Source organism: Diabrotica virgifera, chromosome 8 (assembly GCF_917563875.1).
Source record: "Diabrotica virgifera virgifera chromosome 8, PGI_DIABVI_V3a".
In the NCBI taxonomy this organism is placed as follows: Eukaryota; Metazoa; Arthropoda; class Insecta; order Coleoptera; family Chrysomelidae; genus Diabrotica; species Diabrotica virgifera.
Genome location: NC_065450.1, coordinates 61,222,282 through 61,294,370, shown reverse-complemented (window position 1 = coordinate 61,294,370; position 72,089 = coordinate 61,222,282). Strand labels below are relative to the sequence as shown.

Sequence of the window (72,089 nt, the reverse complement as noted above, 5' to 3'; positions counted from 1 at the left end):
AAATTAGAAAAATTTAGAATTAGGTTTAATCAGGTTATATTTTAGTCATTTTAAAGCATATTTTAAAGGTAATAATCATCATCATTTTCTTTGTCTTATCCCTATGCGGGGTCGGCTTCCCCAATTGCATTTCTCCACACAATTCTATCCTGGGTCATATCAATATTAATCCCCTTTACCAACATATCCTGCATGATCGTCTCCCCCCACGTCTTCTTTGGTCTTCCTCTCCTACTCCCTCCAGGAATCTGCATTTCAGCTGCTCTTTCTTATTGGATGATTAACGTCTGGACGTTGAACATGACCAAACCATCTCAACCTATGCTCTCTCATTTTGGCATCAATTGGTGCCACACCTAGACTTCCCCTAATATACTAATTTTTAATTTTATCCTTTCTTGTGACTCCACTCATCCATCTAAGCATTCTCATCTCCGCCACATGCATTCGTTGTTCCTCTTTCTTTTTCACCGCCTAACATTCAGTTCCGTACATCATAGCCGGTCTTATGGCTGTTTTATAGAATTTTCCTTTCAGCTTCATTGGAACTTTTCTGTCAGACAACACACCACTCGCTTCCTTCCACTTCATCCATCCAGCCCTAATTCTACTGCATGTATCTCCATCTATTTCTCCATTACTCTGTAATACCGATCCCAGGTACCTACTTAAAACTATTGCTTTTTACAATCAGTTCACCATCCAAAGGTACCATTTTATTTGTAGTAACTCCATCTTTAAATGAACATTCCAAATACTCTGTCTTTGTCCTACTAAGTTTTAAACCTTTTTCCTCCAGTCCTCGTGTCCACTGTTGCAGGTTTTGTTCTAAGTCTCTTTCACTATTTCCTACTAACACGAAATCATCAGCATACATTAAGCACCATGGAATGTTACCCTGTAGTTTCGCAGTGATCTGGTCCAAAATTAATAAGAATAAATACGGACTAAGCACCGAGCCTTGGTGCAATCCTACTTTCACATGAAATTTATCAGTCTCTTACACACCTGTCCTAACACTAGTCGTTACTCCCTCATACATATCCCTCACAATATTTACATATGCACCAGGGACTCCTTTCTTATTGAGTGCCCTCCACAGAATCTCTCGAGGAATTCTATCATATGCTTTCTCAAGATCAATGAATACCATATGAGCGTTTGTTTCTTTACTCCTATATTTTTCCATCAACTGCCTTATAATGAAAATTGCGTCTGTTGTTGATCTGTCCTGCATAAAGCCAAATTGATTCTTGGATATGTCGGTCTCTTCACGTATCCGTCTATTAATTACTCTCTCCCATATTTTCAAGGTGTGGCTAAGCAGTTTTATAGCCCTGTAGTTTGTACACTGCTGTATATCTCCCTTGTTTTTATAGACAGGTACAAGTATACTGCTTCTCCATTCGTCTGGCATTTGTCCAACTTCCATAATTCTATTAAATATACCTGCTAGCCACCTTGTTCCTGTCTCTCCCAATGCTTTCCATTCTTCCCCAGGAATGTCATCTGGTCCTACCGCTTTTTCTTTCTTTATTTTTTGAAGCGCTTGAGCCACTTCCTCGTTTGTTATTTTGGTGACCATTGCTGCTACTGTCTCCGTTGACTCCACAGGCTGTCTGTCAAATTCTTCATTTAATAAGCTGTCAAAGTACTTTCTCCATCTCTTTTTGACATCCTTTTCGTGAACTAGTATTTTATTATTTTCATCTCGGATACATTTAATCTGATTAAAATCTTTTGCTTTCTTTGCTCTCTGTTTGGCTATTTTATATATCTTCGTTTCGCCTTCCCTGGTATCAAGTTGATCGTATAAGTTTGAATACGCTTCTGCTTTAGCTTTTGCTACTACTACTTTCGCTTCTTTTTTTCGCGGCCATATAGTTTTGAAGATCTATGTTGGATCTGGTTTCTTGCCACTTTTTATATAATTTTCACTTCTCTTTTATTTTTCCTTGAACTTCGTTTGACCACCACCAAGTCTCTTTATCCTCAAACTTTTTCCTGACGTTCTCCCCAGTATTTCAATAACAGTCTCTCTAATACTACTGGCCATTCTTCTCCAAATTGTAGTAGGGCTTCCTTTTATATTCCAACATGTTTTCTCTACTATTCTTTCCCTGAATAGACCTTCTTTCGCATCTTTTAACATTCACCACTTGATATTTTGTGGTCCTCTCCGATATTTTGGTTTAGTTTCACTTTTTACTACGATGTCCAGAACAAGCAGCTTATGTTGTTGGCTTACTTTCTCACTAACTATTACCTTGCAGTCCTTGTATTGACGTATGTCTTCTTTCCTTATCATGAAATAGTCTATTTGAGATTGATGTTTTCCCCTTTTGTACGTAATAAGTTGTGTTTCTCTCTTTTTAAAGAATGTGTTAACAATCGCCATATCTAGTGCTGTTGCTAATTCAAGCATATCATCTCCAGCTTCATTTGTAATTCCAAAGCCTAATCCCCCATGTATTGCTTCGTATCCTGCCTTGGCTTGGCCCAAATGTGCATTGAAATCGCCTCCTATTATAACTTTGCCCTCTGACGGAATATCACTCAGGACGTCTCATAATTGGTCATGCTGTTCTTTCATTCTCACCCAGACCTGTTTGAGGAGCATACACAAACAACATTTAATACCTATTTATCAATTACAAATTTCACTGACATCATTCTATCACTCGTTCTTACAACTTCCACTACATTATCTTTCATTTCACTATCAGCAATTATACCAACTCCATTTCTAGTGTTAAGACTCCCTGCATACCAAAATTTGTATCCTTCACCTAGTTCTTTTGCCCTTTGTCCTTTCCACCTAGTTTCTTGAATGCAAGCAATTTGAACTCTCCTCCGTTTGAGCGCATCCACTAACTCCAGACTCTTACCTGTAAGACTACCAAGATTCCACGACCATATCCTGATTTTTCTAACCTGCAATGGTGTTCCCCTGAGATAGTCCTCACCCGGAAATCCGAACGGAGGCTCATTTTACTTCCGGCACATTTTACCTCAGGAGATGTCATCATTTCAGTATAAGTTTTTTTTATATCATTGGAGAATAATATGTAGCTTAAATTTTCAGTTATTAACTTATTTATATTGGACTGGACCTGGAAAAACTGAAGATACAGGAATGTAAAGAGAAATTCGAACAAGAAGTCATAAATGAGTTAAGGACGCTAGAACTGCACTCCATAGAGGGCAAATGGAGTAATATCAAAACAGCAGTACTGACAGCAGCAGCGTCCACCCTGGGAAACAAGAAAAATGAGAAAAGAGGAGCATGGTTTGATGACGATTCCAGAAAAGTAATAGGGGAAAGAAATGAAGCACACAAAATGTACATAACATAAAGAACACGGGAAAGACGAACATTATTTGAAGTCGCAAGACGGAAAGCAGACAAGGTATGTAGAAAGAAAAAGAGAGCTCATGAAAATAGACAAATAGAAAAAATGGAAGAAAATTTCAAAAACAACGAAATTAGAGGGGCATACGAATATCCAAAAAAAGATTAGAAGTGGGTATAAACTTCAAACAAGTCTATGTAAAGATGAAAGTGGGCAAATAATCAGTGACCAACAGAAAGTCAGAGAAACCTGAAAGCAATATTTTCAGACCCTACTTGGAACACAAGTAGACATGAAAGATGAAATGGGTATGAACTACGTAGAAGAGAATGAAGTAGATAATGGAGTAGAAGCTCCAACTATAGAGGAAGTTCTTGAAGCTATTAAGGCCCAGAAAAACAATAAAGCTCCGGGAGTTGACGAAATACTAGCAGAACTGTATAAGGTAGGTGGCAACCACCTAGCAAGTCACAACCACCGGCTAATCAAAGACATATGGCAAGAAGAAAAAATACCCGACGACTAGAAGAAAAGTATATTATGCCCGATCTATCAAAAATGAGACAAACTCCAGTGCAAAAACTACCGTGGAATCTCTCTACTATGTACAATTACACCATGTAAAGTCCTCACGTATATTATAAACCAGCGGCTCCAACTACTAGCAGAAAATATTGGAGAGTATCAGACGGACATCCGACGGGGAAGATCGACACTGGATCAAATATTTGCCGTCAAACAGATCTTGAGCAAATCATGGGAACACGATATTGATGTTCACAACGTGTTTGTAGACTTCTACCAGGCATACGACTCTTTGTGGCCTTCACATACTTAGTTCTATTAGTATTAACGTGTAGGTAGCCCCATTTTTTTGCTGCTGCTTCGAATGTTGTGAACAATTGGACCAGGTCCTCCTTTCTTCTTGCTATGATATCAGTGTCGCCTGCATAAGCTAGTATTTATACATGCCTATTAGTGATGGTTCCTCTTATTGTTATTTCAGATTCCCTGATAGCTTTCTCTAGGCCAAGGTTGAACAGAAGGCGCGATAGACTATCTTCCTGCCTGTTTGTGTCTGTAAAATTCTTGATATTCCATTCTGCACTCTAACCTCACACTCGACTGTTAGGTTTGATTTCACTAATTTCACTAAGTGTATTAGTGCAGCTGCTGAAGGTGGATATGAGCTATTACCTCCGATTTCGTTCAAACTTCATCGATTTGTACGAAAATTGGTGAGTGGTTAGAGGATATCTCAAGGAATAAAGGTGACATGGTTCCAACTTACGCTTTTACCCTGGGGGTGGATGCCACCCCTTCTAGGGGTGAAAATAATTTCTTTTATAATAACCCCATAATTCAATAGAAGGACGAATTCTAAGCAAAATTAGTTTTATAAAGTTATTAAAATAAATAAAAATTTTTTGAGTTACTAAAGATCAAAGATTTTAATTTTTCTTGAGAAAAATGCATGTTTTTAACCGATTTCTCATAAATAACTCAAAAACTATAAGTTTTTGCAAAAAAGTTATTATTACCAAAATTGAAGCTAATAAAAAACAAAATAATCTCGTTACTATAAAAATCTTTTAGTGCTAAGTAGAAGTAAGTTATAGGTAATTGAATGTACATTTTTTTCGGGTAGTACCCAAATCTAAATATTCAAGCGGTTTAAATAATGGGAAAATGATGCAATTTATAACATAAACTTATCTAACATTTGTCAAAGTATTAAGATATATCTATCAAACGAGTCTCCGAACAAGTTGATAGCATTAAAATTTATACTCCAAAAATTTTTCAAAATTAATTTTTTAAAAATTTTTCCAAAAAATATTATTGTTTTTTTTAATAACTCTGTTAATTTTTACAATATCAGGTTCTGTTAAAAACTATTTGAAAGATAATTCCAAGTGCTATTAAATCACGTTCAATTTAGTCTTTTAGACCCCTTACTTTTAAAAAAAATAAAAGTTAAATGGCTCCGGTTACATGGTTCCCGCAGCAAAATTTAAGCTTTAAACGTTTCTATCTCGGTTATTTTTTACCCCACAGAAATAATAAAACAGGTGAAATATTTGACACAGAAAAACCTAAAATTTGTTTATGTATCAGTTTTTACGTATATTGAGTATTTTTGAAGTTATTATCAAAAGACAATGAAAATTAGGATAATATTAAAAATTCTGATTTTTTTAAATAATAGCTTTTTTTCAAAAATATGCGTTTTAAACCGATCAAAATTGTTAAAATCATTAATTATGCTCATATAAAGAAATTATTTTAAAGCATTACTATAAATTTTAATTTTTGTAGAAATGGCGTGTGTTTAATTCTTCACTTTTTACTAAAAAATTTGAGAGGGTTCTCTTATTTTCATCATAACTTGCTTAATGTTGACGCTATTAAATTTTCCTTGAGCTTTTGGATAGGTATTTGCACATATCAAATTAAAAAACAAATGGCGCATATCAATTCCATACTCATATGTTTTTGTCTAAGGCTTATCTTTGGACAGAAAGGAAAGTTTTATGAATAGTTGACTGCTCTTTGCCAAGCCAAACCCATGAAGGTATGCTATCTGATCCAGGAGCTTTGTTTTCTTTCAATTTTTGTATTGCTTTGATGACGTCTTCCTCTCTTGGGATGTTATCTGTCTCTATTTCGTCGTCCATGCTCTAGAGCTGAATTTCTGCTTGTCAACCTCATCTCACTTCTTACATTTTTTAGTCTACCCTCAAAATGTTCTGTCCACTTTTCTGGTATCTAGTCCTGATCACCTAATATTTCTCCTGTTTTGGTTCTAACTATTGATAGTCTAAGTTTGAATTCCTTTCTGGTCTGATTAATCTCCTTGTACAATCTTCTTGTCGTCTTATAAATCCATTATGAAGCCTCTTCGAAAACTTTGTACTTAGCGTGGTATAATAGCAACATCCGCTGCATTCGCACCCTCGGTGATATAGAGGCACAATTCAAAAAAGTAGATTTTTGGGAAATCGCGTCTAAAGATTCTGGTTTTCAAAATTAGTTATTTTTTCAAATAATATGCTTGTTATTTGAGTTAAAGATGTGAACTTTGGCAGATTTGTTATTTGATAATTGCACTATAAATAGCAATGAAATAAAAAAATAATATAAATAAATTCCATTAATTACATGTAATTGAAAAAAATACGTTCAAGTTAGTCCCATATAGTACAAAAAAACATAACAGAAATAAGGAACTGTTTAAGTTTGATCCCTTATATTATTAATGCGCTGTCACTGTTTATGCAAAATAGCGATCTATTATGAATTAGACCCATTTATTTATTATATTTTGCATAATATAACGGCTCAATTAAAAACTATTCTATATAATACTAAATGATAAAACACAAACTAACCAGGATTTTCGTCATAGAAAGACATGTTACTGATTGCTCCGTTGTAGCAGTAAAAACCAGAGGTGGCCGGTGAGAGTGAGAGAGAGGCACAAATATATTTACCGAACCATTTATGTTCTTTTTCTCCCTCTGTCAACGCTAACCGGTAGAGAATTTTATTTTGTGCCCTTATCATTTAAAATCGCAGTTAACAAAAATTTTGAGTTAAGCCCTTATATTACTGAGGGGTGCGAATATTATGTAATGTTAATAGTGCATATTATTATTTGCATTAAAAAATCTAGCTCCGGACAGAATCTCTCCAAAAAACAGGAGATAAAGTCTCTAAGAGAGTCAAAGTGATAATATTCAAATTATATAGTAGTATAGTTTTGAGCAGTAATTTCGATTACTTATATTCTTTTTTCAATCTACAAATGATTGGAAACGTTCCAATAATCTAAAACAGAGATTGGCCTCCCCACTAACAAAAGTAAATTTAAGTGCAAACTTTTGGATGCGGACCAAAACCACCTATTCGCAAAGACAGGAAATATTCTGCATTCTTCTGTATCTAAAACTAGACGTAAAGTGCTCGAATGTAATTCAGAGTCCTATGAGAGTTCCTGTTTCAAACTTGTGCATATTAGCGCAACGTTAACGATCTAAGTTCTCTTTCATCCCCTTTAGAAGTAACCATACTTGCCTTCGTATATTTAAAGTTTGGTTCTAAGATACTTGTTAGCATGTATACTATTATCATTGTTAAATGTGGCAATTTAAATTTAAAAATAGTTGTTTGTGTTGGCTATTCCACAAAAACTTCACATCTGATTAGTGCAGCCAATGAGGGTATTTGGCACCGAATTCCGTCCTGAGGTCATTCAATTAAAAGGCTTCAATTTCATAGGAGATTTTTGGTTTTTGTTTCTTTTTATTTTTTTTATTTTTTTTTGTTTTTTTCTATAAATTTAGAACCTAAAACTGTTTATAAATTAACACTAGACTCTAGTCTATGTTGCTTCGAAGTAGCGCAATGGGTTATAACGTCATTGTAAAATTTTAGTATTGTTTTGGAGAGATTTTAAAAGTTTTTTCTATTGACATTTGAGACAAGCCTGACATTCTCTCTTGTTTGATGGTATTTCGACAATACATTTTGACTCTTTTGAGACAAGAGTAATCCCGTTCATTTGAGGCAGAATTTGCCAGATTTGAGAACAATAATTTATTAATTTCGGGAACAGTTTGTTGTACCTAGTGAATTGCAGTATATAAAATTATACATATTTTGTAACTCCACCACCTTCCGAATATATTTGAATCAGCATATAAAATTTCATTTTCTTATTTTAGTGGAGTCACTGAAGGTGGATATGAGCTATTACCTCCGATTTCGTTTAACTTCCATCGATTTGCATAAAAATTGGTGAGTGGTTAGAGGATATCTCAATAAAATTTATCTTTTAAAAATTTTTCCAAAAAATGCTATTGTTTTTTTTTAATAACTCCGTTCCTGTTTACGATAAGGGGTTCATCTAAAAACTGTTTGAAAGTTAATTCTAAGTGCTATTTAAGCACGTTGAACCTAATCTTTTAAACCCCTTACTTTTTTAAAAATAAAAGGTTAAATGACCCCGGTTGCATGGTTCCCACAGCAAAATTTTAGATTTAAACGTTTCTATCTCGGTTATTTTTTACCTTATAGAAATATTAAAACATGTAAAATATTTGGCACAGAAAAAACCAAAATTTGGTTTTACAATTTTTGACGTACATTGAGTATTTTTGGAGTTATTATCAAAAAAATATGAGAATTACATTTAAAAATTATGATTTTTTTAAATTATACCTTTTTTTCAAAAACATGCATTCTAAACCGGTCAAAATTTTCTGAAACATTACTTATGCTAATATAAAGAAGTTCTTGTAATTACTATAAACTTTAATTTTTGTGGAAATGGCGTATGTTTTAACTTGCTTAATTTTGACGCTATTACCTTGTTCTGAAACTCATTTGATAGAAATTCCGAAGTACTTTGGCAAATGTTTAGCAGTAATATTTTATACATTGCATCGTGTTCCCGTTATTTAAGCTTGCATACTTAGATTTGAGTACTCGTCGAAACAATTACACATTCAATTGCCAATAACTCAGTTTGAACTAACATTAGTTTAGTTCTTTATATGAGGAATGTATTCAAATTGTTATTATCTTCAATTTCAGTAATAATAACTTTTTTGTAAAAGCTTATAGTTTTTGATTTATACGTGAAAAACTGATTTGAAACATGTATTTTTCTACGAGAAAATAAAATCTTTGGTCTTTAATAAGTCAAAAAGTGTTGATTTATTTTAATAACTTTATATAACAAATTTTGCTTATAATTTGTCCCTCTATAGACTTATGGTATTATTTTTAATAAAATAATTTTCACCCCTGAGAAGGGGTGACATCAACCCCAGGGTAAAAGCGCAAGTTGGCATCATGTCACCTTTGTTCCTTGAGGTATCCTCTAATTACTCACCAATTTTCATGAAAATCGATGGAGGTTCAACGAAATCGGAGGTGAAAACCTTCAGTGACTGCACTATTTTATTTGATTAAAGAATGATGGATAATGAACTAGTCTAATAGATATTTTGAAAATTGAAGTAAAGAAAGACAGACGTACTCACAATCATTAAATGACACTTAAATGATTGTAAGTACGTCTTTTACTGTTACTTCATTTCAAACGAATTCACATATGCAACCCATTCAACATTTTGAAAATTCTTTGGCGTAAATTTTGAATCGTCAAAGAGGTAAATGACTTATGAAAGTAAGTAAATAAAGCGGGGGTGTAATGGTTTTAACTTTTGCCTGGAGACCATACAATTCACCGGACATCAAGGCAGCGCCGTCATAAGTTTGCCTTACCAATTTATTTTTGATATCAAAAAATTTTAATCTGTCCTTTAAAACACCAAAAATATATTCTATCTTATGGCTTCTACTCACGCCTGAAAACTTAAAAACCTCTCATAAATATTATACGTAACGCGTATCGAAGAACAATTAATAATTGTGAATGACATATTACCTCTATCAGTAGTTTCGTCTACTTTACCAAAAAGGATAAAAATGTAACTACTAATTGATTCTTTCATCCTGTGCTGTTTTAGGTACGCCGCTAAATCTCTTCGAGACAGAAAGTAAATTAGAAAATTCTAGATCCTATTTGTTAAACAATTTTATTTGTTCTCTATAATTAACTTGATTTAACGAATGCTCCGATTCATCCTGTCCCCTAAATGGTAATTCCTGCCAGCAAACTTAAAAAAAAAACTACAATATCAATAACTAAACGACGTAAAACTACTTATTTCATAGTTTCATCCCGGTCGCTCTAGCAATACGTGCTAGGTACGTGCCTTGCTGCCGTTTGCAGATCACCGATCGGCAGATTGGTATCTGCCGGACTTGCCATTCAAATGAATACGGGGAATGTATAATTGGTTGCCTATCGGCTAATATTCGATAGCTTCTTATTACATACAAATCGTCAATCCGGGGACGGCTTGCCGAAGCGGGCCTATCGCAATCTGGTGCATGGCTATAGGATCATTAATTGGAAAAGTCTCTTACGCACAGCGCGCAGGGATCACTTAACGTATCGGATCGATCGGATTCTTTTAAAAACAATAAACAAAATTTAGTATAATATTTTTTTATTTCACAGAAATTAATATCATCAACTCTGATTAAATTAAATATTTAAAAAAATCTATAATGTGTTCATAAATGTGTGTGTCGACACTGCCGACCCTGCCGACGCTGACCAGCCGCCACTGCCGCACACATCGCCCAAATTGCATACTCACCATGGTAGAACATAATAATATGTTCTATTACAGAGTAGATGGCGAGTATGCAATTTGTGGCGACGTGCGTGGCCAGGTGGCTGGGAAGGTACGTGGCGAGGTGCATGACGATGTGCCTGGGAGGTGCGATGATTCACTATATTTTCTACACCAGTGCATAATTTTTTTTGATATTTTCACAGTAAGTAGGAAATATCTCAATAAAGAAATACTACACTATGCCAAAATACACTGTTTTCTTGGGTGAGTAGAGGTGGTTCCCACCCGTTCTCGAGGGTAGAAAAATGTTTTGTCAATTTTTAATTTTCTTAGAGATCTGATTTTTTCTCAATGTAATTTTAAAATGATACGAGATACGAAAAAAATAATTCAATACAAAAATGTACGGTTTTTTCTAACATTTTTTATTAATTTTTAGAAGCCATGGAGGTGTTACCAGGAAAATAGTCCAATAAGTTTTCAACTAATACCTTTTAGAAGTATTTTGGACATATTTAAATATTTTGAATATTTTTATTAGGTTGAAAACTTTGACTGTCATTTAGCAGATGTCGCTAGGCACCTACTCCATAACGTCAGTTGCAATGCGGGGATAAACTCTCGGAGTTTCGTCACTTAAGACAGAGAGCAGCAATCCTACGCCTGTCTGATGATGACTATTATAGTCGAAAATCGTTGATTTAGAGTGCTGGTTTGCGCTCTCTGTATTAAGTGAAAAATAAGACAGTTTTGCCTTCGCATTGCAACTGAATAAAAATGATACACATTTTTATTTTAATTTTTTTTTGTTTTTTCATTACTGTAGTATACAAACTGTCAGATATATCACAACTTTAAGTTAGGTTGATAGAGCGACAATCACTTACTTGGCACCCTTGAACCCTTTACTGTTTAAAAACGGATGATTTTGAATATATATGATTAATGATGTTTTATAGTCCTTGAAATTTTCTTGCAAATTTTTTTTTAATAGAAACGATTCTTTACAATGAATAAAGTTATTGTAAACAATTAAACAACTTTACAACAGAGAAGATAAAAAGTTCAAAAAAAATAAAAAAAAAACAGGACAAAAATTATATCAACGTTCTTGTTAACAGTATTAAAAGCGAAATCTCATAATACGGAATGATATGGAAAAATGATTATGTTAATATTATTTAAAATGAACTGTTGATAACCTGAATACATTTTGGGAAAATATTGTGTTATAACTTATTGATTATTTTATTAATGGTGTTAATATTTAAAAATTTGGATCCAAAAATCCTGACCTTTATATTTATTACGATATTTATATATCTCATTTTAGTCCAGTAAATTAAATGATATACTACATTCGCTCTCGCGAGATTTTTTTTGAGACATTCAGAATAGGAAACGTACAACACAAAAATTCCTACCTCACACTATTAACTGCTAAAATCAACTCAAATCAACTTAATCTTTCATTTAAAAAAGAAGAATAATTAGAAATAGTGGGAGTGTCTACTAATCTCATAAAATTTTGTGAAGTTTATTTCTACAAAATATTTTTATTTTGTACAATAAATAATTTTCTCATTTGCTATCAATACATTATAATGGTTTAAATAAATAAATATTGATTGGCTTAAGGTTTATGTTATTTTTATGTCTGTTTACTATTAATAATATTGGATATGAGCAGGTGCGTTGGTTTTGTAGTAATTTCCAGTCACTTCTGACAACTGAATTTTTCAAAAAAAATTACTAACGTCAGTGTCAAAAAAAATCTCGCGAGAGCGAATGTAGTATACATTACATATTATACAGCACTTTCTTTCAATAGTAAATATAAGAAGAAATTAGTAAAACGGTCTGATTTGAAGTTTTTGGTATTTCGTCTTTTAGATATATTCCGGTAGCTGAATTTTTCTGGTAATTAAATTAATATGTAATTAAAAATATTAATTTTTGACCTAGGTACGCACAGTAGGAAAAATGAAAGAATACCCATGAACGAACATATAAAACACGCTTTATTTTCCTGTCACCGTGTCACAAAGAAAATTGCCCAGCGCAAGTACATGTAATAATAATTATTACATGTACTTGCGCTGGCCAATTTTTTGTATGACACGGTGACAGGAAAATACGGCGTGCTTTATATGTTCGTTCATGGGTATTCTTTCATTTTTCCTACTGTATATACTGTTAAATCAGGAAATATCGTAAGTGCAAAAATTAATTTTGAACATTTACTTTCCCTCACCACATGCTTACATTGATAACTGATATAGAATGTCGTTTGTAATTAGGTACTCTTGTTATTGTCAGAATTATTGATACTAAAAGAACTTAAAACCATACCTACTTAAATCTGAACTTACCGAAAATTCAGCAAAAAATGCAAGCATATCCCCACCCTTTTTTATTTAATTTGAGAATACAAAACCTTAAAATACTTTTAAACCGAGAGCCTTTTCATTCGGCGGTCGAAAGCGGCTGTCTAGGTAAATCCCAAATATTTGGGGAACTTTTATTGGCAGTGGAGTATTGTTAAAGGTTACAGCTGGATTGATCGCCTTCTTTAGCGTAAACGTAATGTATCTGACTTAAACCTGTTAACTTACTCTCCACAATGCCAAGTATACCTTGGTGACTTTATAGTATCTGAGAGGCTTCTTCTTCTTCTTAGCCTTCTATTGTCCACGTTTGGGCATAGGCCTCTCATAACTCCTTCCATCGGTCTCTATTCTGAGCAACATATTTCTAATTGGTTTCGGCTACTCTTTTAATATCATCAGCCCACCTTATCTGTGGTCTTCCTCTCGATCGTTTACTTTCGTAAGGTCTCCAGTGTTATATTGTTGTATTCCAACGTTGGTCTTTTTGTCTAGCAGTGTGGCCTGCAAAAGTCAATTTAAGTTTGGCAACTTTTGTTGTTATGTCCTCGACTTTTGTTTTTGATCTTACCCAGTCGGTCCTCTTTTTATCTGACAGTCGTATACCTAATATTCTTCTTTCCATTTCTCTCTCTGTTGTGGCTACTTTATTCATATTCGCCCTGGTTAGGGTCCAGGTTTGACATCTATATATCATGATAGGAAGGATAGGCTGGTTGAACATTTTGCTCCTCAGGTATTGGAGTATTTTGCGGTTCTTAAGTAACCAACTTCTTCTTTTTCAAGTGCCGTCTCCTAATCGGAGGTTGGATATCATCATCACTATCTTTACTCTATTCACCGCTGCTCTAAATAGATATATAGAACTGCATCTAAACCAGTCCCTTAAGTTCTTTAACCATGACATTCTCCTTCCTATACTCCTTCCGCCTCTTATCTTTCCCTGTATTATCAGTTTTAGCATTTCATATCGCGGTCCCCTCATTACGTGTCCCAGGTATTGTAACTTTCTTATTTTATTTTGTTTATTATCTCGCATTATTTACCCATTTCTCGCAATACTTCCGTGGTCGTTTTCCTCTGTGTCCATGCTATTCTAAGCATCCTTCAGTAACACCACATTTCAAATAACTGTAGCTTATTTATGCGTTCTTGCTTTAATATCCAGCTTTCAACTCCATATTGTAGTATCGAGAACATGTAGCATCTCAAAGCTCCCACTCTCAGTTCTAAGCTAAGGTCTTTGTTGCAGAGAACTGTTTTCATTTTTACAAACGCATTTCTTGCTATTTCTATCCTGGTCCTTATTTCTGTTGTTTGATCATTTTCTCTGAAATCCAGGTTCCTAGGTATTTATATTTATCAACCCTTTCTATCGGTACATTTCCCAAATGTATGCTTGTTTGTTTTCTTAGTTATTATCACGTATTTGGTCTCTTTAATATTCATTTTTAGTCCATATTCTTCACAGAAATTGTTTGTTTTGTTTAGTAGTAGTTGGAGTTGTTCAGCAGGGCTTGCCATAATTACGGTGTCATCTGCATATCTTATGTTGTTAATAGATCTTCCGTTAATTATTATTCCTTCACTTTGAGATAGCAATGCTTCTTCAAAAATGGCTTCACTATATGCATTAAAGAGTAATGGAGACATAATACATCCCTGCCGAACTCCTCTCATGATTTCAATTTCTGGACTGGGTTCGTTATCTATTACAATGTGTGCTCTTTGATTCCAGTAAAGGTTTGTTATTATTCGTAAGTCCCTTTGGTCTATGTTTTTTGTCTTAAGAATTTGGACTAATTTGTCATGTCTTACTTTGTCAAAAGCTTTCTCAAAATCAACGTAACAAACATGCACATCCACATTCATGTCCATGCATCTTTGAGCTAACACATTAAAAGCGAATAACGCCTCTCTGGTTCCTAGTCCGTTTCTGAACCCAAACTGACTATCATCTATTCCTTCTTCTAGTTTTTTATTTATACGACCATGTATTATTTTCAAGAATAATTTGAGAATGTGACTTATTAATAATATTGTTCTGTATATTCACTTCAATCTTTAGCGTTTGTATTTTTAGGGATAGCACAAAATGTTGAGAGTAACCATTGTTTTGGTATGTTTCCTGTTTTGTACACTGTGTTATACAAGTCTACGATAATGTCTAAAGTTTCATCATTTATGCATTTTAAGCTTTCTACTGGGGTTTGGTCTGGACCTACTGCTTTACCATTTTTGCTGTTTTTAATGCCGATTTAATTTCTTATTTTAATATCTTCAAAACCGTATCATCTTCTACTTCGACTTCGATCTGCTCTGTTCTATTGTCTTTGAACAATTCATTTATGTATTCTGTCCACCTCTTTAATTTTTCGTTGGTACTCAACAGAAGTTTCCATCTGTATCTTTTAGTATTCCCGGTTTTCTTTTTCTGTTGTTCTGAGTTAATTCCTTATTTTTTTTATGTGTGTTAAAATTATCATGTCTTTTCTGGTGTTCTTCTATTTCTGCGCATTGTTTTTTTAACCACTGTTCTTTAGCCTGCTTAATTTTGGATTTTATTTGTTTATCCACATTTTTGTACATCTGATTATCTTTGTTTTTATGCTGACGTCTTTCTTCCATTAAATCTAAGATTTCCTCCATCATCCATTGTTTCTTTTTGTAGGTATCTGGTTGGTGAAAGAATTTCTTTTTGACATTAATTTATCTATTTCTGTCTTTATTAATAACCATTTTGTCTCTGTTTCAGTATTTTGCTGGATTTGTTCTTTAACATTCATTACACGGTTATTAATTTCATCTGTCAGGCGTTGTTTTATGAGTGGGTTTCTTAGTTTACTTGTATCGATTTTTACATCTGTTGTTCTGCGTTTTATTATTTTCATCTTGAGCCTAATTTTGGTCACTACTGGGCTGTGATCTGATCCTATGTCGGCACCTGGATAGGTTTTTGAAGATATAATTGCGTTCTTGTATCTTTGTATAATCAATACATAATCTATTTTGTTTCTTACAATTCTGCCTTCTTGATCTGCTGGTGACTTCCAGGTATATAGTCTTCTTTTTGGCATTTTAAACAATGTATTAGTTATGACAAAATTATTATTTGGCAAAATTCGATAAGTCTGTCACCTCTTTCGTTTCTGTTGCCCAGACCATATCGTCCTGTACATTCTTCTACTGTTTGGTCTCCAACCTTTGCGTTAAAATCTCCCATTATAATTGTAACATCCTGCGTTTTAATGGATTCTAAAATATTGTCTAGGTCTTCGTAAAAAGTTTCAATATCGCTCTCTGGTTTGTCCGCAGTCGGAGCATAAACTTGTATTATGTTTAATTTGGTTTTATTCTGATTTAATTGTAAGAGGATAACTCTGTTGGAGTATGGAATGAAATTTACTACAGCTTTATCAATGTGTTTGTTTAGTATTATCCCGACACCATATATGTGTGAACCGTCTTGACTTCCTGGATAGTATATTGTTTTATTGTTGGTTTTCATATTTCCTGAGTCGGGCCATTGGACATCGCTGATTCCTAAAATGTTTATATTAAGCCTTTTCATTTCTTTAACAGCATTATGTGCTTTTCCAGCTTGATGTAGACTTCTAACATTCCAAGTCGCTACTTTACAAGGTTTTCGCATGTTGACGACCGGGGAGGCCTTGCAGTCTTGTGAGTTTCCTCCTCTGCCGGATCTTGTCTTCCGAGTTTCATGATCAGTGGAGTGTTTGGTTATGTTGTTAGTCATGATGATTAACTAGCGATGCTCTATGAGCCTTTAATGCATTGGTTTCCCGTTGCCTTATGCATAATCACTCACCGACTCTTCCACCCGAAGCTATTGATCAGTAAGTGGGGAATTGCTTATACCGGTAATCACTCGGACGTCAGCGCCTCGTTTGTTATCTAGCAGGATATACCGGATGATCATGATCGAGATCATCTCACGGGCAGGTGAGGTTGACATTTGAATAGGAGAGGCTATGTATTGCGCATCACTATCCCTTACATCCTAAGTAACCAACTAAGTTTTCCAAATTCTGCCCATGCTAGTCTTACTCTCATAGTAATTTCCGCACTTTGGTTCTCTTTGTCAAGTTTCACGATTTAGCCTAGGTATATATGTTCCTGGATTTTTCTATCTCACTCACATTTATAGTTATACGTCTGGGGTCATCTGTGTTTGTCATTATTTTTGTTTTTCTCATATTCATTTTTAGACCAAAGTATTGGGAGGTGCCTGCGAGTTCCTCCATCATAATATGCAGTTCCTCGAATGAGCTCGCTATAATCACAATGTGATTATAGCGAGTGCGTAATCAGCAGCGAATCTGAGGTAGTTTAGCTTCTTGCCATTAACGTTAAAGCCATAGCTCGACCAATTTTTTAGTTTTGAATACGTCTTCTCGGGATAGGTGGAAAAGCTTTGGCGATATTACGTCTCCTTGTCTCACTTCTCTCTTAATGGGGCTGAGATTTGTATTTTCGTCTAGTTGTACTATCGTAGTTGCATTTTCATATATATTAAGTATTTGGTGTCTATATCTCGAATCTATTCTACAATTATTAATAGCTTGTTGCAGAGAGAGGCTAGGATCGGATTTTCTTACCCAAGCCATTAGGGGAGTGTCATCAGCATTTTGTTGCATTTGTTGTGTGGTATAAAGTTGGTATGTCTACTGTAAATATGATGTACAGTGTGGGTTCAATGAGATTTCCAATGAGTAAGGGGAAATGTTAACGCGGCCAAGATTCTACCGTTTTAGGACCAAGAATGAATAAAAAAAGTTACAAAAAAAATATAAAAAGTATTTTATATGTTGGTAACAATTATGCTGGCCTAAAAAATATTTAATACTATGGTTCATGACAAAAATTATTTCTAATGTGTTATCATATCAATTATTTACTAATTTTAATGTTGTGAATTAATTATCATTATATTGACAATTTTTGTAATTTTTTGGAAATACATATATCTGAAGAGTATTTAAAGAAACATGTTCCGATACATTTGTTTTGTTTTTGTTGCGGGTTTGGCATGTAAGAATTTTTTGATATATTATTTATTCCTTTTTAATTAATGGTCCAAAATTTTTCGGTTTTTGAATTTGAAAAAAAAAACAAAGGACGAAAAATTTTCAAATCGATTTTCCTATTAAACGGTGTAGGTACCCTATTGGCCCAAAGCAAGAGTACCTTTTAGGACTAGAATACCTTACAATTTAATAATCCAGGGTCCAGAGTCAAAAATGCTTAAAAGTTAAAAACTATAATCCTATCCAAAACGGACGCCTAAAACCGGTTCTAGAAATTCGCAATTGATGAAATCGATTTATTTCTGGAAATTAACTAAGCGTACCATTTTTAGTTTTTCTAAATGGAAGCGATCTGGGGATATTAAAGACAAGGCGCCATATTCAAAGATTTCTAGCTTCCCTAGAAAGTATTTTCTGACTAGGTGAATTTGGGGTTAAATTGTCTTAAAATTATCCGAGGAATCTCCGGTCTTCGTTTGTTAGGAGAGTTTCTGGAGACCCTATATAATATATTTTTTAGGATTTATTTAGCACTCTAAATTTTAGGTATTCAGTGTACGATATGTCCAGAACGTAGTGTGGAAGTCAAAATACCAAATTATGTCAAAGCTGGGGATAGTGCAACCCTCGTCTGCAATTTTAGAGCAAGAAACGAAGAAGACCATCTTATTAATGTACGTTGGTATAAAGAAAATGAAGAATTCTACCGATTTACACCAGTGGACCATCCTCCAATAAAAGTATTTGGTCTGCCCGGAATAACTGTTGATGTATGTATAATTAGCTATGCATAGTGTATGAAAATTAATTATTTATCTAGTAAGAAATAACGGGCATGGATTTAGAAATATTTCCGTCACGATTGATGATTATTTTTCTTCAGTATTCGCTTTTGGCGGCTAATGCAGTGTTCCAAAGTTTTACCCATTCTATGAATTGATATCCATTTTCTTGAAAGTTATTAGGAAATATGACATATCTTATAAAGCAAACCCCCCGCTTATTGACCGACACCTTCCAGTGAAAGAGTCGACAAGTGGGAAGGCGCCTTCTGGTCCTAGACATGCAAAATCAGAGCCAAGTGGAACAAATGCATAAAGGGCCCAAAGGGTCAAACACTCTACTGATGACTCGGATCACTCTACTGAACTCAGAAAACAAGATCCGACAGAGGAGTAAAATCACAAGACACAAGGCTTCCCAGGTAGTCAGCATGCGAAAACCTTTCAAAGTAGCGACTTGGAATTATAGAAGTTGATGTACATCCAGCTGAAAAAGTACATAATACAGTTAGAGAAATATAAAGAATGAATATAGATATTGTAACAATTAGCGATATCCAATGGGATTTTCAGGAAAGATGCAAATTAACAATAAAACAATATAAAGGAACTAGTTGAATGCAGTTCAACAAAACTATTCAGAGCAGCGGTAGAGTATAGATAGTGATGATGATATCCAGTCTCCGATTAGGAAACAGCACTTAAAGAAGAAGAAAATATAGGGTTTTGAAACTAAACTTACGTGCATAGAAATCGACCCACTTAAAAATTTGGTCATTTTTGATGTCTCATATTTCCTAAACCTGTTAGCCGATTTAAGTGATTTTTCAAACATGTTGTAGCCTGATTATTTAAAAATACCACTGTAATAATACTGCTGCTAAACAGGTAAATTTTCATTGTATATTGGGCAGGGTGTACCAATCAAACTGTGTTTTTTTCTCAAAGTTCGCATCACTCTGTGGAATATTCTAGAATTTATAAAATACTAAAATCAATACCCAACTATAGCCTTATATTTTCTTAACATTCTGTTTTTTGATTCATTCGGTTAAGTTGGACAATAAAAAAGTTAAATACTTTAACAACTACACATGTTCTTTATCAATACACGGTGTTTCTAGATAAGTGCGACAAACTTTAAGGGATAATTGTGCATGAAAAAATAATGACAGCTGGTTTTATAAACGTATGTCCGCAAATGTTTCGTTCCCGATATACGGGATGTTAAATTTTTTCTTACAAACTGACGATTTATTTTATTGCTTTAAAACTGGTTGAGATATGCCAATTAACTTTGGTGGGTTTTAGGAAGTAGTTATTGCACATTTTTTGACATACAGTTAAGAACTTAATATTCACCATAACATACGTGTAATATGACCGATCACATTACCCGTATGCACGCTAATGACGAATATAAAATTCTTAATTTTTTATCAAAAAATCCGCAATAACTATCTCTTATAACCTACCAAATTTCATTTGAATACCTCAGCTGGTTTTAAAGCAATAACTAAATCGTCAGTTTCTAAGAAAAAATTCAACATCCCATATCTCGGAAACGAAACATTTGCGGACATACGTTTATAAAACCAGCTGTCATTATTTTTTCATGCAGAATTACCCCTTAAAGTTTGTCGTACTTATTTAAAAACACCGTGTATTGATGAAGAACATGTTTAGTTGTTAAAGTAGCTAACTTTTTTATTACCCAACATAAACGAATGAATAAAAAAACATAATACACTCTGGGCCAAAATTAACGGGCCACCTTAAAAATAGGTCATTTTTTATGTCTTATTTCTCCTAAACCTGTTGTCTGATTTAAGTGATTTTTTTAATATGTTATAGCCTTATTCCTTGACAATATCATTATAATAATATTGTTGCTAAACAGGTAAATTTTCATTGTATACCGGGTGTACGAATCAAACTGTGTTTTTTTCTTAAAGTTTGCATCACCCTGTGGAATATTCTAGCATTTGTAGAATACTGAAATTAAAACCTAACTATAGCCTCAGGCTTTCCCAACATTTTGTTTTTTGATTGATTCGCTTATGTTGGATAATAAAAAAGTTAGGTGCTTTAACAACTAGACATGTTTTTATCAATACAGGGTGTTTTTAAAAAATTTTGGAAAATTTTAAGGGGTAATTCTGCATGAAAAATTAATGACAGTTTGCTTTATAAACTTATGTCCGTAAATGATTCGTTTCCGAGATAGGGGGTGTTGAAATTTTTTTGACAAACTGACGATTTATTTATTACTTTAAAACCGGTCGAGGTATGCAAATGCAATTTAGTGGGTTTTATGACGTAGTTATTGCATATTTTTTGACATACAATTAAGAATTTAATTTTCACCATTGGCGCCCATACGGGTAATATGATGGCTCATATTACCCGTATGGGCGCCAATGGTGAATATTAAATGCTTAATTGTATGCCAAAAAATGTTCAATAACTACATCTTAAAACCCACCAAATTTCATGTGCGTGTCTCAACCGGTTTTAAAGTAATATATAAACTCACCTACAAAATTAACCGCCCACCTTGTATTTCTTTCAATTTGCAGAAATTTGAAAATAACCTTGGACCACATTTTATGAAGGATACGGTGAAAATTACCTCCGCGGAAGAGAAATAATAATTTTTTTGAAAAAAGTCGTTTGTTACAGCAAAAATCCAATGAAAAAATCTTCGAAGAAAATTCAAATTAACAATATTTTGGAAATAAAAGTCTAATTGAAAAAAATTGGGTATCAATAATGAGTGTTGCCGCCTCTAGCCCTTAGAACTTCTTGGAGCCGATTTGGCAATCCATTCATGATATTCTGGATATCAGATTGGGGGATATTTTGCTTCTCCTCTACCGCAGCTGTCTTCAGCTCTTCAAGGGATGCAGGGGCTGGTACTCTCGCTCTTACCCATCTTTTGAGGTTGTCCCCGATATACTCAATTGGGTTAAGATCGGGACTGTGTGCTGGCCATGGTAGAACTTGAATCCCGACTTCATTAAGGTACTCACGGGTAGATCTTGCTGTATGGCAACGTGCATTGTCATGCATTAGTCTGAAGTTATCACCAATGAATGGTGCAAAAGGCATGACATGGTGTTGGAGAACTTCTTGCACGTATACTTGGGCATTCACACTGCTTCTACCGAACACAACAAGATCAGTACGCGCTTCGTAAGAAATACCTCCACAAATCATTATTGATCCTCCTCGGTAAGCCACTGTTTCGGTTATAGCGCATGGAGCAAACCTTTCATTTTGATGCCTATAGCCACGTTGGCGTCCACCTGGACCTTTTAGGGCTATTCTGCTCTCATCTGAGAACAATATATTCTTCCATTCCGCCATAGTCCAGTCAGCATATTCTCGCGCAAAATGAAGTCTAGTCCTACGGTGTTGTGGGAGCAGTTGTGGTGCGCGAGCTGGACGGAAAGCCCTCAAGTTTATTTCTGACAGTCTTCTTCTAATCGTTTGTCTACTCACACTAACGTTTCTCACCTCAAGAAGAGACCTACGAGCTTCAGAAGCGGTGCAAAAGCGATTTCTCAATACTATGGTGGCAATGAAGCGGTCATCTTGAACTGAAGTGCATCGTTGTCGGCCTTGACCTGGCCTGCGGTTGTACGATCCTGTCTCCCGAAATCGTCTGATGGTATTTTGTACCGTAGTTCTGGATAAATCGAGCGTACGGGCGATATGACGTTGACTGTAATTAACCAGCATCAACTAAAGCCACTGCCCTAGCAGCATCTGTTGGAGCGAGTGGCATTTTTAAAATCACAAACAATAAATTTTAATAAGCACTAAAATTCTAACTTAAACAATATTCGCTCACAATGATATGAAATTACAGGGATTGTTCAAGAATTGTTGTTAACACGGAAACAGATTTGCAACAATGTCGTACAACGACTATATGTCAAAAATCTTTCAATGACACAAATTTAGGAAACAAACTGTCACAGACAATGTAAACAAAACAATAATAAAGGTGGCGGGGTTAATTTTGCTGGTGAGTTAAATCGTCTGTATTAATGAAAAACATGGCTAGTTGTTAAACTACCTAACTTTTTTATTATCCAACATAAGCGAATGAATCAAAAAACAGAATGCTGAGAAAACATGAAGCTACAGTTAGGTTTTAATTTCAATATTTTATAAATGCTAGAATATTCCACAGGGTGATGCAAACTTTAAGAAAAAAACACTGTTTGATTGGTACACCCGGTATACAATGAAAATTTACCTGTTTAGCAACAATATTATTATAAAGATGTTGTCAAGGAATTAGGCTATAACATATTAAAAAAATCACTTAAATCGGATAACGGGTTTAAGAGATATAAGACATCAAAAATGACCCATTTTTAAGGTGGCCCGTTAATTTTGGCCCAGAGTGTATTAAGAAAACCTGAGACTATAGTTGGGTTTTAAGTTCAGTATTTTATAAATGCTAGAATATTCCACAGAGTGATGCGATCTTTGAGAAAAAAACACAGTTTGATTGATACACCCGGAATACGATGAAAATTTACCTGTTTGGCAACGATATTATTCCAGTGGATTTTTAAAGAATCAGGCTATGACATTTTCAAAAAATCACTTAAATCGGCCAAGAGTTTTAGGAAATATGAGACATCAAAAATGACCAAATTTTTAAGTGGGCGGATTTCTATGCACGTAAGTTTATTTCTAAACTGTAATCTACTTGTAATTGTAAAACTTGAAAATATAAAATTTTAGCTAAAATGATTGTGGTTTATTTATTAAAAAAAAACGTAAAATATTTTAGTAAAAAATTTTCCAAAAGAAAATAATTTTAGAACCCTCCTGAAGAACTGAATAAAAATTTTACAATACTATTTAAATTTATCAACTTAAGTCTTACTTTCTTATATTTAGGAACAAAAAAGTACAGCTAAAACAGTAGTATTGAAAAATGTGCAAGACCAGCTTACAGCTAATTATACATGTGAAGTCAGTTGGACTGTACCAAACACCGCAATTGTTAGAGGTTCGAAACGGATGTTTGTAGTTGGTAAGTTTACAGATTTTTAAATTTCTTCTACTTTAAGTGCCATCTCCTTGAAGAAGGTTGGCAATTATCATGGCTATTCTGACCTTTGGGGCAGCTGCTCTGAACAATTACCTTGAGGTGCAACCAAACCATTCTCTCAGGTTGCAGTTTCTTTCTTCTTTTTCTACTTCTGTTGGAGTTTATGATTTTTTTTACTTTCACTCCAACAGAAGTTTTCTTTCTTGTTACATCGGCAGCCCACCGTGTTGCCAACCTTATGGTTTTAAGACAGTAGTTCTTTTAGTTCACTTCTTTTCCTTTTATGTGAATTTTCTGTATTATTACTTTTTTATATCCATAAGGAAAAATTTCGTGTAGCTGGCTGTGTACCATTAATAAAAAAATTGAAGAAAAAGATCTTCTGTGTAAAAGGTATATTAATTTGAAAACCCCAATAAAGGGCCACATTAAAAAACCACTTTTTTTTATCTTTGTATGCATGTTATTTCTGATTTATTTTTGTCTTTAAATTTTTTATTAATAATAAACAGGTAGACTTATACTGCTTTAATGCCATATTTTTTAACGTATTGTCAAAATTTTCAAGAATGATCGATATTGTTAATTTTCTTTATATCAAATACAGGGTGAGTCAAAACGCAAATACATTATTTTCTCAGTAATTTTAAATGGAACACCCTGTATTTTATATCACTATTGAAAAGTACCATTACCGTACTTTAATTTTTAGATAACATTCCCTATGTCTAAATTTATTAGTTTTCGAGATATTTTCATTTTTCAATGGACCAGTAGCGTGGTCATCCAAATCACCAGAATTTAATAAACTGGACTGATTTTTTTGGGGTTACGTTAATAATGAAGTTTATAAAATACCTCCAACAACAAGGGATGAGATGAAAAATAGAATACAAAGTGTATTTCGATGTGTTAATTTACAAATGCTCCGTAGAGTAAGTAGCTCATTCAATGATCGTTTTTATGCGTACATAAATGTGTTAGGAGATAATTTTGAACACCTTATGTAATTAAATATTAAAAATATTTTATTAAAAGTAGCTTCTAATTTTTTCAAACATGTTTTTTTGCAAAATGTATTACGGATAAATTATGTTTCGTTCTTTATTTGTTACATTGTTACATTTACATACAAAAGTAGTGTTTAATTGTCTTCACAAAATATTGTATTTTGTGTTTGTGTATTTTTTTGTAAAATTTATTACTAATTTCCTTTGTTTATTTGTTGCATTTACATAAAAAGATAGTTTTTAATTGTTTCAAAAATGTTGCATGTAGTGGTTGTGTTTTTGTTTGTAAAATGTATTACTAAAAAATTATTTTTAATTCTTCATTTACTACAGTGTTACATTGATTACCGGATTGATAATCGGTAATCTTCAATTGTCAATTCAGTCATGGCTTACTTAAAATTTAGATAAATTTAAACACCTATAATAATTTGCTTTGAAAAATGAAAATATCTCGAAAATTAATAGATTTGGGCATAGGGAATGTTATATAAAAATTAAAGTACGTTAATGTTATTATTCAATAATGATATAAAATACAGGGTGTTCCATTTAACATTACTGAGAAAATAATGTACTTGCGTTTTGACTCACCCTGTATTTGATATAAAGAAAATTAGCAATATCAATAATTCTTAAAATTTTTGATAATAAATAAAAAAATATGGCATTAATAAATCATTGCTGTTGTGCTTATTTTTATTTATACAGGGAGTTGAACTTGTTACGATTTTCATAAAAAAAATGGTTATAACTTTGTAAATACCCTGTATAACATTACAAACCTTTATATTTTTGTGATGGAGAAGTTAATAGGATTTCGAATATAAAATAAAATATATTTGATGGATTCGAGCGTTACTTGATGGAAGTTCATTTTATCTCACAATAAAACACTGAAAAACGTTTGTTTTTCTATACTTCCACAAAATTTATTACAACTATGTTATTACTACAGCTGTTTCGGCAAAAAGGCACTTTGCCGAAACAGCTGTAGTAATAACATATTTGTAATAAATTTTGTGGAAGTATAGAAAAACAAACGTTTTTCAGTGTTTTATTGTGAAATAAAATATAGGGTGTTCCATTTAAAAAAAAAACATAAGTTAGGTCTGCCACTGTGTTATCGAACACCCTGTAACATTCTAACTAATTTTGTAATGTGAAGCTCAAAGGTGGCTAAAATTTTTGTTATTAACTTTTATTGCTATCTATTACTATAGTGGAGCTAATGAGCTTTACCCTACTAATCAATCACCCTGTAGAGTGGAATTATGGACGTTAAATCTACATCCATGGAATCTATGGACGTAAAGACAATGAGACGACTTGAAACCTTTGAAATGTGGACTTATAGAAGACTTATTAGGGTTTCCTGGGTAGATGGACTTACGAACAATGAAGCACTGAGAAGAATAGGTAAAGAGAAGGATGCTGAACTTACAATTAAAGAAAGAAAGCTACAGTATCTCGGACATGTGATGCGGGGCAAAAAGTATGGCATCCTGCGACTCATAATGCAAGGAAGGATATATGGCAGAAGAAGCATCGGAAGAAGACGAATGGGCGGCGTGTGTGAAATGTCCCGTTTTCACATGTGCTTCACTATCGGAATTGGTATGGCCGATCTATAAAATCGACCATCCAAAATCGGTGTGTGTAAATTCAGCATTAGCAAGCATTATTCGTTTTCGTATTTCCTCCTCCTCGCTAACGTCCTCAATTATCTGTACACTCAGGTATGTGAGATGTTGTACTTCTTCAATATTAGCGTTGTCTATTGTCAAATTCTGCAAGTTTCGTTCTTTTTTTGCTTGTATTAGGGTTTTAGTTTTATGTACGTTAATGGGTAGCCCTATTTCCTTCGCATTTTCTTCACTGTGATGCCTCTTGCGCTTATTCCAATCAGGTTTACATCATGTGCGTACATTACAATATACTTTGACTTACTTACTTACTTACTTACTTACTTACTCCGTGGCGTTACAACCTTTCGTGGGTTTAAGCCCACTCGACAACATGCCCCCACTGTTTTCTGTCTCGAGCAACCTCCATCCAATTCTCCACGCCCATCGCGCTTAGGTCTCCTACTATATTATCTCGCCACCGGAGTCGAGAAGGTCCGCGTGGTCTCCTTCCAGTTGAGACTTCCTCCCACACCAGTCTTACTGTTGTTTGGTCAGAATGTCTTCTGAGGTGTCCTGCCCATTGGAGTCTTCTGGACTTTATTTCTTTTATGATGTTGGCGTCTGGGTAAAGTTCTTCGAACTCTTTGTTAGTTCTTATCCTATATTGTCCTAATGCTTCATCCAGCACAGGACCAAAGATCTTCCTTAGGATTTTTCTTTCCCAAACAAGTAGTCTCTCTTCGTTTGCCTTTGTTATCGTCCACATTTCGCTTCCATACATCACAACGGGTCGTATGATTGTTTTATAGACTTGTATCTTCATACGTCCTGTTAATTGTTTTTACTTTATAAGGTTTTGGAGGGCAAAAAGCCATCTGTTGCCGGCCTGTGTCCTGTTATTTATTTTTTGTGATCCGTTATTGTCTTCAGTTATTTTTGCTCCAAGATACTTGAATTCTCTAACGCGCTCAAAGTCATTAATGGTGATGTTCTGAACAATTCTGTCTCTGCTTTGGTTATTGCGGCTCATATGCATATATTTTATCTTGTTTTCGTTGATTTGCAGCCCCATCAGCTCTGCTTCCTTCTCGAACCTCACGAAAGTCTCCTTCATCCTTAATCGTGTGTTACATATTAGATCGATATCGTCTGCAAATGCCAGTAGTAAGTTTTGTCCTTCTCTATAAAATAATGTATTGGGTTTTTCGATTCTTGCACTTCTGATTATGTGCTCCAGAGCTAAATTGAATAGTTGTGGTGAAAGTGCATCTCCCTGTTTTAGTCCATTGTTTATTATAAATGTCTCCGATCATTGTTGTCCAACTCTCACCTTACATCGTAACTGTTCCATACACATCCGTATCAACCTGACTAGTTTTTTGGAAAGCCAAGTTCCTGTATCGCTGTCCACAGTCTATCCCTGCATACTCTGTCAAATGCTTGTTTAAAATCTATGAAGATCTGATGAAGCTCACGATCAAATTCCCAACATTTTTCCATTATCTGTTTTATTGTGAATTTCTGGTCAATAGTAGAGTGGCCCGGTCTAAATCCGCATTGATAATCTCCAACGATGTCTTCTGTGTGCTTTTTGGTTCTTTCTAGCAGGATGTTTGCAAGGATTTTATAGGTGGTGTTTAGGAGTGTTATTCCCCGGTAGTTAATACATTGCTTTTTGTTTCCTTTTTTGTGTATTGGTACAATAACTCCTTCTTTCCATTCCTCTGGCATTGTTTCTTCTCGCCAAATGTCTTGAATTAGCTTGTATATAGAACTGTACAATGCTTCTCCTCCATGTTTTAAGCACTCTGCCGGTATACCACCGCTACCTGGTGTCTTATTATTTTTAAGTTTTTTAATTGCCTGTATTAATTCTTCGTATGTCGGGTATTGGTCTTCTATTTCAGCTGTATGTACTTCTGTGTTTAATGTATTTCTGCTAGCTTGGTCGTTTAATAGTTGATAGAAGTATTCCTTCCAGGGTTTTAGAATTTCCTTGTCGTCAGTGAAAAGCTGCCCGCTGTCGTTTTGAAGGAAGTTTCCTGTTCTTGCTTGGTACCCGGTCTTGATATCTGAAACTCCTTTGATGAACTGTCTCGCTTGTGTGCTTTGACTTAGTAAACAATAATTTTTTGGGTTTTCTGATATTTTTCTTAAATTATATTCCATACTTATATTAAACAGAGTGGGAGCCAGCCCGTCCCCTGTTTTAACCCTTTAGTTATCTGGAATTATTCTGTAAATTGATTTTGAACAAATATTTTGTTTTAGATGAACTACAAGGTGATCTTATCTTAACAGTGGACAACGAGTCTCCTGGTCTTGGCGACAACCTACAGGGAGCATGTATTACCCCTCCTTCCAAAGTTGTACCAACTTTTACATGGTTTTTAAACGGAGAGAAGGTAAAAGTTATTAATTGTTGGCCTAATTGTTATGTGGCGACACGCTTCAATTACTGTTTTGCTAATTTTAATTTTTAATAACTTTCTCAAAATGAAATAAGACGTCCCATTTAAAATTCAAAAACCATATGCATAGAAGGGTCTGTTAAATTTTAAGAAACGAAATATATCAGTATTCGGATAAAATGACTTCTCAGCTTTTAAAACACCAGATGTTAATGGTCTGTTCAGTTTATGGAAAACAAAATTCCACATGTCAATAAATCAGTCTTCCACTTCTTTAAAAACCACAGACATGTAAAACTAATGTTTGTAAATCAGTATCGTCACAGCGGGCACTCGGGGCAGTCACACCACCACACTCGAAAAGAATAACAAACCCTCTTTCGAGAAATATTCACACTATTTTACCGACAAAAATAAATATATTACTGACAGTTTGTTGTGTTTACCTTTATTTTAATTTCATAATTGTTTCCGTAAACCACAACGGAACAGTTATAATCTTATTTTTTTTTAATTTTATATATCAACTTGGTAGCACCTACAGGGTGGGGCATTAGTGTGACAAAGTCCAATTACTCATTTGTCGTAAGAGATACGAAAGAAAGTTATTTAGGTAAAAGTTGGGGCACACATAGTACCATAATTTAAAAATATTTTTAAATATACAGGGTCGTCCATATTGACAGGGTGACACAAACTTATGTTGTTTTTAATGGAACACCCTGTATATTTTTACATTTTTGGATTCTCCTCGATGTTTCCTTTCTTAAAATATATGGTTTTGTAATATTATACAAGGTAGTTTAAAAGTTAATTACGTTTTTTTGTTAATTTCTTAGCAAAATCTACACCCTGTAGAATTTTAGTGATTTGACATCAAATTGTTATTTTATGTTCAGACGATTTTTAATATAGTCTACTATTGGTAAACATTAACAATTTAGCGAAATGTTTAATTTTAGTATACAGGGTGGGTCGAAACTCGGAATGAGTATTTTCTGAGTTTTCTTAAATGGAACACCCTATATTTAAGTATTGTAATGAAATGATATTTTAAGATACTTTTTTGTTTTTTAAGCATTCCCTATACCTAAGTGCTTTAATTTGTAAGTTATTCGTGATTCTTTAAGCCAAACATTAATTGTAAGAAAAATTAAGTGAAATTTTATTAGGTGGCTGTGAAAATATTTAATCAAAAATAATTTTTGGAAAAGAAAATACATCATACTCTAGTCTGATACTTAATTTACTACTATTGGATGAAATATCCAAATAAATTCGTAGTTAAGGTTGTTGGTGCGCAAAATATTAATAAAAACATACACTATTCTACCTAGTCGGCTATGACACTAAATTTCCTTAAAAATTTGACATTTTACTATTTTTATAGATCCAGTTGCTTTGTTACCATTACTAATATGTATTTTTCTTATGAGAAACTGATTAATAAGATTTTGGTGCTAGTGAAATATAACAAAAATGTGCTACTATCAATAAGAATTTTTCATCAGAAATTCCCTGATAGACGACAACTAAGAAGAGAAACGTTTAAAAATACACTAGAACGGTTTCAACGGACTGATCACTTAGATTATGATAAATCTGGTCGAATAAAAACTATTGTAAGTGAAGAAAACAGCAATTAAATGTAATCCTTAGTGTCACTGAGGATCTGCATATTAGTACAATCGTTCTTACAATCTAAGTATCTAGTCTGTTGAAACCCTTTTAGTATACTTTCAAAAGTTTCTCTTTTTGGTTGTCGTCTATCAGGGAATTGCTGATGATAAACTTTTATTGCAAGTAGCTCATGTTTGTTATACTCTCCTAGCACAAAGCCATTTTAATCCGTTCCTCATTAGAAAAATTAATATTATTAATGGTATCAAATCAACTGGAACTATATAAATAGCATAATGTCAAATGTTTAAGCAAATTTTGTGTCATAGCCAACTAGGCAGAATTTTGTATGTTTGATTCATATTTTAAGCACCAACAACCTTAACTACGAATCTATTTAGATATCTCATCCAATATTAATAAAATAAGGATCAGGCTAGATTATTATGTATTTTTTTTTCGAAAAATTGCTTTTGATTGGATATTTTCACGGCTACCTAATGAAATTTTACGTAATTTTTGTTGCAATTAATGTTTGCTCAAAGAATGACGAATAACTTACAAATTAAAGCACTTAGGTATAGGGAATGCTTAAGAAATAAAAAATACTAAAATACAGGGTGTTCCATTTAAGAAAACTCAGAAAATACTCATTCCGACTTTCGACCAACCCTGTATACTAAAATTAAACATTTCGCTATACTATTAATGATTAACAGTAGTAGACTATACTAAAAATCGTTTGAATGTAAATAGAAAATTTGATGTCAAATCACTACAATTCTACAGGGTGTAGATTTTGCTACGAAATTAACAAAAAAACTTAATTAACTTTTAAACTACCTCGTATAATATTACAAAACCATATATTTTAAGAAAGGAAACATCGAGGAGAATCAAAAAATGTAAAAATATACAGGGTGTTCCATTTAAAAAAACATAAGTTTGTGTCACCCTGTCAATACGGAAGCCCCTGTATATTTGAAAATATTTTTAAAATATGATACTATGTGTGCCCCAACTTTTACCTAAATAACTTTTTTTCGTATCTCTTACGACAAATGAGTAATTGGACTTTGTCACACTAATGCCCCACCCTGTATATAGTAACTAATTTAAGATGTTAATTTCCCCGCAAAATACAAAATTTATAGTTATAACAGCAAATTTACTAAACTGGAAATTGGAACTGGAGGGTCAGCAAACAGAGCCGCAGGTTGCCAGAATGAAGCAATATGGAGAAATACAAATATCAAGAAAGAAATGAAAGGAGAATTTACAAAACAATCATCAGACCAATGACTACATATGCAGCAGAAACACGACCTGATACAGAGAGGAAAAAATAATGCTAGAAAGAGCAGAGATGAAAACCCTCCAAAAATGGATGGTAAGACTCTATGGAACAGAGCTAGAAGTACAGATATACGACGAAGATGCAAGGTAGAGAACATTAAGGACTGGGTGAAAAATATAAGAGTAGAATGGCACGATAATAAGCTGAATGACAACAAATAGCATAGTAAAGATGGCGAGAGACGGTTCCACAATACGAAGATGATCAGTGGAACGACCGCGAAAGTGTTGGAATGACAACTTACTGGAACCACATTGAATAAAAAAAATATGAAAAAAATATTTTTAAGAAAAGCTTTTCTTTAGTCACGAGTGACTAAAATTAAACATATCAAGAAAATCAACTAAAAAGCAAAAAATAAAAAAAATTTAAAACATCTAACACACTCGTCAAAGAAAAGCGCGTGCCAATATATGCACGTCTTCATCGAATAAACGGTTCTCGCACCACGCTTTTCTTTAACGAATGTGTTAGATATTTTCAATTTTTGAAGTTATACTTCTTAACGATCGAAGGTGAAATTTTATAATTGCCTGGCGCATGCGCAGACAGACAGTATGTAGTTGGTTGCTAATCTTTCAAATTATGTATCAGCGGAAATAAGCCATTAAAATAATATATTAGTGATTTTTAGTAAATCTATTATTTATTATAATTTTTGTGTCTTTGAATTTGTCTTCCTTGGGCGTAAAATAATAAAATATCTATTTTTATATTTCACTTGTCACCGTGATGTGTAATTATGTATTAGGGTGGTTCGAAAAAAACATTTTCTTTTATTTCAGATCGCTATAGTGCGCAAAAGTTACCATTGGTATAGACTTGAAAAAAGCACTAATTATTATTTTTTTTATTAATTCGTTTTCCGGTCGCGCAATGCCTTCGAAGTTAGCAAAAATTTTAAAAAAATTTAATTTTTCATATTTTTTTTAACAGGCCAGATGGTTTTAATTGCATTCCTATACCGTGCATTAACTACTAAAAGTATGTAAAATTTAATCATACGAGTTTTAGATATGCTATAGATTAATTCAATTACAATAATATATTTAAAATCCAAGCATATAGGATAAATTTTGATATTCGAGTGGAGTTCGGTCGCGCAGCTTCGTCAAAAACAGCAGACTACCAAGAGGCGAGGCGAAAGTGACGAGTGCCAGCGAAGCGCGCGCAGCCACAAATAGAGATACATGTGGGAAGACCTCTACAATGGAGTATTTGTCTTCTCCATTACAACGAACTGCCATTCCGCCACCTTTTCCAACACTTAGATGGAAATACAACAGGCACAATAGGATATCCGGACCGATTGGAAAGGCCCTACCTGATTGTGAAAGACTACCAGTTGTTGATTTAAATCTTATCGATTGTGAGATTCAAAAAATTGAAAAGCGGATTCTTAGCAAGGACCGATTGTACTTGCTTGAGATATCAGATGTCGTCAAGTTAGGATATTGTTCAGAAAACTTTGTGGTACGTGATCCTGGCCCAATGTCAAAGTTGGCATCGCTGAGCGGTGCAATAATGTGGTTCTAATATAGCCGTCGCTGGAACTGTGTCCACACACTTTACTTGAAGCTTCGGTCACTAGCTTAACGCATCTTTCAACTGCCTGTGTATGGCATGGGAAAGTATCTATACTCATAACAGGCTTGAAGTAATTGCTCACATACTGTTTTATCTCTTCATTAGTCAGTGTTCCTAGCAGTGGAGAGGAGTCAGTGTACTGGTGTTCCATTTGATAATTCCATAATACTATTTAGCTTCAAAGTTTAAGTTTGATGGTTTAAAGATTCTGATAGAGTCACTTTCAGATATTGCTGGCTTCTCCTTCATGGTACACCTAAAGCCCAGCTCTTGGATATGGTTTCTTTCATCAGTTACCATAGCCAAAAGTAAATTTTCGGGTGGACAAAGTAAGCATTCTGTTGTAAAACGTGATCAACAACTTGAAGAAGCTCTTTTGGTAAGAACGTTGAAGATTCAATGATTTTGTAATCATGTCTAGGCCCATCTGTGAATTTGTGGTTTATTTTTGTGGCAAACCACATAGGCATATTATAACTTTTGAGAATGAATGTGACAATCTCTCTCAGATTTTCAGAAGGGTTGGACACAATGATGTAGAAACGCGAAACTCTATTAGCAGTAGCAAGCCATCTTGAATGTGACGTTGGGCTAGGATCATGCACCCACTACAAAGTCTTCTGAACAATGTCCTGACTTGATGACTTTTGATATCTCAAGCAAGTACAATTATTGTTGCTTGCTAAGAATATGCTTGTCAACTTTTGGAATGCCACAATCAATAGGATTAAAATCAATAAGTGGTAGTCTTTCACAATCAGGTAGGGCCTTTCCAATTGGTCCGGAATATCCTATTGGGCCTGTTGTATTTTCATCTAAGTGTTGGAAAAGGTGGTGGAATGGCAGTTCGTTATAATGGAGAAGACAAATACTCCATTGTAGAGGTATTCCCACATGTCTCTTTATTTGTGGCTGCGCGCGCTTCGCTGACATTCGTCACTTTCGCCTCGCTTCTCGGTAGTCTGCTGTTTTTGACGAAGTTGCGCGACCGAATTCCATTTGAATATCAAAATTTATCTTGTATGCTTGGATTTTAAATATATTATTGTAAGTGAATTAAACTATAGCATCTCTAAAAGTCGTATGATTAAATTTCACTAAACAGTCAAACTTTGTAATTTTGCAAAAACTACTAATTTTACTCATTTTGTATTATGTTGCCCGACTGGAAGATATGAAACAAATGTATAATAAGTGCAGTTATATTGATTTTACATACTTTTACTACTTAATTCATGGTAAAGGAACGCAATTAAAACCATCTGGCCTGTTTAAAAAAAAATTTGAGAATTGAGGTTTTTCTCAATTTTTGCTAACTTCGATGGCATTGCGCGACCGGAAGACAAATTAAAAAAAAATAATAATTAGTGCTTTTTTCAAGTCTATGCCAATGGCAACTTTTGCGCACTATAGCGATCTGAAATAAAACAAAAAGTTTTTTTCGAACCACCCTATTATGTATATCCAATAACAGGCGCCTTGATAGCCTGGTTGGTAGAGCATTGGACCAGAGGTCGAGAGATCGCGAGATCGCGGGTTCAAATCCCGGACGATTCATATATTTTTGTTATTTAATTTTTGGCTTTGTTAAGTTTTGTTTAATTTTTGGTAATTATTGTTAATTTTTTGTATTGTAACGGTTTATTTCGTATATTTATTTCGTTGAAATTATATAATATGTTGATATTGTTGTTTCGTTGAAGTTATTATATAACTTCTTATGTGCGTACAAAGTACACACACATTCATTTTTTTTTATTTTTTGCTTTTTAGTTGATTTTTTATAATATGTTTAATTTTAGTCACTCGTAACTAAAGAAAAGCGTTTCTTAACAGTTATTTATGACATAAGTGTTAAAAGTACAATTTTAAGGCACGCATGTGAAAGAATTCGCTTCGCTCATTCTGCAATTCACATGAGTGCCTTAAAAATGTACTTTTTAACACGTATATCATACAATATTTTTTCTACAAACGTTATAAATTTATACAATATAATATTTTTGTTAATTGCTGAAACCATGAAACCTATGACCCGTAAAAGGTAGAACTGGTGGTCTACACTCGAGGGGAATGTCTAAAAATTCTTAGCGAAAATATTATACCGTTACATAAACTTGTTTTTTCTACAAACGTGTTAAAAATGCAATAATACAGTTTAAATTAAATTTTAAAAAACCTTTTAAACCACCTTTTTCAAATTTCGCAAGTTGTACTATTAATATAAATGTTAATAAATGAAATATAAATATTTTAACGTATCAAAATTTGACAACTCACTTTTAACTGCAGTGCCTTAAATTTTTTAAAGCACTAGTACCTTAAAGTAGCATTTTTAACGCTCCCATGGAGTGCTAAAAATGGCAATTTTAACACGGTTGTAGAAAAAAAAAAATATTTTTTTCATATTTTTTTGTTTTTTACTTTTTAGTCTTACACTTTTCAAACATTAAAATATATAGTCATGTTTATTAAAATATGTATAAAACATATGATGTAGGTACAAACATGAAAATTAGTTGAAATCGGCAAAAAATTTGAAACTTTATTGTTTATTTATGAAGTATAACGTAAATTCACGTAAAAAGTGAAATTATGTATAGTTCATATAATTAGCTACAATCTGTAATAGTCTCAAGTTTCTTCGTTTTAAAAAACAAGAGAATTTAAGCATTTTCCGTTAAAATCGTTTTTTTATTTAAACAATTAATAAACAAAAATTTTTTATTGACTATTCGTGTATTGTTCCCGCGAATGCATATGTCTGCAAATTTTTAGTCATTTACATTGAAGAAAAGTCAGTCAAATTACCGTCCAAAGATTTGACCCAAACGATTGAACTCAAGAAAAGCTTTTAAATTAAAAGCTATTCAATAAGACAAAACGAATTCTAATGTTAATTGTAGCACAAAACGTCTCTGCCGGTGGTTTTTCCAAGACTACGGTAAAAACACGAATTTTTTGAATTCGAATTTTGGTTGAAGTTTTGTTTCGTATCTTATTGAAATTTGACACGAATAAATTCCGATTTATATACATATAACCAAATATATGAGCGTTAAAAATTTTAAACTTTATTGTTTATTTATGAAGCATAACGTAAACAATTAACGTAAAAAGTGAAATTATGTATAGTTCATATCATTAGCTACAATCCGTAAAAGTTTCAAGTGTCTACATTATAAAAAACAAGAGAATTTAAGCATTTTTCATTAAAATCGATTTTTTTATTTAAACAATTAATAAACATATTCTTTTTTATTGACTATTCGTGTATTGTTGCATCGAATGCATATGTCTGCAAATTTTCAATAATTTGCATTGATGAAAAGTCAGTCAAATTAACGTCTAAAGATTTGATACAAACTATGGCAGTAAAGAAATGCGTTTAATAAAAAGAACTTGTAGTAATAACTACCATTTAATTGTTGCAAATATATTATATAACATTGTAAGAAAATGTAGCAATAAAGAATTATTTCACGGATCTTAGCAAATTTTAAAAATTTGTCGATGTTCATGAGTTATCAACTTTAATAAAGATACGATAAACATTGTGAGAAACATCACACATGTTGCAATAATAAATATTTTTTTAAAAGTTTTTTTTGCATATTTTAAGGTTTATAATTGGTTTTCGCCAGCAACAAGAAGAAATAGCAATGTTCCGAAAAGGTTTACCTCTTTCTTTAACGAAAGAGTTCAGTTTGTTAATGACCAAGCCAACTTAACATGTGTTGTTCAAATAGAGAATGTTTACGAAACACGTAAATCAGTTATATTGAAAAAAAGTAATAATCAAATTAGAGGTTACTACCTCCTAAGGGGAAACGCTATGGCTGGTAAGTTTTTTTTTCATGTAAAATTTTAAGTAAAATATGTTACATAAGTAGTTAAAAGACTGATAAATTCTGTACACACTTGACTAAATCGAGGAAGTGAACAAAATTGTATATTAAAATGTGTAAAAGTATTTTATTTCCTTAGGTAAGCGATTTTGACAAAAATTGTCATCATCGAAGCTAATAGTTAATATAAAAGAAGTAGCACTATTTAGGGTCATATGCGTGAGCACCTTGTTGAACATTAGAATTCTAATTGTATTACAACATGTAAAATACTTCAGTTGTATTTTGTGCAACTCCGAAACAGGAAAAAAATATTAAAAACAGCCAGTCCAACGTTACAAAAACACTAAAACTTTGTTCATGGCGGGGGTTTTTTCACTTAACCATTACGGCTGAAGAGGAATAGTTGAACGACAGAGAGTGAATTTCTGAGTGACTGACAGAGGTGACTAATAATAATAATAATATCGTATGGCATTTTTGCCGGGGAGATCCTTTCGGACAGTTCCGGTGCCATTTACATCTTTAACCCTGTTTTAAGTAACTAGTGCCGATGTACACTAGCCCAGGGGGACCGACGGCTTAACGTGCTCTCCGAGGCACGGTGAGACGGTTCGTGTCATTATTGGAAATGAAAATGGTTTGTCTTTGGCAGGGCTCGAACCCACGTGCACTGGCGTATGAGGCCAGCGATTATGCCGTTACTCCACGGCCGCTCACACAGAGGTGACTAAGTCGATAGGATAAACCATTTTCTAAAAAAATTATTTGAGTATTTTTCGTTCTTTTAATTTAAAAACAAATTTCAAAAAAGTACGGTGTATTTTACCGACTTGCAAGACTAACTGTTAGTACTAAAATACCTGATAATTTAAAAATCTAGTGTCAAAATGCTTAAAAATTAAAGAAACAAAAAATAGTGCGATAAAATAACCCTCGACCTACCCAAAACGGACGCATATGACCGGTACTAGAAATTTATAATTGATGAAATACATTCATCCCTGGAAAATAAATAAACGTACCAGTTTTCATTTTTCTAAATAGTTTTTTTTTTAATTTTTTCAAATCCTAAAATCTAAAAATTTTCAAATCGATTTAGAATCGATTTCTAGAAAAGGGTGTATCCTACCGACTTAAAGCAAGAGTACTGTTTATTACTGGAATACCTCACAATTTAATAAGCCAGTCTCAAAAATGCTTATCCAGACAGTTCATGTCATAAACAGTTGCTTATCCAAAACGGACGCCTATTATGGCCTATACTAGCCTATTATTTCTTAATTGATGTAATTAAAAAATAGGCGTACCAGTTTTTATTTTTCTAAATAGAAGCGTTCTGGGGGTATTTAAAAAAAAAAGTAATTTCAGGATGCCATCTTCAAAGAGCTCTAGCTCTCTTGGGAATCATTTTCGGACTACGTGATTTGGATTAAACATCAATATTTTGAGCCCAGGAATCAACAGTTAAAATATTTCTAAGAATTAATGAAACACCCTGTATAATTATTAGCTTATAAATTTTAAATTTTCTACTTTTAGGAAGTTCGAGAGCGACCATCAACTTGGGTATATTTGCAGCTGTTTTGGTGGGTAAATTCTGGTCATTATTCTAAAAAAAACATGTACTAAACAAACGCATTAAAAATATATATTAAAATATATCATTAGTATCTTTTTCTACATTGCTTTCAATACATCTGGTTCAATATATTTAGTCTTCTTTCTTCTGAGGGACTTATGCAGCACAAATCAATTACATATTAATAATACTATTTCCCTCAAAAATCACAACATAAATATATCTTAAAACCAGAAGACAAGGATCTATAATCGACTATATTCTTTCAAAGATCTTCAATTTTTGATGAAAGGGTACTAACATCGACAGAGATAGGAAGTGATAATAACTAGTATTGTGCAAAATCAGAATGAAAACACATATCATAAAAATAAAATTGCAGAATCCTTCCCAAAAACAAAAGTTGAAAATTTGCGAGAGGAAACAACAAGGTATTTATACCAAAAAATAATAGCATAAAAATATGTTGTTCTGAAGCTATTTCCTTGTGGCATTTTTATGAGTAACTATTTAGATGGGAAATAAGCCACAATTAAATTGAAAAAAGCATAAATATGCAGAAACACATTTATCATACCAATCAATGGAGTCGAGGAAAGCTGCTTCAAAAGCACATATTGGACTCAAGATTTCATGTTTACAACTTATATGTGGGAAAAACTGCAAGACGACTAAGCGTCAGGATAAACTTATATAAAACGTACATCTAAACAGCCTCTTAGACAAATCACAAATATGCAGGCAGGCCTGGGATACTGAACAGAGAATACAATGTAAATATGCAACAATAATCATAAAGGAAATAATAATACAAGAATTACATCAGTAAGAATTTAAAGAAGCATAATGAACATTAAATAAACATAAAAACTCAATGAAGTGATATGAAAAACAGAAAAATCAATAACGCATTCCTCATCCGACTAAATGAAGAAAAGTGTATAGCAAACCCATTAGCAAAATGCAGCAGGCATTGGTTGCCAATACTTAAAGCCGAAGTAAACAATAAGAATATAAAGACCATAACAGATAAGGAAATAGACCAGGGCACTTAGCACTAAAAACACCCGAATAAATAATTTTTTAAACACAGCACCTAGAGACTTGCAGTTTTTTGCATTATGTTCAGGATGACGCCAGGAAAAAAGTCTACCATTCAAAAATTGGTGGAAATGCATAATTGCACTGTAAAGTGCATAAAATGCATCCAAAATTGCATAAATATAAAACTAAAGTCCAAATCAGTATACTAAGGAACAAAATTTATTGTTTGGGGGGATTTTGGAGTCAATGAATACGACTACGCCATCAGAACTGACCTCCGGATCAACTGGTGCCCAAGGTCACGGCAAGAGACGTCATCTTCTGGAGTTTCGATGGTTTTCGGCATTAAATCGATGCAAACGGATTACTCGCGGGTTTTAGAGGTCCCTAAATACAAATATGCCATCAGAATTTACCTCTGCCATACCTGGTGCCCAGGGTCGTTACTAAGGCACATCATGTTCTGGAGTTTCGAGGGATTTCGGCACTAAATTGATGCAATTGGACTATTCGGGGGGTTTTTGAGATGGTTAAACACGAATATGCCATCAAAACAGACCTCTGGATCACTTGGTGCCCAAGGTCACTGCAAGATACGTCATCTTCTGGGGTTTCGAGAGATTTCGGTATCAAATTAATGCAAACGGTTACTTACGGGTTTTTGAGGTCGCTAAACACGAGTATGCCATCAGAATTGGCCTCTGGGGTACCTGGTGCCCAGGGTCGCTAATAAGTCACGTCATCTTCTGGGGTTTCAAGGGTTTTCGGAATTTAATTGATGCAAATGGATTACTCACGGGTTTTTTATGTGGCTAAACACGAATGTGTCATCAGAATTGACCTTCGTAGTACCTGGTGCCCAGGGTCGCTACAAAGGCACGTCATCTTCTGGAGTTTCTAGGGATTTCGGCACTAAATTGGTGTAACTGGACTACTCGGGGAGTTTTTGAGGTGGTTAAACACGAAGATGCCATCATGACAGACCTTTGCCCCTTAATCCGTTTGCATCAATTTAATACCGAAAGCCCTAGAAACTCCAGAAGATGACGTCCCTTGCAGTGACCTTTGGCAGCAGGTGATCCGGTGGTCTATTCTGATGTCATATTCGTGTTTAACGACTTAAAAACCCCCCGAGTAATCCACTTTTATCAATTTTGACATCAATTTTGACATCATTTGAGTACAAAGACTCTGTAATAAGGCCCCAGAAAACAGTTAAATACTTAGGAATAACTTTTGATGGCAAAATGAAATTCGGACCACACATACAAGAGGCATGTCGGAAGGCGGAAGAAAGGACCTACACACTAAACAAATTAATGCCAAATATATGGGGTCCAAGATCACAAAAACGAGTTGTAGTATCAATCAATCATGTCCATCTTACTATACGGCGCCCCAGTGTGGCACGAGGTTCTAGAGATGGCAAAATACAGAGACATGCTTCTTAGAGCACACAGAAAACCTGTGATCAGGGTGTGCAGCGCGTACAGAACCGTTTCAACCATTGCCTTACAGGTGGTGGCTGGGTATGTGCCGGTGCACATCCTAGCCATAGAAAGGGTCCGAATGCATCAGAGGGGCAACAGGGCAGTTCAGGGACACAACAAAGAAAGAGGAGCTTGGAGATGTGGCAGAGGGAACTGAACTGAAGTCGGAAAGGCTGCCTGGACGAGATACCTGATTCCGGATGTAGTGAGGTGGTACGAGTGCCGACATCGTCGCGTTAACTACTACTTCACACAGTTCTTGACGGGGCATGGATCATTCAGGAAGGACACCTTCCGTATAAGGAAAACGACGGACGATCTATGTTCCGAGTGTGGGGTGGTGGATGACACGCGGCATGTCGTATTCGTGTACCCTGCATATCGTGCGGGCGAACTGAGCTACAGCTGGATCTGGAGTCTCCTCTAGGTGAGCCACAAGAGCTCATGGATAGAATTATCGAAAGCAAGAGGGACTTTGACTTGTTCATTGCTTTTGTCACAAAAACCATGAAGCATTTTTTCAAATAACATGCTTATTATTTAAGTTATAAATGTGAAATTTGGCAGATTTGTTATTTAATAATTGTACTATAAATAGAGATGAGAAAAAAAATTAATATAAATAAATTCCATTAATTACATGTACTCCATTAAAATGTTACATTTTTTAAGCCGTACCTTGCATTTCTTAGAGGAGTCAATTTTATTTTTTTTTAATCTGTAGGGGGGTTCAGTAGAAGCTTAAGTTCAAGTTTTTGGGGTCGCCACTCTTGTCCCCCGGCTGCCATCTTGGAAATGGGGTGCGAAGGAGTTTCGCGCTATATCTCGTAAACTACCAACCCTACGGAAAATCTAATTAAACATAAAAAGTAGCAAATTAAATTTTATACAATTTTGCTTCTATTACTTTTTATCGTCAAGTGACCAACAAAAAATATATAAACAAAAATATTTAAATTTTTTTTAACAAGTTTCCTTTTGGAGGTTATAAATTTTTTTCAGTTCATTTTAAAATAAAACAACATTTTAGCAAATTTTGTAGAGAGTTTTTCAGCGAAAAATTTCCATTATAAAGTTGTTTAATTCTATTTATTTATATAGGTTTTACAGCGCTCCAAACTTGACCAGATTCTCGAATGCTCATAGGGATACAATAAAAACAAAAGTTAGGCTTACTTTTCTATCTATATATATTTTTTATTCATACAATTTATTATGATTTTAACATTCCTATGCTATTATTAATCTGTTTTTGACCTTTCTTCCCATTATAAAACTTATAACCCTATATATAGAAAAGGCCCAAGAAGTAGTTTGAGGAAAAACTCGCCGGTTCAGAAGAAGAATGACACAACCGCAAAATGCAAAATTCTTAAGAAGAGCCAAAAAAAGATTTTTGATATCAAAATCATAAAGTATGATCAAAATTAGCCATTCATACACCGTGGTCAAGATCTCGAGATATAAGCGTTTTTTGGGGTGTGCAGCCTGTCTATGAAGTAGCATAACTTTTTTCCTATTGTATATTTTGACTTAAAATTTTCCAAAAAACTTTTTCTGAATTATATTTTATTGTTACGTTGGTTAAAATTATAAACTACCCCCTCCGTGGCTCAGTGGTAAGAGCGCCTGCCTTTGGATCGAAAAAATCCGAAAGGTTGTGGGTTCGAATCTCACCAGGGTCAGAAATTTTTCATTTATTATAAATTAATAAATGAATATAGTTTCTGTCCTTGTGGGATCGGTACTCACCGGAGGGACCGCAGACGTTCGGATACAATTAGCGTCTCTTTGCAAAGACAATGACGTCGACTTTGCAAAGTAACAAGACACTTACTCAACACACACACTACACATGACACTAGGTACCTAACTGTTCAAAATTACCGTACTTACCATGCCAATAGCCATTAGTTGTCAAGGCATTAGCTAAATAAAAAAAAAATTATAAACTAAAAAGTTTGTCCCTCAACTTTTGAACTTTTTTAAGTAAATATGAAACTAACGAAATACGATGACAAAATCTTTAAAAATTAACAACCCCTTTTTTAATATGTTTATACATTTCGGACAAATTTCGTTGTTATCAAAATACTTTAAAGATGACACAGTAAAATTTTCAAAAGGAAATATTTACAGAGACCAAAGATACAGCGAGGTAAATTTGAAAAATCATCAAAATTGATTTTTGGCATTTTTGTATAAAATTTGATTTTTGAACATGTTCCACCAACTCTAGATAAAAATAAACTTCATATTCGGATTCAGCGACCTCAAAAACATAAAAATAGACTAAAAATGGTCATTCACCTTAAATTTGATTTTCGTGGTCGGCATGCCGCTCGCCTAATATATAGATAGAAAAGTATTATATTCCTATGAGAATTCGAGAATCTGGTCAAGTTTGGAGCGCTGTAAAACCTAGATAATAAATAAAATTAAACAACTTTATAGTGAAAATTGTTCATTGAAAAATCCTCTACAAAATCGCTATGATGTTATTTTATTGTGAAATGAACGGAAAAAAAGTTATAACCTCCAAAACGAAACTTCTTACAAATTTTTTTCTTATTTTTGTTTATAACTTTTTTCTTGGTCACTTGATGATAAAAGTAATAAATATAAAATTATATGAAATTTAATTTGCTACATTTCGTGTGTAATTAACTTTTCTGTAGGATCGCTAGTTTGGGAGATACAGCTCGAAAGCCCTTTGCACCTCTTTTTCCAAGATGGCGGCCGGGGGACAAGGGTCTCAACCCCAAAAACTTGAACTTAAGCTTCTACTGAACCCCCCTACACATTAAAAAAATAAAATTGACTCCTCTAAGTAATACACACTAAATGTAACATTTCAATGGACTAATGTAATTGAAAAAAATAATGTTGAATGGGTTGCATGTGAGAGTTCATTTTAAATGAAGTAATAGACAGACGTACTCTCAATCATTTAATTGTGTACTTCCGAAGACCGGCTTAACTCTCTATAGGTTGTAGAGCATCATCAAGTCAACGTTTACAAGTCACTAAATGATTCGGATACAAGGAGCTATAACCTCAGGATTGAGGATTGAGAGTACGTCTGTCTTTTACTTCATTGAAAAAAAATACTTTCAAGTTAGTCCCATATAGTACAAAAAAACAGAAATAAGGAACTGTTTAAGTTTGATCCCTTATATTATTAATGCCCTGTCACTGTTTATTCAAAATAACGATCTATTATGAATTAGACCCATTTATTTATTATATTTTGCATAATATGACGGCTCAATTAAAAACTATTCTATATAATACAAAATGTTAAAACACAAACTAACCAGGATTTTCGTCATAGAAAGACAAATTACTGATTGCTCCCTTGTAGCAGTACAAACAAGAGGTGGCCGGGGAGAGTGAGAGAGAGGCATAAATATATTTACCGAACCATTCATGTTCTTTTTCTCCCTCTGTCAACGCTAACCGGTAGAGAATTGCATTTTATGCCCATATTATTAAAAATCACAATTAACACAAATTTTGAGTTGAGCCCTTATATTACTGTATAGTACTATATTACTATATGATATTTAATAATGCGTTAGTTCAATGGCTCTACTCGAGTTACTTGGGAATAAAAAAAGAATGAAGGAAATTGCTCCATGGGAAGCCGAGAAAATGACGTATACCGATTTTGAACTTTGATGGTTACAGTTTCTCCAACCTAATTTTTGATTGGAATTTTGCTATTTTTAACAATTTTCACACGTACTATCGATAGTTTTTATTATAATAATATGTTATGAGTACTTTAAGGATATGAAAATTGGTGTGGAGAAAGAAGACAAAAATAAAAAGGTGATGGTTTGAAAATTATGATCCTATTGTTTATATCTTTGCCGTAAATTCTGGTCAAATTTGACCGGTTGTATCTCAGGAACTACTCATCATAATTAAACATTTTTTCTTTTAAAAGAAGCTCCCTGCCGCTGTTTTTCTAGTGCCGTTTTTACAATTTAATTTAGTTTAATATTTCCCGAGATATTCTATTTGTTTATAAGCCAAAAAATTGTTTATAATTTTAAAATATTCCTGAGGCCGCTTAGATAGTCCAACTTTAATTCGGTAAAGTACATTAGATAGGTATAGTGTCTTTTTATGAAAAAATCATAGTTATTCTTATGCATCATAATTATTGTCGTTATTATAGCGACCGTAAATGTTTAATTAACAATTGAATTGTTGCTAAACTGTTCATTCAATTTCCATTGACTTCTGGAATTATAATCTAACAAAAAGACCTTTTACATTACCAAGTTATTTAATTATTGATTAACAATTACTTATCTAAAATTTTAGTTGAAAATTAAAGATTTTGTTGAAAAAACCCGCTTTTTACGGGGAAAGTTTTCGTCAAAGTGAATCGGAAAAAACACATCTCTATGCAGAATTTAATTGCGGTGAATTTTTATTTGAGTGTTTTTGGTGTAAAGTTAAAATCTTTGGAGTTATAGAGCAACAATTGAAAAAAACAGGATTTTCGGGCGCCATTTTGTTTATAAAAAAAGTAGCACACTATCTGCGGACGTTACATACCTATATTATTAATACATACAATAATAAGATTCGATTGCAGCAATAAAATTGCTGGTAAATAACTTTTTCTTGTATTTTGCTAATTAGCCCAGAGTACTCTCACATCTACCTCAAACAGCTTCGCCCTGGTCTATTACAATGAATGAAGTTATTGTAAAAAATCAGAGAACAAGAACAGAGAGCTTTACAACGGAGAAGATAAAAAGTTTAAAAAAATAAAAAAAAACAAAACAACAATTATAACAACATTCTTGTTATTTAACAGTATTAAAAGCGAAATCTCATAATACGGAAAGTGTTCTTCTCATTAAAATGATTATGTTAATATTATTTAAAATGAACTGTTGATAACCTGGAAACATTTTGGAAAAATATTTTGTTATAACTTGTTGATAATTTTATTAATGGTGTTAATATTTAAAAATTGGGACCCAAAAATCCTGACCTTTATAATTATATGATATTTATATATCTCGTTTTAGTCCAGTAAATTAAATGATATATTTATATTATATTATATAGCATTTTATTTCAATAGTAAATGTTTAAAAATGTTATGAAAACTGCAGGAAATATGAAAACTGAGTTGTAAAAAAATAGAATTTAAAAATTATGTTTCCACAAGCTTTGCACAATATCGCTTACCTGGAAATCGGTTATGTTTAGGATATGGTAAACTTGTAGATCCAATGGGTGACTCAATTCTGGACTCCTTCCATGGAATTCGCGATGCACGTGGAACGCGGGACGGTACCGTCAAGATCACGAAAGGGAGTACCTTTTTCGTTGAAAGCTTGAAGCGAAATCACAGTAGTGGTACCTTGTCCTTAAAGTACTGTAGCGTGATTAGTGTAATTACTTCTAATTACAATAAAACCAGCGGTTCGTAATTTATATACGACTTTATTTTTTATTTATACAAGTTTACTTTACAAACTTTAGCTTAAGACTAACTCTATTTACAAATATGTCCTATTTATATATGCGATACAGATATTCCAGAAATATCTATATATCTCCAGCTATGTCCATGTGACTCGACCGCTTGCACGTCATCGGCGCTGCATTGGCGTATCTCGAAACATCGATAGTGTTCTGTCTGTGCGGAGACGGGAGCTGGTATACGAGGGTAGGTCAATAATTATTTTGTTACACTGCTCCCCTCTTAAGATCTGACCGTCCCGATCAGCAACTCTAGATGGCCCAGGATGGCGGAATCTACAGGATTCTCCAGCTCTGCATACGCCCCTAGAAAAGAAGTAACAGTCTACTGTCTTTGAAGGGTATGACATCTTCGGGTTCATGCAACACACAGTAATCCGTACGCCAGTTTCTCTGAAGATCACTTCCAGCATGCTTCTCACAATCTTCCAATCCAGATTTTCTACTGCATGGCCAATTTTTGGTAAAGCCAAATCTTTGATGTCATAATTACAGACCATTTTCTTCAAATTAGTTAGAGCACGCCATATGTTCTCGTAGCTTGGCGTGTCCGTATAAGACTTCCTGGTCACTATATACAGCAAAGATCGAGGACCATCTTCCAATCGCAATACTCTTCCAATTTTAGGTTGTTGATTCCTTAACTCGTCCAGGCGGCCGAACTTTCTATTGAATACGGACGAGATTCCTTTAGTCATCTCGAGGTCTTGGGCAACACAGTGGGCTAGAGAGACGTTTTCTGGAACACCAAACAGATCTTGCTGAACTTCTGTGGTCACGCCGAATCTAGCACTCTTTCTTTCTGCGTAATTTGACATAAATTCCTTAAAACTTGGCTGTGGTGCATCTTTCATCTCCTGTTGGAGGACTCGGGCTTCCTCTGTTTCATTTGAGCCAGCATATGGTGCAAGACGATTTATGTGAATAACTTTTGGTTTACCGTTTGGTAACTTCTTAATTCTGTATATTACGTCATTTATTTTCTTCTTAACTTCATACGGACCTTCCCATTGTCTTTGCAGTTTAGGACACAGGCCTCGACGACGTTGTGGATTATAAAGCCAGACAAGATCACCTACTTCGAAGCTTTCATTCTTGCAGCGAGAATCATATTGATCTTTCATTCTGTCACTGGCTATCTGGATGTGTTGTCGGGCAAGTTCATGAATGTTGTTCATTCGTAACTTCAGGCGGTCTACGTATTCTTCGCCTGCAACATATTCCTCGGAAGGTCTGCAGCCAAACTCTAGGTCGCAGGGCAAACGAACTTCACGACCCAACATCAGGCAGGTTGGTGTTTGACCTGTAGTTTCATTCACGGCCGAGCGGTAGGCCATCAGGAATAAATGAATGTGTTGGTCCCAATCTCGCTGATGTTCAGATACAACTTTGGACAAGTGTTTACCCATCGTTCGGTTCATCCTCTCGACCATTCCATCTGATTGAGGATGCAGGGGTGTTGTTCTGGTCTTATTGGCACCAATCAATTTACAAACGTTTTGGAAAAGAGCTGACTCAAAGTTTCGCCCTTGGTCGGAGTGGATCTCCAAGGGAACACCAAATCGGCTGAAGAATTCTTCAACAAGTACCTCTGCAACGGTAGCAGCTTCTTGATTCGGTAATGCATAGGCCTCGGTCCATTTCGTAAAATAGTCCATGGCTACCAGAATGTATTTATTTCCAGCATCGGTTTCTGGAAATGGACCTGCAATATCGATTGCTACTCTTTCCATAGGACTTCCAACATTGTACTGTCTCATGGGTGCTCTCTTTTTACCAACTGGACCATTACCGGATGCACACAGTTCACATTTCCGGCACCATCTTCTTACATCATCTTTACAGTTCACCCAATAGAACCGTTCTCGAACCTTTTGCAGAGTCTTCGTAATACCAAAGTGTCCACCTGATGTACCGTCATGCAACTGACGCAATACTTCTGACACTTTACTTTTAGGTACAATCAACTGAAGCTTAGATTCTGTACCATCATCGTTCTCAAAGGTTCTGTACAGAAGATAATCTTTTAGTATCAGGCAATTCCATTGGCTCCAGTAGGCCTTGACTTCCGGACTACATGCACTAATGTTTTGCCAACTAGGTCTCTCACCTCGACGCATCCAATCCAATACTCTTTTTATACATGGATCGTCTTCTTGGGCTTCTTGTAACTGTTGTGGCTGCCATTGCTCATTAACGACGGTGGTTCGTCTCACGGGGCAAAATCGTTCCTCTAATTTGGCACAGTGATTACAATTTGCACTGCATGGTCGTCTCGAAAGGGCATCAGCATTTGAATGAACTCTTCCGGCCCTGTGTTCTATCTCATAATCATATTCTTGAAGTCGTTCCAACCATCTTGCCATCTGGCCCTCTGGATTACGGAATTGTATGAGCCATTTTAGAGCAGCGTGATCTGTTCGAAGAAGGAACTTTCTGCCGTACAAGTATTTATGGAAATGTTCGCAAGCCTTCTACACCCAGCAGTTCTCTTCTGGTAACGCAATAGTTTCTTTCTGGTTTCGACAGGACTTTGCTGAAATAAGCGATGACTTTTTCCTGTCCATCCTGGATTTGTGAGAGAACAGCTCCTATGGCACTGTTGCTAGCATCGGTATCCAAAACAAATTTTCCTGCCTGTCCCGGGTAGCTTAATATCGGTGCACTGATCAGAGCCCTTTGTAGTTGTTCGAAAGCTTTTTGACACTCCTCACTCCATGTATATTCTTTGCCCTCCTCCGTCAACTTTGTTAGGGGCTTGGAGATATTGGCAAATCCTTTGACAAATCGTCGGTAATATGTACATAGGCCAAGGAAACTTCTAATTTCATGTTTATCTTTTGGTACTGGCCAATCTTTAATTGCATCAATCTTTTCAGGATCAGCTGTTACACCATTACTCGATACAATATGTCCTAAGTACTTAACTTCTCGTCGAAACATGTGACATTTCTTCGGACTTAACTTCAAGTTCGCTGCCCTCAATCGTTGAAAGACGTCTATTAGATTCTTGGCATGTTCATCAAAGGGCCTTCCAACCACAATTACATCATCCAAGTAAACCAGGCATGTTTTCCATGTTAGACCTCTTAAAACTGCCTCCATTAATCTTTCAAATGTGGCAGGGGCATTACATAAACCAAACGGCATAGCCGTAAACTGCCAAAGCCCTGATCCTATCGAAAATGCGGTTTTCTCCCGATCGGCTGGCTCCATGTCTACTTGCCAATATCCACTTTTTAAATCGAGTGTGGAAAACCAACGAGAACCGGAGAGAGTATCCAATGTATCGTCTATTCTGGGCAAAGGATAACTATCTTTTTTTGTTACCGCATTGAGCTGGCGGTAGTCGATACAAAAACGCGTTGAACCATCTTTCTTCTTTACCAGAACTACTGGTGATGTCCATGGACTGTTCGATGGTTCAATTACCCCTTGTTTGTCCATATCCTTGATAATCTCTTCGGCTTCATCTCTTTTCGCAAATGGAAGTCGTCTAGGCCGTTGTCTGATTGGCTGAGCGTCTCCGGTATTTATTTTATACGTTAGTATGCTTGTTTTTCCCTTATCCTTCGTGTCAATAGCAAAAACATCTTGATACTCTATCAGCATAGATGTCACTTTTTCCGTTCGTTCATGATCAAGATCTTGGCATCTTTCAATGATCATCTCAACAAGCTCCTTTGGATACTTCGCCTTCGATGATTTCTCATTGGTATTCACAGAGCAAATTGAAGCCACGGGAACACACTGCCCGATCAAAGCTCCTCTACTTAACTTGATAGCAGTTTCCCTTAAATTCATAACTCTTACAGGGATCACATCTCGAACTTTTACCAAAGTTTTCGCCGTTAGGAACTCGACATTATCCACATCTTCGACCATCCTTAAACTTCCCTCTCGGCAGTGTCCATCAAGCATGGTCATCAGAATTTTCTCACTATTACCGGGTATGGTTACGTCGCATGTAGTAAGTAAGCGGATGACATCTTCTTTGTCGTCGTGAAAGGGCAACTCTTCACCATTGATCTTGAGAACTCCATTTTGAACATCCAATATTGCCCCCACTTTCCTTAGTACGTCCATCCCCAATATGAATTCGTCGGAGATCTCGGCAATTAATACTTGATGTTCAACTGTGGTCTGGCCAATGGATACTGACATATTAGCCTCGCCATATGTATTAATTAGCTCACCAGTCGCTGTTCTAAGCTTTACTGTTGCAGGTGATAATTTATTATGGTCTCGTACTACATCTGGACGTGCGATAGTTCTCGTTGCACCTGTATCCACCAAAAATGATCTACATCTATTACTGATACGACCTTCGATGTATAAGTTGTGGATTCCACCGGAGGACGTAAGGTTGACAGTTACTATGGGGGCTCTAGTTCTCGAGGTCGGCAGTTGCCCCTTGGTGTCGACCCGCTCTAGTTTTCCGACGGCTGTACGATCTTCTTACAATTACGACGAATGTGGCCTACGTCTCCACAATTCCAACATCTAGGCTCGCGTCTCTTTGGCATCTGATTACTTAATACTCTCCGTATCATTTCCTCCAGACGTTCATCGTTGTGTTCGTCACTTTCTTCAATGGTTCTTACTCTATGGCCTCGTGAAGTTTGACTAGCCGTTTCGTGTTCCAATGCAATAGCAAGTGCTTCATCTAAAACTTTCGGTCTTGCTAGTCGTAAAGCTTTCTGTAGTTCATTATCTTTCAGCCCATTGACGAAGGTATCTACTGCAATTTCTTCTAAAACGCTGTCTGGCACCTCTGGATAAGCCAACCGCACCACACGAGCCACATCTGCTTCAAATTCTTGCAGATTCTCACTTGCTCGTTGACTTCTACTTCGCAGTTGTGCTTTGTATACTTGTTGTAGATGGGCATCTCCATAGCGTTTTTCTAGACGAGTGAACAAGGTCTGGTAACAATTTTCTTGACCCTTGGGAATTGACCTTAATATATCTGCAGCATCACCTCGTAAAGCAGCAGTCAAGGAAACAGCCTTTTCTTGTTCGGTCCAATGATTGGCGGTCGCAATAGCTTCAAACTGTCTAAGATATATGGACCAAGAGGACTTTCCATCAAATGGTGGTAATTTGAATCTCATATTATGCGACGTTTCGTCTCTCGGTAGTTCATCTTTCACTAAAGGATCTAACGTTGCTGCATTAACTGATGGTTGTACTTTTGTATCGGTTATCCTGCTCTCTAGCTGTTTGATCTTTTCTTCTACGGTCTCTACACTTTTCTGCATCTTATCGAATGTTCTAGAAACTTCTTCAAATTTCTCATTGTTCTGTTTACAAACTTCTTCTAGTTTTTCGTTGTTTTGCCTACAGACCTCTTTAATTATTTGAGAAGTCTCATTGAATCTTTTAGCAACATTTTCGAATTTCTCGTCGCTTTTTCTACTAACTTCTTCAAGTTTCTCGTCGCTTTTTCTAGAAGTTTCATCGATCTTTTGAGAAACACTTTCAAATTTCTCGTTGTTCTGTCTAGAAGTTTCATCGATCTTTTGAGAAACACTTTCAAATTTCTCGTTGCTTATCTTAGAAGTATCATCAATCGTTTCAGAAACAGTTTTTAATTTCGATAAGATTGCTTGTTCTGCTGACTGGAAGTGGAACGTCTCTGGATCATCTCCGTTCTTCGTTAGGACTTCCTCGAGTCGTGCTTGTAGAACTATCTTGAGCCCACTGCTGTCCAGATCCCGTTCCTCTAGCTGTTCACGGAGCTGTTTTACTGTAAGTTCTCGTAGCAACATCTTTGGTCGGCACACACGTACTTTCCAAAATGTCTTTTAAAAGTCTTTCCGAATACCGAACAATCAACGCACTTTAACTATTCCCGACGAATAAAGTCCAAAAGTCTTTTAAAGTCTTTCCGAATACTGAACAATTAACGCACTCCGGTTATTCCCGACGAATAAAGTTCAAAAGTCTTTTAAAGTCTCTCTGTAATTCACTTATTTATATCGCACTAAGTTTACCGAACACCGACACCAAACTGTAACGTGACTAGTGTAATTACTTCTAATTACAATAAAACCAGCGGTTCGTAATTTATATACGACTTTATTTTTTATTTATACAAGTTTACTTTACAAACTTTAGCTTAAGACTAACTCTATTTACAAATATGTCCTATTTATATATGCGATACAGATATTCCAGAAATATCTATATATCTCCAGCTATGTCCATGTGACTCGACCGCTTGCACGTCATCGGCGCTGCATTGGCGTATCTCGAAACATCGATAGTGTTCTGTCTGTGCGGAGACGGGAGCTGGTATACGAGGGTAGGTCAATAATTATTTTGTTACAGTACTTAACGCATGTCCAGTTTTATACATGCGTACCGAAAGCGATAAGCTTTGAGCTTGTGGATAATTTTAAAAATTGACATTAAGAAGGTTATTCCGCGTCATTTTACAGGGGGCATACCAAAATAACTAAGTATAATTAAATTGTCTAAAGCTTATTCTACCCGAAAATAAATAAATAGTAGAATCATAGCAATATTAAAATAAAGAAATAAGGATTCCCGAACATTCACCCCGCCAAAACGAATGTTTTCAAAGTAAGAGAGAAAGAAAAAAAATAAAACTAAAGTTAAACTCAATTAAACTTAATTAAAAAAGGCAGTTACATTGCCTAATTGCCTGGAAGAGGACAAAATTTGACCACCGGTCGTTTCATCGTGCCGCGAGAAGTTTTGACTTCGACAACGCGAATTACATCATCCTGTCCCGGAAATACGTTAACAATACGACCAAGTTCCCATTGCAAAGGAGCTTGCTGCTCATTCTTAATAACTACCAGATCTCCTTTAGAAACCGGAGGAGACTGTTTAGTCCACTTGTGTCTTTGTTGAAGAGTGTTAATATACTCTAAAGACCAACGTTTCCAGAAATCGCTTTGGATACGTTGCAGTAGCTGCCAACGACTTAGTTTGTTAAGACTTAAATGCTCTAAATTGGGTTCAGGAATCGGATTATTTAACGATTCGAAAATCAGAAAATGTCCAGGCGTAAGTGGCTGCAGATCATTAGGATCTGAGCTAATGGGACACAAGGGACGAGAATTTAGAATAGCCTCGACTTGTGTTAGAACTGTATAGAATTCTTCAAAGGTTAAAATTTGATTTCCCATAACTCGGTAAAAATATGATTTAAATGACTGACGCCAGCCTCGGCCAATCCATTCAAATGCGGAGAAGCGGGAGGATTAAAATTCCAAGAAATGTCTAATTTTTGTGCTGTAATTTGAGCAAGTTCTATTAATTGATTATTAGCACCCTTAAAATTAGTGCCCTGATTACTTACAATATGATTGCACCTACCCCTTCGGGCAATGAAACGTCTAAAAGCTGCTAAGAATGACTCTGAACTAAGATCAGATGTGGCCTCCAAATGAATGGCCTTAGTAGCGGTACAAACAAATAAACAGACATAACCCTTAACAGTTTTTGCTCCTCTGTGTTTGCTCATCAAAAGCGAAAATGGACCAGCGAAATCAATGCAAACTGATGAGAATGCCTTTAACTGAGAAACGCGGAACGAGGGTAAATCAGCCATATACGGATTATATGACTTGGGTTTAGAACGAAAACATGTAATACATCTAGATAAACATTTATAAATTGCTGCTTTAGGGGATAAGATCCAATATTGTTGAAGCAACAAGTATTGCAAAGTCTTTAAACCAGGATGAAAATATGAGCTGTGAACTGATTCTATTATCAATTCTGAGCACACAGTCTGTGTGTTTTGGGCAAAAGGATAGGATGTTTAATGTCATAACTAAAAGAAGATCTTTTAAGCCGACCACCAACTCTAAGTAAACCATCTGGGTCCACAAATGGGGCCAATTTACGAAAAGGTTTTGACAGTAACTGATTTTGATTAATCTTAAGAAAAATATCAGAAAAAACATCCAGCTGAACATATCGAATGATCGGTATAAGTGAAGAGTTTATTTCCTGAGGAGTAAGGATTTTGTTTTCGTTGAGTCTTTGTTTAGACCTAGAATTTTTTATAAACCTTATAACATAAGCTAAAATTCTTTGAATTTTAAGCAAAGAAGACAATCGGTTAAGTAAATTAAATAGAAAATTGTCACTATTAACTGTCACCGCAAGTGCAACTTGTTTTTCCTCCTTTTGGATCTCTATTGATAAATCAGAGTAAGATTCAGTTGCAGGCTGACAGGGCCAAGTGGTTCTAGGCATAGAAAGAAAAGGAGGGCCTGACCACCACATAGAAGTATTTAAAAGTTGAAGCGGACTTTGACCACGACTTGCATAATCGGCAGGATTCTGTGAAGACGCCACATGATGCCAACTAGAATTAGGGACAGTTTCTTGTATATGACTTACTCTGTTAGCTATAAAAGTCTTCCATCGACTTGGTGAAGAAGACAACCAAGCCAAAGTTATCATAGAATCTGACCACGCATATACAGCGTCAAACATTATGAAGCCCTCATAACTTCTTTGAACAAAATTAATTAAGTTAGCCAGAAGAACTGCTGCCAAAAGCTCCAAACGAGCAATAGACTGGGTCTTTAATGGAGCAACCTTGCACTTAGCGCTAACCAAAAAGGTTTTGATATTACCAGTGGTTTCTTCAATTCGAAAGTAAACAACACTAGCATAACCTACTTGAGAGGCGTCACAAAAGCCATGTATCTCGACGCGAGATATGGCTTCAGAACCCAAATAACGAGCAATTTTAATATCAGCGAGATTTGGTAATTCCGTTTTGAATTTTGTCCAAATTTCGGTAATCTCGTCGGATAAGATTTCATCGCAAGGGACATTGAGCTCCCACAATCTTTGTAGCAGACGTTTTGCAAACAGAATACAGGGTGAAATAAATCCGAGAGGATCAAAAATCCTACTAATTTCAGACAAAATGTGTCTCTTTGCACAAGAGCGATCAAAAGGGACATAGTAATAGGAAAATATGTCTGATGACGGATCCCATTTTAATCCCAACAGTTTGATGAATGAAGGTTCGTCCTTATCAAAACTATAAGATGAGTTCTGACAATCGGAAGCAGAAAGATGAGTAATTAGATCAGGGTGATTACTAGCCCATTTTCCAAGTTCAAAACCTCCTCTTTTCATAACTGCGATTAAGTCAAATTGAAGGGTCAAGGCTGAGGGAATATCATTGGCTCCCAGTAAACCATCGTCCATATAAAATTGAGTTCTTAAAGCTTTAGCTACATGAGGATAATTATTTTCTTCAGAAGCTGCGAGTTCATACAAGGTACGTAATGCCAAATATGGTGAAGAAGATATACCATATGTCACAGTGCGTAAATGATATTCCTGAAGAGGTTCGGATAGGGAGAAACGCCATAGAATACGTTGATAGTCCCAATAGTCGGCAATCACATTAATTTGTCTGTACATTTGCTTAATGTCGCAAACAAAGACATATGCATAAAATCGAAATCTAAGTAAAAGACTAGCAATGTCCTTCTGAAGCTTTGGACCTACAAATAAGGTGTCATTTAGAGATACACCGTTTATGTCACGCAAACTTGCATCAAAGACTACCCTTATTTTAGATAAAATCTCGAATTCGGAAATTTGTTCCTTAAATATAGCATGATGGGCGATATAATAGGCCGAAGGAGAATGGTTATGCTCTGTAGGAACGAGAGACATGTGACCCTTATTTAAATAATCTTGCATAAAATCACAATATTTTGTGCGTAAATCAGGATTTTTTCTAAAACGATTTTCAAGCATCGAAAAACGTCGATGGGCTTGAGAATAAGTATCAAGAAATTTAGGTTTTTCTTGACGAAAAGGTAACGGGACAAAAAATCGACCTGTAGAATCCTAAGAGTTAAAGACTTATATATTTCTTCACATTTTTTATCTTCAGAGGATAAAGGTAAGGATTTAGAAATCTTCTCAAGCTCCCAAAATTTTCTTAATTGCGTGTCGATATTTGTTTCAAGAGACATATGACAATTAACAAGAGTATTTATAGAAGAATCATTAGGGAGGCAATTTACTTTACCTTGAAGAACGTATCCAAAAACAGTTTCTAATGCCACTGGTTGATTTGGATTTACAAAAATTCTACCCGATTTTAAAATAAACGGAGTGAGTTCTGCACCAACTAACATGTCTATAGGACCAGGTATGTGGAACTTAGGATCTGCCAATTTTAAAGTTTGAAGATGTGTCAACTCAGAAGGATTAATTAGGAATTTTGGCTGATTTTAACATACTTTAGGAAGAACAATGGCTTCAAATGAAAATGTTGGATCGATTTGTCCACACGGTTTCATTGTGCACTGCACTATACCACTGTTTGCAGCCAATGATATTCCATTGAGACCTTCAACAGGAATCGAAAAATTTCTTTTTGAAAGGCCAAGACGTTGAACACAAGATTCAGAAATAAAATTCGCCATAGAACCTGTATCAAGAAGAATTCGTATTGTGGTAAAGTTACCTGGAATATCCTTTACTTCCGCTTCACAGGTTGACAATAAAATAGTTGATTGAGGAAGTGATAAGGTGCTTGTAATACAGTCAGAATTGATGTAAGTATTTACAAGGGTATTGGTAATCAAAGAACTAGTAGACGGGTTGCAACCCACTGACGGACCAACAGAGGGGTTGGAAGAAGTAACCTGAACGTTTGAATTCTGCTCAGAAGCTGTATCGTTTGATTTTTTATCAAAGTGCAATGTTGTATGATGGGGGAATTTGCAAACACGACATTTATGAGATGACACACAATTCCTCATAGAGTGTGGCGAAACTAAACAATTGACGCAAAGTTTGTGTTGTTTAGCAATAGAAAACCTCTCTTGAGGGGATTTAGAAAGAAATATTCCGCACTTATATTATATAAGGCATGAGGCGAAGAACATAAGATGCACTTAGACTGCTCAACTGAATTAGGGCTGGATTCCACCAGAAAACTAGATACGTGTTTTTTATTGTTCACCTTTGGATTGTGAGATGACGAAGCAATATACTGAACAGACTCCATTGCGATGCATTGTCTATCTAAAAACGACATTAATTGCCTATAAGTTGGCAATTCCTGGCTAAGGCTATGTTCCAGTTCAAAATTGGTTCTGGTTTTTGAATCTAATTTATTAAGAAGCATGTTAAATAGCAAAAAATCCCAATGATCTACAGGCAACTTCATTACCCTGAGAGCAGCAACATTTTCTGAAAAGACACTTAATAATTTTCTTAGTTCAAAAGAATTTGCCTTTGAAATTGAGGGAGCATTAAAAATTTCATTATAATAGTGGCTAGCTAAGATACGTGTATTTTTATATCTTTTTTCCAGCTTTTCGTATGCTACAGTATAATTGCCCTCAGTAAGAGGAATGCCTTTGATTAAAGCTAGGGGTTTATTACCCAAAGAAGTAAGCAGATACTGAAACTTTTCAACATTAGATATGTCAGGATTATTGTGGATTAGACTGTTAAAGACATCAAAATAAGTAGGAAAATCTTTATAAGAACCTTCGAAACGCATCAAGGAAAGCTTTGGAAGGTTTACGACACTTCTACGGTTAGAAGAATTAGAATTATCTACAGTAGACATGTTTGCCGCTTGAGAAGATGAGTCATTCAACACAAAAAAAAGGTTTTAGTGATAAAACTCTATAAAAGGCTTTATCAGCATTTAATCTCATCTCATCATAGGAAGAAAATTCATCATCATTGATTAATGAAATAACAGTGTTATGATTACTTTGAAATTCATTATAAGTGCCATCAATAGCATTGGCTCTAGCAAGAAATTCAGGCTTTAAAGACTCATCATTCGAAACTTTAAGACCACACTCGTAAGTTTCTTGTTATCGTTTAAAAGCAGTAGTTCGCTTTAAATTGGCTTTTGTTAATTTATCAGACATGTTAGAAAGTTAATTTAACAAATTAATATTATAATAAAATTTACTTAAATGTGATTGATTTGTATTCTAAATAGCGAATAAAAAATTTATTAATCAAAGACACAAGTGGTTTAAATAATAAACGTAATTCAAATAATAATTGTTTTGTTATAAATAAGCGAACAACAGCAAGTAACTTTATTTATCAAAATCGACATAAAAATAAACAAGAAAACCTAATTAACGTGAACCCATCAAATTAACCGATAATAATAATTAGCGACAGGTTTAGAAAAGCAAAAACTAGAAAGCAATGTACCGTTCAATTTCTCGATTCAAAAATATGTGCGAGAATTTACTTTAGGTATCGTATTGTAAAGTTTTTAAAAGTTACAAAAATGTGACTGTTAATAAAAAGCCTATAACGTTTGTCGTTTATAGAAGCTTACAAGGTTTAAAAATGACGCAAAATAAGCTTATATTATGTAAAATAAATAGAAAAAAGGCTCAAAATATGGCTGCGAAGGACCGAAATGTTTCAAAATGTTATGAAAACTGCAGGAAATATGAAAACTGAGTTGTAAAAAAATAGAATTTAAAAATTATGTTTCCACAAGCTTTGCACAATATCGCTTACCTGGAAATCGGTGATGTTTAGGATATGGTAAACTTGTAGATCCAATGGGTGACTCAATTCTGGACTCCTTCCATGGAATTCGCGATGCACGTGGAACGCGGGACGGTACCGTCAAGATCACGAAAGGGAGTACCTTTTTCGTTGAAAGCTTGAAGCGAAATCACAGTAGTGGTACCTTGTCCTTAAAGTACTTAACGCATGTCCAGTTTTATACATGCGTACCGAAAGCGATAAGCTTTGAGCTTGTGGATAATTTTAAAAATTGACATTAAGAAGGTTATTCCGCGTCATTTTTTGCATACCAAAATAACTAAATATAATTAAATTGTCTAAAGCTTATTCTACCCGAAAATAAATAAATAGTAGAATCATAGCAATATTAAAATAAAGAAATAAGGATTCCCGAACAGTAAATATAAGAAGAAATTAGTAAAACGGTCTGATTTGAAGTTTTTGGTATTTAGGCTTTTAGATAAAGTCCGGCAGTTGAATTTTTCTGGTAATTAAATTAATATGTAATTAAAAATATTGATTTTTAACTTAGGTACGTATATACTGTTAAATCAGGAAATATCGTAAGTGCAAAAAATAATTTTGAACATTTTTTACTTACATTGAACCTTACAGGTACCGTCCCTCTTACCACATGGTTACATTGATAACTGATATAGAATGTCGTTTGTAATTATGTGTGTGTGTGTGTGTGTGTGTGTGTGTGTGTGTGTGTGTGTGTGTGTGTGTGTGTGTGTGTGTGTGTGTGTGTGTGTGTGTGTGTGTGTGTGTGTGTGTGTGTGTGTGTGTGTGTGTGTGTGTGTGTGTGTGTGTGTGTGTGTGTGTGTGTGTGTGTGTGTGTGTGTGTGTGTGTGTGTGTGTGTGTGTGTGTGTGTGTGTGTGTGTGTGTGTGTGTGTGTGTGTGTGTGTGTGTGTGTGTGTGTGTGTGTGTGTGTGTGTGTGTGTGTGTGTGTGTGTGTGTGTGTGTGTGTGTGTGTGTGTGTGTGTGTGTGTGTGTGTGTGTGTGTGTGTGTGTGTGTGTGTGTGTGTGTGTGTGTGTGTGTGTGTGTGTGTGTGTGTGTGTGTGTGTGTGTGTGTGTGTGTGTGTGTGTGTGTGTGTGTGTGTGTGTGTGTGTGTGTGTGTGTGTGTGTGTGTGTGTGTGTGTGTGTGTGTGTGTGTGTGTGTGTGTGTGTGTGTGTGTGTGTGTGTGTGTGTGTGTGTGTGTGTGTGTGTGTGTGTGTGTGTGTGTGTGTGTGTGTGTGTGTGTGTGTGTGTGTGTGTGTGTGTGTGTGTGTGTGTGTGTGTGTGTGTGTGTGTGTGTGTGTGTGTGTGTGTGTGTGTGTGTGTGTGTGTGTGTGTGTGTGTGTGTGTGTGTGTGTGTGTGTGTGTGTGTGTGTGTGTGTGTGTGTGTGTGTGTGTGTGTGTGTGTGTGTGTGTGTGTGTGTGTGTGTGTGTGTGTGTGTGTGTGTGTGTGTGTGTGTGTGTGTGTGTGTGTGTGTGTGTGTGTGTGTGTGTGTGTGTGTGTGTGTGTGTGTGTGTGTGTGTGTGTGTGTGTGTGTGTGTGTGTGTGTGTGTGTGTGTGTGTGTGTGTGTGTGTGTGTGTGTGTGTGTGTGTGTGTGTGTGTGTGTGTGTGTGTGTGTGTGTGTGTGTGTGTGTGTGTGTGTGTGTGTGTGTGTGTGTGTGTGTGTGTGTGTGTGTGTGTGTGTGTGTGTGTGTGTGTGTGTGTGTGTGTGTGTGTGTGTGTGTGTGTGTGTGTGTGTGTGTGTGTGTGTGTGTGTGTGTGTGTGTGTGTGTGTGTGTGTGTGTGTGTGTGTGTGTGTGTGTGTGTGTGTGTGTGTGTGTGTGTGTGTGTGTGTGTGTGTGTGTGTGTGTGTGTGTGTGTGTGTGTGTGTGTGTGTGTGTGTGTGTGTGTGTGTGTGTGTGTGTGTGTGTGTGTGTGTGTGTGTGTGTGTGTGTGTGTGTGTGTGTGTGTGTGTGTGTGTGTGTGTGTGTGTGTGTGTGTGTGTGTGTGTGTGTGTGTGTGTGTGTGTGTGTGTGTGTGTGTGTGTGTGTGTGTGTGTGTGTGTGTGTGTGTGTGTGTGTGTGTGTGTGTGTGTGTGTGTGTGTGTGTGTGTGTGTGTGTGTGTGTGTGTGTGTGTGTGTGTGTGTGTGTGTGTGTGTGTGTGTGTGTGTGTGTGTGTGTGTGTGTGTGTGTGTGTGTGTGTGTGTGTGTGTGTGTGTGTGTGTGTGTGTGTGTGTGTGTGTGTGTGTGTGTGTGTGTGTGTGTGTGTGTGTGTGTGTGTGTGTGTGTGTGTGTGTGTGTGTGTGTGTGTGTGTGTGTGTGTGTGTGTGTGTGTGTGTGTGTGTGTGTGTGTGTGTGTGTGTGTGTGTGTGTGTGTGTGTGTGTGTGTGTGTGTGTGTGTGTGTGTGTGTGTGTGTGTGTGTGTGTGTGTGTGTGTGTGTGTGTGTGTGTGTGTGTGTGTGTGTGTGTGTGTGTGTGTGTGTGTGTGTGTGTGTGTGTGTGTGTGTGTGTGTGTGTGTGTGTGTGTGTGTGTGTGTGTGTGTGTGTGTGTGTGTGTGTGTGTGTGTGTGTGTGTGTGTGTGTGTGTGTGTGTGTGTGTGTGTGTGTGTGTGTGTGTGTGTGTGTGTGTGTGTGTGTGTGTGTGTGTGTGTGTGTGTGTGTGTGTGTGTGTGTGTGTGTGTGTGTGTGTGTGTGTGTGTGTGTGTGTGTGTGTGTGTGTGTGTGTGTGTGTGTGTGTGTGTGTGTGTGTGTGTGTGTGTGTGTGTGTGTGTGTGTGTGTGTGTGTGTGTGTGTGTGTGTGTGTGTGTGTGTGTGTGTGTGTGTGTGTGTGTGTGTGTGTGTGTGTGTGTGTGTGTGTGTGTGTGTGTGTGTGTGTGTGTGTGTGTGTGTGTGTGTGTGTGTGTGTGTGTGTGTGTGTGTGTGTGTGTGTGTGTGTGTGTGTGTGTGTGTGTGTGTGTGTGTGTGTGTGTGTGTGTGTGTGTGTGTGTGTGTGTGTGTGTGTGTGTGTGTGTGTGTGTGTGTGTGTGTGTGTGTGTGTGTGTGTGTGTGTGTGTGTGTGTGTGTGTGTGTGTGTGTGTGTGTGTGTGTGTGTGTGTGTGTGTGTGTGTGTGTGTGTGTGTGTGTGTGTGTGTGTGTGTGTGTGTGTGTGTGTGTGTGTGTGTGTGTGTGTGTGTGTGTGTGTGTGTGTGTGTGTGTGTGTGTGTGTGTGTGTGTGTGTGTGTGTGTGTGTGTGTGTGTGTGTGTGTGTGTGTGTGTGTGTGTGTGTGTGTGTGTGTGTGTGTGTGTGTGTGTGTGTGTGTGTGTGTGTGTGTGTGTGTGTGTGTGTGTGTGTGTGTGTGTGTGTGTGTGTGTGTGTGTGTGTGTGTGTGTGTGTGTGTGTGTGTGTGTGTGTGTGTGTGTGTGTGTGTGTGTGTGTGTGTGTGTGTGTGTGTGTGTGTGTGTGTGTGTGTGTGTGTGTGTGTGTGTGTGTGTGTGTGTGTGTGTGTGTGTGTGTGTGTGTGTGTGTGTGTGTGTGTGTGTGTGTGTGTGTGTGTGTGTGTGTGTGTGTGTGTGTGTGTGTGTGTGTGTGTGTGTGTGTGTGTGTGTGTGTGTGTGTGTGTGTGTGTGTGTGTGTGTGTGTGTGTGTGTGTGTGTGTGTGTGTGTGTGTGTGTGTGTGTGTGTGTGTGTGTGTGTGTGTGTGTGTGTGTGTGTGTGTGTGTGTGTGTGTGTGTGTGTGTGTGTGTGTGTGTGTGTGTGTGTGTGTGTGTGTGTGTGTGTGTGTGTGTGTGTGTGTGTGTGTGTGTGTGTGTGTGTGTGTGTGTGTGTGTGTGTGTGTGTGTGTGTGTGTGTGTGTGTGTGTGTGTGTGTGTGTGTGTGTGTGTGTGTGTGTGTGTGTGTGTGTGTGTGTGTGTGTGTGTGTGTGTGTGTGTGTGTGTGTGTGTGTGTGTGTGTGTGTGTGTGTGTGTGTGTGTGTGTGTGTGTGTGTGTGTGTGTGTGTGTGTGTGTGTGTGTGTGTGTGTGTGTGTGTGTGTGTGTGTGTGTGTGTGTGTGTGTGTGTGTGTGTGTGTGTGTGTGTGTGTGTGTGTGTGTGTGTGTGTGTGTGTGTGTGTGTGTGTGTGTGTGTGTGTGTGTGTGTGTGTGTGTGTGTGTGTGTGTGTGTGTGTGTGTGTGTGTGTGTGTGTGTGTGTGTGTGTGTGTGTGTGTGTGTGTGTGTGTGTGTGTGTGTGTGTGTGTGTGTGTGTGTGTGTGTGTGTGTGTGTGTGTGTGTGTGTGTGTGTGTGTGTGTGTGTGTGTGTGTGTGTGTGTGTGTGTGTGTGTGTGTGTGTGTGTGTGTGTGTGTGTGTGTGTGTGTGTGTGTGGTGTGGTGTGTGTGTGTGTGTGTGTGTGTGTGTGTGTGTGTGTGTGTGTGTGTGTGTGTGGTGTGTGTGTGTGTGTGTGTGTGTGTGTGTGTGTGTGTGTGTGTGTGTGTGTGTGTGTGTGTGTGTGTGTGTGTGTGTGTGTGTGTGTGTGTGTGTGTGTGTGTGTGTGTGTGTGTGTGTGTGTGTGTGTGTGTGTGTGTGTGTGTGTGTGTGTGTGTGTGTGTGTGTGTGTGTGTGTGTGTGTGTGTGTGTGTGTGTGTGTGTGTGTGTGTGTGTGTGTGTGTGTGTGTGTGTGAAAAATGGCTTGGATGCGAGTCCGTTAGCCACAGATTTTTATTTTATTTTTACCTCAATTTATTAGTTTTGTTATATTTATACGTATTTCACTTAAATGATTATATTTGTTTCTTTCAAGTAGTTTATGAGTAATTTAAATATTTCCATTTTATGACAACTTAGTAGATATTCTATACTAATTGGAAAATGAACTTGTGTTTTTCGTAAATTGTAATATAATTGATTTATATATCTCTCGTTAATTTTGCATTCCAAGAAAATATTGTTTAAATCTCTAATCCAAACATTATCACAAAAACAGACTGATGAATTAATTATTCCTAATTTGTGCAGATGTGTCTCATATTTTCCGTGTCGAGTTTTTAATCTGACGATAGTAGAAATATCTCGCTTTGGAAATATAAATTTTTTGACATGTTTGTAATCGTTTGTAATTAGGTACTCTTGTTATTGTTAGAATTATTGATACTAAAGGAACTATCCGAAGTTACCGAAAATTCAGCAAAAAATGCTAGCATGTCCCCGCTCTTTTTTATTTATTTTGAGAATACAAAACCTTAAAATACTTCTAAACCGAGAGCCTTTTCATTCGGCTGTCGAAAGCAGCTGTCTAGGTAAATCCCAAATATTTGGGGAACTTTTATTGGCAGTGGAGTGTTGTTAAAAGGTTACAGCTGGATTGATCGCCTTCCTTAGCGTAAACGTAATATGTCTCGACTTAAACCTGTTAACTTACTCTCCACAATTTCAAGTAAACCTCGGTGACTTTATAGTATCTGAGAGGCTTCTTCTTCTTCTTCTTCTTCTTCTTAGCCTTCTATGGTCCACGTTTGTACATAGGCCTCTCCCAAATCCTTCCATCGGTCTCTATCCTGAGCAACATATTTCCAATTTTTTCGGCTACCCTTTTAACTTTCGGATGACCAAGGGGGGTAAATTTGGACCCCAGCGTATGTTTTTCTTTAATAAATTAAAAAGTATTTTCAATTTTTAACTCATTATTTTTTTATTTGATTTTAATATCATTCTAGATATACTGTAACGTGACTATTGTAATTACTTATAATTACAATAAAACTAGCGGTTCGTATTTATATACGACTTTATTTATATTTATACAAGTTTACTTTACAAACTTTAGCTTAAGACTAAACTTTATTTACAAATATGCCCGTATTTATACCCAGTTGTTATTCTGGAACAATCGACGCCCATCTCTAGCTATCAGCGTGTTCCGCCTACGGGTCGTACGTTCGAGAAGTTCCTCCTCCTTTCCGCCGAGGCCTAGATCATTCGATGACGTCATTCTCGAGGTGTTTACTGTTATACGGCGGTCGGCCAAGATTTCTCTTTTGTTACACTGCTCCCCTCTTAAGATCTGAGCGTCCCGATCAGCAACTCTAGATGAAGGCCCAGGATGGCGGAATCTACACGACTCTCCAGCTCTGCATACACCCTTCAAGAAGAAATAGCAGTCTACTGTCTTTGAAGGGTATGACATCTTCGGGTTCATGCAACACACAGTAATTCGTACGCCAGTTTCTCTGAAGATCACTTCAAGCATGCTTCTCACAATCTTCCAATCCAGATTTTCTACTGCATGGCCTATTTTTGGTATAGCCAAATCTTTGATGTCATAATTACACACGATTTTCTTCAAATTAGTTAGAGCACGCCATATGTTCTCGTAGCTTGGCGTGTCCGTATAAGACTTCCTGGTCACTATATACAGCAAAGATCGAGGACCATCTTCCAATCGCAATACTCTTCCAATTTTAGGTTGTTGATTCCTTAACTCGTCCAGGCGGCCGAACTTTCTATTGAATACGGACGAGATTCCTTTAGTCATCTCGAGGTCTTGGGCCACACAGTGGGCTAGAGAGACGTTTTCTGGAACACCAAACAGATCTTGCTGAACTTCGGTGGTCACGCCGAATCTAGCACTCTTTCTTTCTGCGTAATTTGACATAAATTCCTTAAAACTTGGCTGTGGTGCATCTTTCATCTCCTGTTGGAGGACTCGGGCTTCCTCTGCTTCATTTGAGCCAGCATATGGTGCAAGACGATTTATGTGAATAACTTTTGGTTTACCGTTTGGTAACTTCTTAATTCTGTATATTACGTCATTTATTTTCTTCTTAACTTCATGCGGACCTTCCCATTGTCTTTGCAGTTTAGGACACAGGCCTCGACGACGTTGTGGATTATAAAGCCAAACAAGATCACCTACTTCGAAGCTTTCATTCTTGCAGCGAGAATCATATTGATCTTTCATTCTGTCACTAGCTATCTGGATGTGTTGTCGGGCAAGTTCATGAATGTTGTTCATTCGTAACGTCAGGCGGTCTACGTATTCTTCGCCTGCAACATATTCCTCGGAAGGTCTGCAGCCAAACTCTAGGTCGCAGGGCAAACGAACTTCACGACCCAACATCAGGCAGGTTGGTGTTTGACCTGTAGTTTCATTCACGGCCGAGCGGTAGGCCATCAGGAATAAATGAATGTGTTGGTCCCAATCTCGCTGATGTTCAGATACAACTTTGGACAAGTGTTTACCCATCGTTCGGTTCATCCTCTCGACCATTCCATCTGATTGAGGATGCAGGGGTGTTGTTCTGGTCTTATTGGCACCAATCAATTTACAAACGTTTTGGAAAAGAGCTGATTCAAAGTTTCGCTCTTGGTCGGAGTGGATCTCCAAGGGAACACCAAATCGGCTGAAGAATTCTTTAACAAGTACCTCTGCAACGGTAGAAGCTTCTTGATTCGGTAATGCATAGGCCTCGGTCCATTTCGTAAAATAGTCCATGGCTACCAGAATGTATTTATTTCCAGTATCGGTTTCTGGAAATGGACCTGCAATGTCGATTGCTACTCTTTCCATAGGACTTCCAACATTGTACTGTCTCATGGGTGCTCTCTTTTTACCAACTGGACCATTACCGGATGCACACAGTTCACATTTCTGGCACCATCTTCTTACATCATCTTTACAGTTCACCCAATAGAACCGTTCTCGAACCTTTTGCAGAGTCTTCGTAATACCAAAGTGTCCACCTGATGTACCGTCATGCAACTGACGCAATACTTCTGACACTTTACTTTTAGGTACAATCAACTGAAGCTTAGATTCTGTACCATCATCGTTCTCAAAGGTTCTGTACAAAAGATCATCTTTTAGTATCAGGCAATTCCATTGGCTCCAGTAGGCCTTGACTTCCGGACTACATGCACTAATGTTTTGCCAACTAGGTCTCTCACCTCGACGCATCCAATCCAATACTCTTTTTATACATGGATCATCTTCTTGGGCGTGTTGTAACTGTTGGGGCTGCCATTGTTCATTAACTACGGTAGTTCGTCTCACAGGGCAACGCTGTTCCTCTACTCTAAGCCGGTGATTACAACTTTCACCGCATGGTCGTATCGAGGAAGCATCTATATTTGAACGAACTCTTCCAGCCCTCTTCACGCGTCTCTTCGGCATCGTGTCACGAATCACCCTCCGTACCATTTCCACCAAACGTTCATCTTTTCTCTTATCGCCTTTTTCCATGGCTATTACTCCATTGTTTCGTGAAGCTTGGCTAGCTGCTTCGTGTTCCAAGGCAATAGCAAGTGCTTCATCTAAAACTTTCGGTCTTGCTAGTCGTAAAGCTTTCTGTATTTCACTATCTTTCAGCCCATTGACGAAGGTGTCTACCGCAATTTCTTCTAAAACGCTGTCTGGCACCTCTGGATAAGCCAACCGCACCACACGAGCCACATCTGCTTCAAATTCTTGCAGATTCTCACTTGCTCGTTGACTTCTACTTCGCAGTTGTGCTTTGTATACTTGTTGTAGATGGGCATCTCCATAGCGTTTTTCTAGACGAGTGAACAAGGTCTGGTAACAATTTTCTTGACCCTTAGGAATTGATCTTAATATATCTGCAGCATCACCTCGCAAAGCAGCAGTCAAGGAAACAGCCTTTTCCTGTTCGGTCCAATGATTGGCGGTCGCAATAGCTTCAAATTGTCTAAGATATATGGACCAAGAGGACTTTCCATCGAATGGTGGTAATTTGAATCTCATATTATGCGACGTTTCGTCTCTCGGTAGTTCATCTTTCACTACAGGATCTAACGCTGCTCCATTAACTGATGGTTGTACTTTTGTATCGGTTATCATGCTCTCTAGTTGTTTGATCTTTTCTTCTACGGTCTCTACAGTTTTCTGCATCTTATCGAATGTTCTAGAAACTTCTTCAAATTTCTCGTCATTCTGTCTACAAACGTCTTTAATTACTTGAGAAACACTTTCAAATTTCTCGTCGCTTTTTCTAGAAGTTTCATCGATCTTTTGAGAAACACTTTCAAATTTCTCGTTGTTCTGTCTACTAACTTCTTCAAGTTTCTCGTTGCTTCTTCTAGAAGTTTCATCGATCGTTTCAGAAACAGTTTTTAATTTCGATAAGATTACTTGTTCTGCTGACTGGAAGTGGAACGTCTTTGGGTCTTCTCCGTTCTTCGTGAGGACATCCTCGAGTCGTGCTTGTAGGACTATCTTGAGTCCACTGCTGTCCAGATCCCGTTCCTCTAGCTGTTCACGGAGCTGTTGTACTGTAAGTTCTTGTAGCAACATCTTTGGTCGGCACACCCGTACTTTCCAAAATGTCTTTTAACAGTCTTTCCGAATACCGAACAATCAACGCACTTTAACTATTCCCGACGAATAAAGTCCAAAAGTCTGTGACGTTCCGCCCCTTATAGAATCGATTATTGATGGGAAGATATTATTTAACTATCCAAAATATTATTTAATTATTTTCAGAATTATTTTCTTTCAATGTTTATTCAAATAGAACTTAAACCCATCTCAGAATTTTTAAATGCTTGATGACGTCACATTTAAAACGTGGCAACATTGGTTTCCCCACTTTGACAGCCAATGCTTAGTAGAGGGGTACGAAGGATTCAGCTGTGAACGTGAGCCTTGGATTGCCATTGTTTCTCGAGTGTTCGGTCTGAATCGTAGTGTGCGGGGTCATTAGACTCAATTATTCACCTCTAATTCTCAGTTCCAAATTGATTAAATATTACAATAAAAGTATAGTGAAGTTATCCAGCAGCAGTGGATTTGAAGAATTTTAGAGCATACTATATCCAATGAGTTCTACCCCGGTAAATACACATTTTATTAAGTATTTTATTCAGCCATTTTGGAAGTCCTTGACATTTGCTAACTAAGTTTCACATAGTCTATTTTCATGGTTTTTATGTTTTATTTTCATGGATCAAACTCATCTAGAGATAATTCAATATTCGTTGTTAATTTGTGCTTCCAGTTGGAAAATAGAGCTAATTTAAACTCCATTTTTTATATTCCTTTCAAGTCTACAGAACTCCTATCTTTTGAACGATGATCAAATAAGTATCCATCGCTTAGTCTTACTATATTTCATCCTTGTATAATATATCTATATACCGGTGTATATATTATAATAAAATATTCTTTCACAGTAATTATATTTTGTATTTCAATTGGAAATTACTTGTGTTATTTGACCAAGGTCATCTGATAGCAACCTGATAAAAGGTCAAGCTGTCTAGTCATTCAAGTTTTTGGACTTAATGACCTATTTCTTCTTATTCCCATAGGAATAAAAACACCTCCTCGTATCTCTTGCTTCTTTTTTTTTGACATTGGTAGATTGGTAGTAACACCACACTGTGTTTTTTTTAGCACCTACCATGAAATCTTAAAGCCACCCTACAACAACACCAAGGCCAGACCACACAGAGAGAAACAATCAATAGGCGACCAGCCTGGATTATTTCCACATTTTCTTTTTTTGAGTACCTCCAGCTGCTTTCCAACAGTTTTGAGTACCTTCAGCTGCTTTCTACCAGTCTTCCTCTCCTGTACCTCCAGCAGGACAGCTGCTAGCGAGAGTTAGCACCCTTGGGTGCTCATTACATCAACTTCAAGATTAGGAAAGAGTGGTTTGTTTGGGAACATTTACTGTGCTCTTATTAAAGACAGACTGGTTTTGTGATATTTAGTACATTTTTTTTTTATAGTTCAATTGCACACACATTTTTCCTGCTTTATATTTTTTATAGGTTTTTTTTTTCTTTACAACATAATATTTAATTGATAGCGTTCCCCAACACTCTGCAATCTATAAAGGTATAAATTTCTGAGCTCAGATATTTTCCCTGATAATAGTAGTCGGTACTCTTATCTTGATTATTTTTAGGCTGTGTTCCACTTTTGTATAATTATTTAAACTCATTCCATTATTTTAGTATATGTTTAATTAAATTTTTAAAAATTAACTTCACATATTAGTCAAAATTGTAATTATTAACTTTATTTAACTCGAACTTATTAACTTTACTTAACTTTAACTTATTAACTTTATTTAACTTTAACTTTAATTTATTAAATTCATATGAACTTCTGGATTCTAATCCCTCAGATTAGTTTTTGGTTTCACTTGTTATTATTACTATTATAAACCACGAGTTAGGAAAAGGATCTGTGTATCCACTCGTAGGTTTATTTATTCAATAAGGCTTGTGCCTGTCCCACTCACAGTGAGGTATTTATATGTTATATATAGTATCAGGTAGTATTTAATTAAGGTGTACGTATTATAAACGTACAATTATTATTTGGTGAGGGTTCTACTAACCTAGTTGTAAGTTGTACTTCCTGTATTAGAGGTACCCGTAGTCAGTTTTTCTAACCTTATAAAGAGTATTCTTAGATCATAGTTGTATGATGATTTTGTAATTGACTTTCACTAGTATCACTTTTTCCTGTCATGTTAGAGTTACACACTAGTTACTTGTCCTAACTCAGAGATTGTTAAAAAGATCTAGTAGTTACATTCAATAAATATACATTTATTGTGATTTTTTTTTCTTATTACTCCTTTATTTTTAGTAGTATATTTTATAATTTAATAATCTTTAATAACTTTTCACATACTTGTACTACAAATTTAACATACTCTATAGCAGCGTAGAATACCTGGAAGAGCGTTAACCTAGTTATCCTTCTTCTGGCGCCCAAAAATTCATTCTATTTTCAGTATATTATTATATTTACTCTATCTATTTTCTGAACATTATCTTCATATCTTCTTTTCGAGCCATCATTGTCACTTCCTTTAATCTATTGTCTGGCCAAAAATAGCCGTGCAAATTGGCCGAATCCTTCCTTGAGTGTCAAGTGGCCCTTCTCATACATATTTAGCTAGCCATTCAAGTTATATCTATCTATTAATGATTTCTCATCTCTAGTCCTGTATCAATTCGATATTCTTTGTCTTGGCATCCTTCCATACAAATACTACTACAAAGTTGTATTTTAGTTACTCCAGCTTCTTCAACGGAGAAGCCACACATTTTTGTCCTTTGGCTACATTAAGTAGATCTTCTTCTTTTTACTACTTCTGTTGGAGTTTACCACTCCCTTTTCATTCACTCCAACAGAAAATCATCAGCTAGTTGTTACATCGGCTTTCCAACGTGGTGGCTTTATTTTTGGTCTGAGACAGTATTCATTTAGGTCAATTCTTCTCTTTTATCTGAAATCTCTTTGTTATTTCCGTTTGGTATCCTATACACATATTGTTACTTATTTATTTTATTTTTAATTTCTGATACATATCAGGTATTCTTAAACGCTGTTTTGATTTTTGTTTATATTTTGGGACCTCATTATAGTATATGTTTGTGCAGCTTACATTCTGGGTTAGATTTTGAATTTTTATTGGGAACTTATATTTAATATTGCTATTAATAATATAATTCATATAACAATTTTATTTCTTCAGTCAATAGTGGTATAGTTGGAGGTACAACTAAGTGTTGATTATTATTATTATTATTATAGATATATATTTTTTCTAGAGTGGTGGTAAGTTACATATAAATAAAAAAAATTTACTTCCAGTATTTAGGTAGTAGGTTTACTTG

The 72,089-nt window shown here is 35.7% G+C and overlaps 1 protein-coding gene across 1 annotated transcript; it reads left to right on the top strand.

The window, feature by feature from the left end:
• Positions 1-17,892: 17,892 nt before the first annotated feature.
• Positions 17,893-38,989, top strand: LOC126890393 (uncharacterized). The gene is made up of 6 exons (XM_050659292.1): positions 17,893-18,009; positions 18,552-18,775; positions 23,711-23,846; positions 28,774-28,907; positions 37,100-37,319; positions 38,868-38,989. The coding sequence occupies exons 1-6, from the start codon at positions 17,967-17,969 to the stop codon at positions 38,939-38,941; spliced, it is 831 nt and encodes a 276-aa protein (XP_050515249.1). The 5' UTR covers positions 17,893-17,966; the 3' UTR covers positions 38,942-38,989.
• The last annotated feature ends 33,100 nt before the right edge of the window (positions 38,990-72,089 follow it).

What these genes read in the sequence shown, in the direction of transcription:
- LOC126890393 (XM_050659292.1), top strand. Translation starts at nt 17,967, where the DNA reads ATGTTCCGATACATTTGTTTTGTTTTTGTTGCGGGTTTGGCAT. An exon ending in TTTTGTTGCGGGTTTGGCAT is followed by an intron (nt 18,010 to 18,551) that starts GTAAGAATTTTT and finishes TCTAAATTTTAG; the next exon opens with GTATTCAGTGTACGATATGT. An exon ending in GGTTTTTAAACGGAGAGAAG is followed by an intron (nt 28,908 to 37,099) that starts GTAAAAGTTATT and finishes GCATATTTTAAG; the next exon opens with GTTTATAATTGGTTTTCGCC.